We start from the raw sequence: 72,089 nt of genomic DNA, 5'->3' as shown, positions 1-72,089 counted from the left end.
ATTAACAGTGGGAATTGTGCCTGAAAGTTCAATATTGACCTTGAAAATAATAGTCATAATCTTCAAACAGACTATGGTCTGCTCTGGAAAAAGGGAATTTAAGTTGGACTTTTTTTAAGGACTTTAAAAAGCCAGGTCAGGTCAATAAAAGTCACCATATTCTATGTTTTGTACACTATACTCTTTAATTATACTATATAGTCTTCGGTCCCTCATCTCTTTTCATGCTCAAACACTTTAAAATGGGAACTTCCATTGCGCATAATTCAGAGAGACATTATCATTCATTTGAACAGCTGTGTTGATTTAGTGTCGGTGCTAGCACAGAGGGGAAAAGCAATGCCACTTCATCCAGCAAAATAAGTGCCAGCATTTCTGGTACTAATAGCTATTTACTACAACGTTTTGTACTTAACGGTTTGTGTCTGTCCTGAGACTGCAGATCGAAAGCAGCGAAATTTGGTAAAATGCATCGGCCTCCTTGCATGAGATTAATGTGTTTTGTACATGAATGATAATGGTTTGTTGCCGTGATAACTTCCTTCTCAAAATCCTTCCATAAAGTATTATTAGCCATTGTGAATGTTATGGCTTCTGATAAACCTTAATACTATTACTAAAACCCGCTTAAAGCTATTTCCAAGAGTCGAGACAAAACAATAAAAAGTGAGTCAGTCGGTTACTGTATAAATATGTATGGACTACAACATATTTTAAATAGGATTAGTCAAGCCTGCAATTTTCTTACCAGACCAGGAGTCTCTGGTCACAGTGAAAATCAGGGTGAAACATTTAAATGGGTCCAATGAGTGTAGTACACTCATTCATGTGTGCCTGAAAGGGGTAGAATGAAATTCACTACGGTCATGTTATTTTTTAGTTTATAAATAATGCTACATTTTTTAACAGATCTGGTATTTGTTATATTGAGCACAATCTTCAATCCTATCTTCAATGAATTAAGGGATATAGATATATATATATATATATATATATATATATATATATATATATATATACATATATATTCATACCACTTTTTTAAATATTTATTTTGCATTTTTGTTGAAAGTGAACTTTAGCGTGAACTACTTGGGCGCTCCTCACTCTTTTTAAATCGTATCTTCTTATTTTGCCTTTTCTTTCTTCTATACCTTGCATCAATGCCTTTTTGTGTCTAATGTAACTACTTTAAAAGGTGCTCTACCATCAAACTTGGCTTACCTTCAGAGAGAGGGGCAGTCTCAGTTACTGTGGACGACACTGATGGCACTGTTCCTGCTAAACACACAATTTCACAATACTTTATTTTCAAATTGAATTTAAAGAACATTTGGTGAACAGCGACAAGTATAAAGTGAGGGAACCTACCTGAATCTTCAAAGTCATGGACCTGCTCTGTGATTGTAGAGTCAGATGTAGCATCTACAGGCTCGCTAGTTCCAAACTCTGATGCTCTGCCTGCTGTGCCACAGTTATCGGATTCGCTCCCACTGTCCTCGTCTTCAGTGCCGCTGAATGCAATTTCATCTGGAAAATAGTATTAGTTGTTCTCGCATGAATAGCTGCACATAAAAACTAAAAACAAATCAAAGTTGGAAATATTTTTGCTTATTATATGGTAGCATATATAAAATTTAAAACAGTATCAGGTGTGTTATAAGTGTTAATTTCTTTACAAACCGTCCACTTCAAGCTCATCCAGTGATTTTCCCTGCATGCTGGAAAGATTCCCTTTCTCCATCGATAAAAGCAGTTTGGAAATCTTGGCCAGTTGTGTTGTGGGAACTGATAATCTGTAGAAATCCCGGTGAACACGGATGTCGTGACCCATGAAATCTGCAACCTGATCAAGTTCATTGTTTTTCAAATTAAGGACTTGTGAGAGTGTGGCGACATGTTTCCTGAGCTGTGTCGATCTGAGGTACTCGGGGTGCTTTGCTCCACACTCGCTTGCATAAACACGCAAACAGTCCTGTCCCCTGTAGTGGCTCATCGAGTTGGGTATTGCAAACAGGAAGACATTTGTGGCACAAACACCACAATCTGTTCTTTTACTGGTAAGGAGTGACAGAGCATCCATCATGCTTGGTGTGAGCAGAACTGCAACCTTTCTGCCCCTTTTTCCCATGATTTCGATTCGGCTGAAATAGTTGCACAGTCTCTGTTCAGTCTTCGACAACCCCATGGCAACATCTTCATGAAGCTTTGTATCGTCTCTTTCATGGAAACTTTTGAGGCGCATTTTTGAAACCTCCCCAGCACGTCTTCGATTGAACACAATGATTTGTGTAAGTGTACTCTTTGCAAGTTGAGCATAGTTCTGAGTACTGGCCTTCTCCAAGTTGCAAAAGGCAGTTTCTGCAGACTTCTCGAGGTGCCGATGAAGGCTCTGAACATCTTCAGTGAAGGGTAATGTTGATGGCTTGTTATATTTTGCATCACTCAGTGTGTTCAGGGCACTGTGAGACACCATCTCAGACCACTTGGTGGTGTACAGCTTCTTGAACATGTCAGTGGACTCGATCAGTTCTTCATCTTCTGCCATGAGGCCCCTACAATGAACAATGTCACAGATTTTCTGAAGTGCATGTCCCAATTTCAGCGCGAGGCTTGGTCTTGCGTATGAGTGTTTTTCTTCATCAAAACCTGAAACTTTCTTTACAGCTTGCACAACCCTCTGGAAGTTAGCAGGTTTAACAGCCTCCTCTAGGTTATGTACAGAGAAGTCTTCACGCAGACATAGCAACAAACGCCCCACTTCACGGAGCTTTTGTCGTATGTACTCATACTTGGTAGGATCTTGTCCATGTTTGTTATAGAGTGACTGAGCTAAATTAATAATGGTGAGGTCATTTCGCACAACTGAGGCAACCGCATCCTGTTTCATGACACTAAGGATCCTCCACACTCCACTTGAGATCTGCTGACAGAGTGCAGATTCTTGAGCTTCAGCCAAAGCCAGTACTTTGGTTCTCCCAGGTTCTTCATCTTTGTTTTCTGGCTTAAAGGGACATCTGCGGGCATGTCTCCAAAGTTCCTTACGAATGTACATGCCTTGACAGTACATACAGTGAATAAACTTTCCAGCCAGTGCTTTAGCCTTTGGTTTTCTTTTCACTTTCAGTGGTCCTGTTCCATCTTGTAAAACTTTGGTGTTGTGTCTAAAATTTCCCTTATTCCTCATCTTTTCTACTAATATCTTGCGATCTTTTGAGTGCTCAGGGAGGGAAAATGCTTTTACAATTTCAGCATGTGTCTTGTGTGTTTTCAAATGGCGGGAAATTTTGCTTTGTGGCTTACCACAAACATAACAGTAATTCTTTTTGGTCATAGTCAGATGTGGTACTTGTTGTTCGTGAAGCGCAACTTCACACTTTTCCTTTGTTGAGTCTTTGGTAGGATTCAATGAATCAGATGTTTCAGCAGCATTGGCAACCATGTGATCTTCAAGAGGTGGGAAACCTTTTACTGAAGTGGACACAACTGGGACGCTCGTGTCTGACCCATAAGATGTTCCAACATCAGGTAGTACTGGTTTTACTTGAATCTGTTCGGCTTTCAACTGACTAGGCATAATGGGGATGCTTGCATCTGAATCATCATCTTCTGTTTCTGAGTCTGGTATGTATTCCTCATCGGACATGCACTTATCATCATCTGATATTTGATCCAGAAACTGGTAAGAAAACAAAGGATTTCACGTGATGATGGACAGCTACAGACAGTTAAGAGTTCAACAAACCATATGTGCTCTGTTTTCTGTGTCCAACTCACCTGTGATGAGTATTGGAAGTTATCATTTGTAATTCTTCTGAGGCAGGATTTATGCCAGACTCCTGAACAACCTGTAAGACATTTTGAATATACAGTACAAAGTTTCAATACCACATGTTTATTCAAAAAGTCTCCCTTTTAAAGAGATAATTGATGCCCATGTTTGCACTTGTAAGTGTAATAACAGGTGCATTGGAGAAAAACCTCTAGCATTAAAACATAACAAATCTTGTCAGTGCCAATGAAGCAAAATAAAACACCTTTAAGTAATCTGAATGATATCCCACACTCTTAACTACTTCAACTTCATCATAACACATGTTTACACATCCTACAATTTTGAGAACTAGTTGATATATTAGCCTATGTTGTGAACCAAGGATTATTTGTCATCAGTGTTTCATTGTTGAATGGTTTGTACATTAGAACAGCAAATATACCGACCCAATACCCTAAGACAAACTCTGTACCAATTCAATAAATATCTCACCTCTGCATTCATAGCCAATCCACTTGTAGGAGGATACAGGTCCCACACAATGAACACACTTGTCCAAGGAGGATATTGTTGCGCACACCAGGCGATGATTTTGACACTGTTAAAATTAAGTATAATTTATTTCTGACAGTTTTACATTGACATCTACTAAGTTGACTACATTTTCCAATTGACCTTCTGAATCAGATTTTTCTTTTAGGAACTGTAATTGTTCCATATACACCATATGAGGCAACTGCACTTACACACACTAATGAAACATGATTTCATGTTTTTCATAAATAATGTAATTAAACTTAAGTTTACCTTTTCAACCCTGTGGAGGGGATCAAGTTGTGGACATGTTTGAGTCAGGCCATCCTCAGAGGTCTCAATCTTGTCAGTCGCTTCACTCTCAGCAGTCTCAATCAGCTCACTCTCAGTTATCATCTGTAGCAGGCAAAAAAGGAGGACAATGAACAGAGAGAAACTGTAATGTACCATTACAGACACTATTTGGAGTTTTAATGAGAGAAACAATCCTACTGTTGCTAAAACTATGTTTTGGACACCAAACATTTCCAGAGGCATTTCCTTATCAAGACCCTGAAAAAAAGGTCTTATCATATCTATATTTATTGAAGACTGGGTGCTTCTTGTGTAACATTATGTGGAAGTTATGACTGTTTTTGCCTTCATAGTTCTTATATTAGCTGTGATTGATTAGTTAAACAGATATACATATCACATGCAGGTTGTGCAAATATTCTTAAAAAACAAAGTGCTTGACACACACACAAACAATACTGACTTACACTTGGACAAGCATTTAATGAGATGGCTGTCCCAATAAAACATACGACAGTCAGGCAGCTGCACACACACACAACCATCATATTGGTATATTTAGACAATATCTCATGTCCTCATATACCACCCGTCTCTATAAACCATGAGAGGAGACTACACACACACACACACACACACCCACCCAACATATTGGTATATTTAGACAATATCTCATGTCCTCATATACCACCCGTCTCTATAAACCATAAGAGGAGACTACACACACACACACACACACACTAATGAAACATGATTTCATGTTTTTTCATAAATAATGTAATTAAACTTAAGTTTACCTTTTCAACCCTGTGGAGGGGATCAAGTTGTGGACATGTTTGAGTCAGGCCATCCTCAGAGGTCTCAATCTTGTCAGTCGCTTCACTCTCAGCAGTCTCAATCAGCTCACTCTCAGTTATCATCTGTAGCAGGCAAAAAAGGAGGACAATGAACAGAGAGAAACTGTAATGTACCATTACAGACACTATTTGGAGTTTTAATGAGAGAAACAATCCTACTGTTGCTAAAACTATGTTTTGGCCACCAAACATTTCCAGAGGCATTCCCTTATCAAGACCCTGAAAAAAAGGTCTTATCATATCTATAGTTATTGAAGACTGGGTGCTTCTTGTGTAACATTATGTGAAAGTTATGACTGTTTTTGCCTTCATAGTTCTTATATGGGAAAAGTATAGATAAACTAAAGCAAGACAAGCTAACAAATGCTACAGAGAAGTGGATACAAACTGCAGGTTAGTGTTGTGGAAGATGTCGGTCTGAGGAATGTTCTCAAGGTGCGTTCGCGTCACGTTTGGTGTGAACGCAGCTTTAGGATCGCAACGAATGACGTCACGTATGAGCCTCAAGACGCACAGTCACAAGAAGAATGCACGAGTTGTGTTAAAGTCAAATTTGGACTACCTTGCATCTCCACGGCCAGTCTGAGTCACCATAATTATAGGTGATCTCCTCTCCTTGACTGATGTCTCGTGCTGCAAACAAACACAGATGGGGCTTCCCTTTGATGGTTACGTACTTCATCTTGCCATTAGGGTTTCGATTATCGTCGTTTACAAGCCTTCCAAGCGACCCATCCTCTTTTGCTGCATCAACACTACAAAAATACAAGTGAATATTAGTTTCACAACAGTAAATATATAAAATAAAGGCAATGTGTCATTTAATTTTGATTGGACTAAGCATTGACATAATACGCACCACCATAGTTTGCCATTAAAATGGAACTCAAACATGAAAACCTTAAGGCTGTTGTGGTAGATTCTCTGTCTCCGCTCACATTCTTGCTTGCTTATCAGTTCACCTCTATATTCTAAGAGAAATTCTCCCTTTTCAAATGGAGTACAGGTGAAGATGCCGCGACCTATTTCATACACAGAAAAATATCCGTCAAGTTTATTCATACTTAAATCATGATTACAAAATCAGAACATTCAACTTACCTTTGAAGGCATTGATGTATTTGACATCAAGTCCCACTTTGCCAGTGTCAGTGTCAGTGTAGAATTTTGCATCATCCTTTGGATTTATACGTCTTCGCCGTTGCATATTTTTTGCTGAAATTACCAAAGAAGATGGTTGTCAGGATTATCATCTTTATTTGTAGAACATGCATGTTCAGAAAACATTGTATAGCCATTTAAACCAGTAATATACTGGGATAAAGGTGAGGAAGGCCAGCAGCGTGCTGGGGTGTCCACTGGATACTGTGGAGGTGGTGGGAGACAGGAGGATGATGGCGAAGCTCTCATCCCTGATGAGCCACGCCTCCCACCCCATGCAGGACACTCTCGCAGCTCTGCACAGCTCCTTCAGTCTCCCCGCTGCTGTCAGGCTGCACAACAAACTGCTCTCGGTGGACCACTAACACACTGAACACGAACACTGAACACGAACACTTTAATTCATTCACCTGGTGCAATATCTTATCTAATCCGTGCAATATCCAATATGTTTAAGTATTTACCTGATCCGTCTGTATATTCTGTATATACTGGTATATTTAATACTCTTCTTTACTGTCTTATTTTATTACTGTTTTACTGTTTAGTTTATTATATTAATTGATTTGTATCTTTTATTTTATTTACTTGTGAGCAATGCTGCTGTAATCCTGTAATTTCCCCACTGAGGGACGAATAAAGGATTATTTTATCTTAAAAAATATGAAGAAAATGCATAACTGCTCCATTCATATTTGTAATTGACACTGCTTCACTTTTTAAGAATATCATTAGACCATCTAAGATTAACTGTCCTCTCTGCAGGCACAGAGTAAACGCACTATCGCACTATTATCCATAGTGGATAACCCGGACCACCCTCTCCATCAGCTCCTGCAGAGACAGCGGAGCACTTTCTCCAACAGACTGATCCAGCTCCGCTGTCACAAGGACAGATTCAGAAAAACATTCCTGCCCTCTGCCATTAGACTTTATAATAAAACACTCGCTCGCTAGCTCGCTAACACGCTAGTTTGCGCTCGTTCGCTAGCTCGTGCGTTGTCATTGTTAAGGCCAGTGTTGAGCCACATCGTGTGTCAGCTAATGTTAGCTTGTTCGCTACATCGTCTGTCAGCTAATGTTAGCTTGTTCGCTAATGCTAGCTAGCACACCACATGACTCAACTGCCCTTAAAAATCACAAAGCATGCCATCATATCTCACCTCACACTGTCTCATCTCCTCCAGTCTTAACCGAATCACCTGTTGCGAGCTCCGTTTTATACATACAAATAAAAATGCTTACCTGGTGGTGGTGTCTAATCCTCCATGAGTCCATGCGTCTCTTCCATGCCTGTCTGTGATTAAAGGGCTCCTTGGACTTGATGTCCGTAACGTTACATCGCTCCGACGTCCCTCCCTCGCGGGAAAACCAGGACGTGACGTCCCTACGTCACTCCGACGTACCTCGACGTAAAACCAGCCCGCGAAATTTAACTTGTGTATCAAAATGTGTATGAAACTGCACCAGCATGGTCAAGCCGATAGCAGGCGCTGTTCTATACACAGGGATACACAGAAATCAGGTCAACTGGTAAAGGTGGACTTAAGAGAATGTATGTTATTTAGACACTTATAAGGCGTTTACACTCTTTGTTTTATGAGGATCAGAAATCAGGGCTGCTGGTAAAAAAGGACTTTCCACGAAAAAGAGATTGTATGTTATTTAGACACTTATAACGGAGTTTACACTCTTTGTTTTATGAGGACCTCAGCATGGTCCGCATATACCAACTAAGTTCTCATAATGCTGGTGTGTAATCAGGTGAACAGTCCAGCCATAACATATCCACAGACACACACACACACACACACACACACACACACACACACACACACCACACATGGCACCTGACTGGAAAACGACTACACGCAGTCTGCAGAGTATCTCGACATCTGTGTTAAGAAGCACTCATTATTACAGAGAACTAAATAGTGTTAACCCTGCCTGTGACAAAAGTCCACACACAGCCTTATCTGAACAGGTTTTCTAAAGGGCTGTGTTCGTGAAGTCATATTTCATGTCCAAATGAGTGGCTGTCATTTTCCAAACAATTCCTCTCGAGGCACGTGTGACAGTGTTGCAACAGGGCCACAGCCATAGTGTAAATAGAAACGTACAGACTGTGGTTAATCATTGTACATCATCTAAAATCAGCTCATTTCTTTGACAAATAAATACATAAACACCAAAAAAAACAAAAACAAAAACGTCATGTTGATAAAAAAGGCTTTTATGTCATTTCACTCTTCCCAAAAACAGAGGATTGTGAACAATGACGCATCTTCCCGCAGATGATGACACGGCATTGACCTCCTGAGGCAAGATATCAAAAGAAAACCATAAATATAATCATTATCCCTGTGTCACTAAGACCACTGATTACAACATAATGATAGCCGTAGAAGTGTGTATGTGTGTGTGTGTGTATGTGTGCGCGTGTGTGTGTGTGCAGGGTTAAGAGCTTGATTGAAAGTGTGTGGGCTGCGTATGTCCTAACCTTGCACACATAGGATGGGTGGAGACTCCAGACATTGTGGAGACAGAGGTTATAAACTTGGGAAAGACATTTCTCACAAAACACCATTGTTCGTCTGCTTTTACAATGTATTTCAGGTGACTTTTACAATTCTCTGAAGAACGTCTCAGTGTTGTTTGCATGGAGGTGGTTTGTTTATGGGTGATGATGAACTGATATAGCAGTGACTGTAAAATACATATTATATTGCACTCCTTGATTACAGTCTCCTGTCTTCATGTCGGGATGATAGATGAGCTTCATCAAGGCTACAAGCTGATTCGTGTTGGTCTCACAAAACAGTACAGCTGTACTTTACACTGCAGTCTGAGTTTTGACCCTTTACAGTGAGTATTTCCCAGTATATTCTTCTGAACAAAATACTTTTCTTCACTTGTATTCAGAGCAGTTTCTTTAGTTTCAGGATTTATTTGAGAAAAGAGTGTCGGGACATTGAAACAAGAGAATATAAAGACATATCTGATGTCTGTTTATTCAAGCACTGACTGTACAAGGTTGAGGTTCTTGTACGTCAACCGATTAATTTATACATTCTGGAGGCAAATACTGTACATTTTACTCCACTGCATTTATCTGTTACTTCGCAGATTTTGATTTTTAATCCAAAACACAATAAACTAATAAACGATAAGGTGATAACATTCTTTACAATTAGCTTCACCTCTCGCTGCAACATTAAAGAAAATACTTACACATGAATGCTTCATGCTGAATGCTACTTTTACTTTTGGTACTTGAGAATTTTGAATGGAGGACTTTTACTTGTAACAAGAGTATTTCCACACAGTGATATTGCTGCTTTTACTTCAGTGTAAGATCTGAGTTCTTCTCCTGCCGCTGTTTATTTGTCTTGTACAGGAGACAGAACCTCACCCTACTGGCTACAGCATGACATCCTGATCGTGCATTTCATTTGCAGTTTATCTTTCTGTCTGCTTCTTTCTTTCTTTGTCCGTCTCCGTTTAGTTCAGCAGCTGCTTTATCGGCAGGACGCAGTGCATCCATATCGTGCGAGAGGTGTCAAAATCAATTCAACTCACTCCAGACTGTAACAATTAAATGAGATTTAATTAACTATTTACAGTGTCAGCCGGTGTTGCTGCCCATTTTCCCCTCACGCATGACACTCAATCTGTCTGTCTCACCACCGATCAGGCCCCTCCTGTGTCTATCCGCCCCTGGGAGCTGTGTGCTGGTTGTGTGAGCATTGAAGACGAGCTGCAGCTCAGCGGCTCTGCTGATGTTTTCTATTGTGCAACTTCTCCACAGCTTCTAGTTCTGTAGAAATCATAATAACTTTTACCTTCAGGCCTGCTTCATTCTTCATCACTTACTTATTTTCTCTCCCACACAAACACACACACACACACACACACACACACACACACACACACACACACACACACACACACACACACACACTCCCTGGAACACATCTCAAGACATCCATCCAACAGTTGTTTGTTATTTCAGTCTGAATTAAACTGCCATCCCTCGAGCCATACTGCTGGCTAATAAAACCCAGTGCCCACATCTACAGAACAGAAGTCTCAGTGACATGGACTGAACCTGCAGGCCTCTGGATGAGAGGCCAGAGACTGATCAGGTTGTACTTTACAGTCTTCCTTACAAAGTCCACTATATCAGTGTTGTTGTTAAATGCTCTTTGAACTGAAATAACCTGGAGTCCTCCTCTTCCTTCCTGTCACTTCCCCTACATTCCCTGTGCTAAGAATAAGCTCTATCAAGTTCATGTGTGACTTGGCTTAACATAATTATACCATGACACCGCTACCTCTCTCTCTCTCTCCCTCCCTCTCTGTCTTGCTCCCCGGTGTCTCTTGTGGTCCTATAACCGGTAGACAATTAGCAGGGAAGGGTGGTTTTATGAATTAGCCGGTAACAAGGGATGAGCAAAAGAGGGATTGATTGATGGATGGAGGTGTTGAGCTTACAGAAAGTCAGATTTTCCGTGTTCAATGCTGTTAAGGGCTAGTATTGTATTACAGAGCACATCAGAATGGACATGAGTGCAACAGACAATAGTCAGATAGAGAAAAACATCCTACTTCACATCAAATCTTCTCCTGGAGACTCCTAGAGAATGTATTTCCTCAATAGTAACAGGTGAGACCATCCTTTCATACATTTACACCAAAGATATCACTCAGGCGTTTCAATGAGAATGTATTGACGCAGTAGCTCTTCTGAGATCAAAGGTCCCCAACAAGGAAGTTAAGGCCATTTTTCACCAGTGCAATCCCAAAATGCAGTGCGGGAATTTAGTCAAATCTGCACAGTTCACGCATGACAACTATGCGCATCGGCTCCAGTGCGAATAATCTGCATTGCTTTATTCCATTTACTGGTAGAAAGTAGAACGGTTAATCACCTTCATACAGAGCCAGGCTGGCTGTTTCTTTGGGCTAAGCTAACTAACTGTTAGCTGTAAACCTTTGCAGGTTTCATGACTACATCCTATGAGTTTCCTCCTTCATAGTCCCTGTGTCCACAAACAATTAAACACACCTATCCAGACAGCATGTCTAAGGGGCTAACATTAACCACACAAAACATCAAATAATCGCACCCCAAATTTGATGCTAATGCTAGCTGTTGTGGCTAGCCCTGTTCTGCGACCGACATATAACGTATGGTCTCTCTCAAGCCATATATTTTCCTTTATTTGGTTGTCGAGGCAGTCGTTACAGTATTTGTTGTTTAATATTTGCTTTTGAGAAATCAAATTGATCAAATATTCCCCCATTTTGTCAGCAGGCTAACTGCGACCCAAGATACTGAACCGTCTGGTCAATCCACCGATATCAAAGTCTGTTCAAATATACTCCCCCCCCCCCCCCCCCCCCCCGCACAAATGCTCTGCAGGGGCATTCAAGCATTCACAAGAGTCCACAAAATCAGGTTTTATACATTTTGAATGAAAATCCTTGAAAGGAATTTTGATCTGTTTTTACTGTGAATGGTCTACATGGCTTTGATGGAGGATTAAATCCTTTCTCTGTGTATTACAAACTGCTGTGCAGTGTTTATGATCCGACAAGCCTTTAAACTTGTGGATCTGTTACTCAAACCTAACTGAATGGTATTTCATCTTCTGACAGGTACTTTACCTGACACGCAATAAAATAATATAAGTTAAATGCTGAGCAGCAAATCATTTCAACGCAGGTGTGACATATGATCCATTAATGTGGGTGTGACTGGGTATCTGACAGTACTTTGTTTCAAGCAGCAGTGTGTAGCAGGTTTAAATTGCATTTCGATCGGTTATGGAAACTGGGCTTGTATATGGTTGTGTGTGTGTGTGTGTGTGTGTGTGTGTGTGTGAGAAAGATTCCAGTGATCTTTTTCCGTCTTTCTGTCTGTCTCTGTTCATTCATTATTAATCCCTCAACAGTGTCCCGCCCTACTCCCTGCTCATTTATTATGGCTGCGCAGTAGAAACGCACTGGTAGGGGCATCCTGTGCTAGGTGCACGTCTCAGGTGATGTAACATGCACTCTGGCGGCCATCTTGTAGATCCACAGCTCTCGACGACATCGGCTGTGAACAACTTAACAGTCTCAGCATGAAATCCACAAGAAAGGAATGGAAAAGATAAGAAATAACTGATATTGTGTAGCTTTAATTGACAATGTTATCGCAATACCTGACAGCGAACACAAGAGGGAGCTCCTCTGCACCGCACACATATGAGCTGGACACAGCAGCATATTACTGCCACCAATATCAAGTTATTTTCATAATAACAAGAACATTTTCTTGTATTAACGTACGCCTTTTCTCATTATGATAAATACGTTAACACTGTGAAACACCATACAGGAATTCACTGACATTAACTTATATCAGACCAAACGCCACAAAACTGCCCCAGGAGGAGAGCCGAGATGGAAGCTAAGCTAACCCAGCTAGGACCAGAGGCCGTTCCACTACCCAGCCTACTGCTGGCTGTCTGATGTTCGGTCGCAGAACAATAAGATGGATGAAAGCAGCGGGAGATCAGTGACTGTTGAGCCCACATCTTCACAGGGACCTGGATCCATCGTCCATCCCGGATCAAGCTGCACTCAGGTGGACATCAGGACAGAGCTCAGGACTCCGGTGGGACGAGAGGAGGTGGGCTCTGTGTTTACACCATCATGCTTGGTGCTCACACAGTCAAAGTTGAGGGACAATGTTTTCCTCAGGTTGGATTTTTAATGTTAAGATGTCGGTCATATTAGACTTGTTTTTGTTGCTGCTGTTCACAGGAATGTACAGCTACGTCCGTTTTGTTTGTCATGTGTTTGTCACATGGCATCAGTCGATTTGAGAACTTAGGAGTTCTTCTGATGTGAATCTTTTGCCTTCGAATGACACGCTGTGTTTTCACTTTACTCATGAAATGATGTTCCAAGAGAAACATCAGCATGTCAGCATATCTCCCCGCAGGGTTCACACACCAAATCCAACGCGGTCGAACCCTGAATGAATGCTCACCAGTGGCCGCCCTCCATCTGCCGGTTACTGTGATAACTTTCTGTAATTTCATCACTGAAAAGAATCATTACTGCAAGGTCACTGGAGCAGCCTCGTGCTGTCTTTCTACCAGCTTTGGTGCATAGGGGCCTCCAGCTGCAGGTCCAGGTTCACCTCATTTACTTTACATTTTCAAGGCAGAAGGGGAATTTAACAATTTTATGTTTTACCTTCTTAAAATGTTTTATAGTGTGATAACATACTCATTTCTTTTTTTTTAAATATATTTCTCATTATTTCAACACATCACTTAATACAAGCACTACTTATTAATACAATTAAAAGAAGTTCCAGTCAATGCTTTAACATGTAGCCTGCCATGGCCTGATAGATGGACAATGACCTGGATGTGTTGGTTCAACACCTGGATGTGTTGGTTCAACAGCTGGATGTGTTGGTTCCTGTTCCTATATGGAGCCTGTTAGAGCGGCAGTTTATAAAAAATAACTTTTTGTCATCATTGCTCAAACTGTCACTCTATCCTGGCAGTATAGACAGATAACCTGTGGAACAATCTGCTTCCTCTGCCTCTTTTCAGTGCCACTAATGACATAACAAGATCCCGGCGTTGGTTGGTTAGTTTTGGCTCCACTGTTTCCAGCAGGGCGGCCGGGTCACAGACGTTCTCACTGCCTGAAGTTTAAATATAATCCAGTATCTCCTCAATCCCTGTTTGACTCTGCAGCATGTGTGAGACTGATGGAGAGCCGAGGATATGCTGCTGGGTTATTTTATGTACTGCCAAAATAAACAAATAAATAAAAGAAGGAAGAAATGTCATTATGCAAATAAGTTGTGTTCTGGGTTGGTGGGCTTGGGTTTGAGTTTGTGGTGAGCAGGCTGACACAAGGGGAAGTGGGCCTGACGCCATTCAGACACACAGCATTGAATTATGGATGATTCTGTCGAAGAGAAATGCGTGTTTACTCTGTTAGTATTATAATTATGTATTGTGCTTACATGTAGCTTAGCAAAGGGCCCCCCTTGGTTACTGTTGCTATGCCTATCAAACGTTAGGTTTGGACAGTTGGCTCGCTCCGCGCATATCGCTCAGAGGTTCACTTTCTATGTGTGTTTGTTGTAATTAGAAACGCATCATATGAGTCGTGTTTAATCAGTTTTAATACAGTTTTTAAAGGAGCCTTTATCCGACAGTGAAGGAAAGGAGGCGGAGTTTCTGAGGGACGAAGAATTCACTTCAGTTAACTTTAGAAGTGTTTCTAGTTGGTTGCCATGGCGTGTGAAGGTAGCGGCATGTCAGGTAAGCTCAACGCACACTTAAAGACGTCCATTCGAGTTAAAGTGCATATTCCTATTTATCATGGCTGTATTTGTGTACATCGCCTGGCTGTATCCCGCACAGTGACACCATTGTGAACATGTAGGTGGAGGCAGGGCCGGACTGGCGGAAAAAAGTGGCCCGGGAGTTACTGTCAGACCGGCCCACTCAATACACCCACTCAATGCATCGCACGTATCGACCAGTCAGTGGCCTACTTGGAAAAATAACATACACTTAACATTATTTTGGATGATTACAAAGAAATTACATCATACATGTTTTTTTTTTATAACATTTGGATCCACCAATTTGCCCGGATGGACACATTGAATAAAATGACACTGGCTATTGTAACACTCCAAGGTAGGTATCGTTTGCTAGCTGAATATGGTTATACGCAGTGGCAGCTGGTGCACATGTTCTAGGTAGGGCTGTTTTCTATTTCCCTTTAATAACTTGAGGGTTACCGTAATAATTCCCTTTAACAGGAAACCAGTGGCGGCTGGTCAATACAGGGGCATGGCCCCACCATGAGCCACGCAAAAAAAAAAAAAAAAAATTATAATAATCATAAATTATATAAATTGTCAATATTTGTGTTTTTGAACTATGGAATGTACCCAGTAATGTGTGTAAAGTATGATATCTGCGCAAAATATATGCCTTTCCTGCTCGTGCTCTCTGCCTGTGTGCTCTCTGCTCGTGCTCTCTGTCTGTGTGCACGACACTCTGAGAACGCGCAGCTTGAGGGGCCTAATCGTTTTGGCCCAAAAGAGACGGGGCTATGAAGCAGTTTAGCCAATTGCTGATTCAAGATATAAATGAGTGACATACAATTTAGCCAATCAGCGCCCTCAAATAGATTCAGCTCTCCTCATTGCGCGTTCTCGTCAGGAGAAGTCTCTACAGATGCCAGCGCCAGCGCGAGCACTACTCCTCCAAGACCCGTTTGAGAGGAGAACTTTGGCGGAGATTCTGCAGCCAAAAGAGCTGATATCAGATCAGCCTGACCTCACAATCAGACAGCAGACTCGCGGGAAAGGGAAGCAGTACATGCGGAGCTTCTGTACTAGCTGTACACCAGACACGTTTGGCTAGCTGGATGACGTCATGTTAATAACGTATTTAGCTTTTTAAAACAACGGGGACGGATCCAGCATGGACAGTTACGGGAGTGAGGGATGAGGAGGTAAGGAAACATGAGAACACCAGGGTAGGGAGTGAGGGATGAGGAGGTAAGGAAACATGAGAACACCAGGACACACATGGAGAACTCTGTCAAGCTACATGTTAGACAAAGTGAACATCTTTTATTCTACATAGTTGTCCTCAGTCTCATCTGCTTAACTTGGTCATGGAGGCATCAACATGTAATAGAGATGTTAAATTAACAGTGAAAACTCATCATAGCTTAATTTAACATCAGTATTCATAATTACACTTCATGTTTACTTCTCCTGATCTTTACCTCCTATAACAAGGTCCATAGGGGCATCTCAATAAATGAACATGTTATATTATATTATATAAGTGTTATTTACTGATTGTTTTCGTGTTGGAATACATGTTAAATATTTAACTGCCAAGTAATAATGCGTGTTTGATACTTACATTTTTTTTGCATTAAATCATACTGGGATGTTTGCTGAAATTGATAGGATGGCCCAACCTAGAACATTTTCCACCAGCCACCACTGCAGGAAACGATACAATCGAACTATATTCAGGTTACCTTTAATTAAGTTGGAAAAATGAAATGAAAGAAAACCCCTCGTTGCTGGCAGGATGTCGCCTGAAGCGTGGGAGTCCAAACTCTTATGCCGTGTTCACACCGATCGCGTTGATTTTTTGACGTGCGTCGAGATTACATACAAAGTCTATGCACAGACGCGATGAGACTGGCGCGCCGCGATTTTGCGATGGCGCGGCGCGTTGGACGCGTTATTGCAGTGCGGTGGACGCGTTGGACGCCGCAAAATCGCCAACGCGCGAGTTGAAATTTTTCAACTTCAGCGACATAATCGCGTGACGCTGTGGCGCGATAGCCTATCAGCGTTGAGTTGCTCCCCCTGTCATCACTGGCTTCCTGCCGTTGTTGAATCAGGAAATAAATCCTGTAGCCGTATGTGTTCACCCAGAGCTCTACGATACCTCATATCAACAGAGACCGGACCAAACTATGTGTATACATGTGTTTGTGTAAACCATACGATACAAACAATGAATAGACGCTGCCGTATTTACGTCTACGTGACGTTATTGAGTGCTGGTGGAGCTGCTACGATGTTAGCATAGCCTAGCACCGATCCATCAGAGCTCCATTGAGAAGACCAGTAACCTACAAATCGGCGGCATCATTACGTAGTTATTTCGGAGTCCCTTTTTGTCGGAGAAGACAAGTACAAATCGGCATCATTACGTAGTTATTTCGGAGTCCCTTTTTGTCGGTTTATTGCCGTTGAATCACAGCCAAATCAGTTTATTTTGTGTTCCTACAGCTGTAGTAAACAGCGACCGGTGGCTTGCTAGACACAGTGAATACAGCTCGATACAATCCACGGAGCTCCTCTGAACAATATTATGAACCAGACATGACGGCGTTTGGCATTCCGATGTTTGAGGGACTTCCACAACACGTACAAAGCAGCAATTGTCCTTATTCCTTTCACGGTTAACAGCGGAAATAAATGGCGGCCAGATGGAGGCTTCCAGGACGATAAACCACGCCCCCTCTCCGGAGCTACGAGATTTTGCGGCGTCTGGTGTGAACACGACCGGCGGCGCGTTGGACGCGATTGTGCAGTGCGTTGGACGCTTTTTTGCAGTGCATCAAAAAATCAACGCGACCGGTGTGAACGCAGCATAAGTCCGCTTCACTCAAGAGAGCAATAAGATAAAAGTGTGGTACCTTAGTTAATGCTGCTGAATCGGTATTACATTACGAATCCCCTCCCCCCAAAATAAAATAGTAATATGATAAATACAAAAAAATCTACATAAAAGGCTGTAGTGATCTAGAATTAATTGTGGAAGGATAACATATAGCAGATATGTCACTATCTATATGTGGCATTCTAAACGTGAAGAGGCGGGGCTTAGGCAGCTCCGTGAACTACTATCGACCAGAATGCCGGCTCCGGCGCTGAATCTATTTGAGGATGCTGATTGGCTAAATTGTATTTCACTCATTTATATCTTTAATCAGCATTAAAGCATCATTGGCTAAACTGCTTCATAGACCCGCCTCTTTGGGGCAGATTGCATGCTGGGTGTGTGTAGGGGTGCTGCCGGCTCACAGATGGAAACCACGAGTGTGAATACAGATCGCGAGGAGTAGTATAAATATCAGTCAGCGATTATGATCTTTAAGTATTAGAGTAAATTTAACGTGTTCTGTGAAGCATAGAATACAGTCGGGGTCGGCGATCTCAGAGCGAGGGCCGGTTGATGATGGAGGTGGTCCGGTATTGGACCGGCCCAAACCCCGTCGGCCTACCGGGGATACCGGGGGATCCCTGATGGCCAGTCCGCCCCTGGATGGAGGTTGTAACGCTGCCTTGTGTCATTTAACGCGAGTAACCCACTCATGCTGTTCTGTTCCTCCACAGACGCGAGGATCGGAGAGGCCCTGATCAAAGAGTGAGTCTCCTTTCTGTCAGTTGGCTGAAGTACGTTCTTCAGCTGCTTTACCTCACGTCAGTCCTTTGTGGAACTAAAGTCGTTATATCGCTCTCTTTAAAGCCACAACAATAGTATTGTTGTCATAGTGGAGCTCTACGCTGCTGTAAAAATCGCATTAAGTCAAATAAAAGGAGGCATCACTTTGTCTGGAGCTTAATTGGAGATAAACCTTAGCTGAATTTCAGGAGCAAGGCCACACCTCCACGGGGCCACTTCCGGCCACACCCTACAAATACCCACGGCCACCATAGCTCAGCCTGCTACGCCTTTCGCACCAAACCGTAAGGCTGCTACACCTTCAGAAAAGAGTCAGGCTGCTACGTCGTTCGCACCAAAACGCAAGAATGCCCGCAGCACCGCAAAAACAACGAACAGGGAAGGAAAATAAACCCCTTACCTCGCCAGCATGGACCTGCTACTAACCGGGCCTCCCGATGACGACGAACCGTTTGCCTCCCCAGCCGCCACCCGCACAGCCCGGGGCCGCACTCCACCGAGGCAGGGCTTCCAGACGCCACCGATCGCCTCAGGGAGCGGCCCGGCGGCCCAAACGCAGCCGAACCCGCCGACCGGCCACATCCATCGACCGGAATCCCTCCCTCCGGGCAATCCGCCAGTACGGGGACCCAGACCGACCGTCATCGTCCAGCGAACCAAGTCCCACACCGGCACGCCTCCGTGGCAGACGGCGATCCGCTGCCCCCGAACGCGGGCAACGGACGCGGAAGTCCCCCCCTTCCTCCTCCGCTCGCTCCGGACGCAGAGCTCGGGGACAAACCTCCGACAGCCCGGCTTCCGGCGACTCCAGCATCCCAGCACGCCGCGCTCGAAGCCACCGGCACGGCGCTCGCGCCCCGACCGCATCTCCCAGCGGGACCGGCCCGCCCAGGATCGCGGCCTGGACCGTAGCGCGCCTGTTAACGGAGCGCAGGAGAGGGGGATCCCCCACAAGCGCCGCGACAAAAAAGCGACACTGCTCCAACTCCTCGCAGCCGCCATGACACCTCGCCACGCAGCGACGGACTTTCCATCAACACACGGGCGCGCCGTAAGTGACGCAATCACGCACCACCAAGCCCCGCCCCGCCAGCCTCGACGTTCCAGGTTGCCAGGTTCACAGTGTCCCCCTCCACCACCACAAGGAAAGAGAGAAGAAAGGGAAAAGAGAGTCTACGCAACAAAGCACACCGTGCCAACTCCTCCAAACCTTCCCAAAGTCACGTCAGGCACCAGACGTGACTATCTATATATCTATATATGAATATATATATGAATATATATATGAACATATATATCTCATATCAGACAACAGTCTGATGTTCACTGATCCAGCCATGTTATTGAATTTGGCAGCATCGTCTCTTTGTGTATGGACCTCTGTGTTTCTGCTGTCCATCAGATGGTGGAGGCTCACCTCCCTCAGTCAGTGAGGGACATCCTGAAGTGGACCGTGGAGTTTTTCAGGAACAATCTGCTGGGCTGGATTGTGGATCATGGAGGATGGGTATGTTGGGCCTTCATTTCTTCCATGTGCTTACTCTCAGAGCACTTTCCTCTCTACCATGTTGGTTCTGTGGTTCTGCGGAACGCAGCGACACTGCAACCTTTGTTCAGTTAGCCTCTCTGTATGAGATGGTACAGCTATATAGATGAAGCTCTCTGCGTTTCCTTCTTGGTGGGACTGCAACAAGGCGGGGCCAGCCCTATAAATGCCAACGTCTGGCCCTGATGTACGGAGTATAGTTTTGGAGTTTCCCCGTTGGCCGTTGCTCTTTTAAAATAAATAGGGGGGGGACCCTCCTCCATAGAGTGCCGCAGGGATGACGTCATTTTGTAGAGCAATCCCACAAGTTAGCTTAGCAGTGGTTCTCTTGACCAAAGACAGCCTACATGATTTTCCCATCCACGTTTAGTCTAATTTACCCACATGTTAGCAACCGGCTTAAGACACCTAAAAGCCTCAAAATTCACGAGAAGGGTATCTGCTGATGTATTTTATATTGTAGAACAAAGCGTAAACTATCATAAGCTTGTGTTAACCACAGACCTTATTTCAGGCATCCTACCAAAAACACATCAAAACAACCATTGACTTTGAGACGACTGAACAGGAAGTGCAAAAATGCTGAATCATTTCTGTGTTTTAGTCCCGCCCGTTTGCTCAGTGCTCCAATCAATTTCCCCATTTCCTGTTGTACTTCGATATGCTACGTCTGCTCAAAGGTAGCATTACTATGGAACTGAAGTTTTATTATACGCGCTCACTGTGTATGTAGACACATCTTAAGTTGGCTAATGTTAGCGAAATGCTAGCTAACTAGCTAATGTAGGGCTAAAGCTAAGTTGATCTGTTAATGTGAGATTCAGACATGTTAGCTTCCTCTGATCTCTGTGGTAACGTGAGAGAGATTATTAAGATGAATTATCGTTAGCCAGAAAAGATCACGCTAACGTTCCTTTGCTAATATTATCTCTACCTGCCGTGCCAACGTAACTTTAGTATTTGTCATTTACTTGGATATACACAAAGTCTGACACCCCAGCAGAAGTTACCTGTGTGTGTGTGTGTGTGTGTGTGTGTCCCTCCATCACATACTGTAGTCCTAACTGTTGTCTTATTGATGCTACATTCTGATACACAGAAATTGAATGCACCCGACTAAACGACATTGACTAGCATCACCAGGCACAATTGAAAATGTAAATTAGTTCCACGTGTAGCTAGTACGTTGTACTGGAAGGTGGATTTACAACACTGCAGACCAGCCAATGAGAGAGAACCTTCACCACCTCGACACGGCACTTCCTGCACAAACCTGCTGTTTTTAAATTGCCAAGCATCAACAGCGACCGCAATATGTTTTGTATTCACTGGACCCAGATCTTGGGGGTGGGTGCGCAGTGGAAAACGAATAGAGAAGAGCTGAGAACAGAGCTGTACCGTGGAGACGCGGCATTAGTCTGATACGGGATTGACAAACGATGGTAGTGTTCACACATGAGACAACACAGTGGCTGCGCAGTACGTTAGGGGTTAAGTTCCGGTGGTGGAAAAGTTTTCAAAGGAGTTTGAGGGGCTGAACATCGCTGACCCAGCTGCTGCTTCAGCTTGTGAAGCTTTATTCACAGTTCTGCTCAGTTACTGTACATTACCAGGATCCTCTATTTCTGAAGTCAGTGAATTGAGTCTGACTTGCTGCCAGTCAGACATGTCCTTCACACCAGTCCTGGGCTTGTACCATGTGGAAACATGTGGAATCCTCTGGAATCCTCCCCCTTTACAAACTCAGATTGTGTGGGACACAGAGAAACAGACAGCAGCAGTACTTTTTTGTCCAACAAACTCTTATTATACCATTATATCATTTCCACTTCTCTAAATCATACTTCCTCTAACCTTGCATCTCGTTCACGTAACCCATGTGCTGTGCAGTGAAGTGAATCAGCCTGCATGTGACAGTCTAAACTTTTTTTTTTTTTTTTTTTCTTAACAGTTAACGTGACTTGCTGTATCTTTCTAAATTCTTCAATCTCATTCGAATACATATGTGGGTGTGAGTGGTGTTTGTCTAGTTTCTAATGTGTGTATTAAATGTACACGTTTGTCATCTAAAGAATCTAAAGTTAACTCACCCTCTGTGTTGTATTTGTGTGCGGGTCGTTGGTCCAGCTCTGGTCTCACTCCGGTCCCTGCTGCACCCCCCCTGATGGCTGATTGTCGAGCCCTCCCACCACTCCTTGTTCATGGAGCGTGAGCATCTGTTCCTCAATGTTCAAGCTGCCACATGTATGGCACACAAAGTCTTCAGTTGGTGTGTGTCAAAGTGTCTTTCAGCTTCCTCTCATGCCCTGATACATTATCAGTTGGGCATGCTTGCATCTGTGCTGACGAAACTTCTCTGTTGTCCGTTGTAGAACTGATCCTCATGTTCAGCATGCTGCATGTCACACAACTCTCTTGTGTGATGTTCTCCAGGCTTATGGATGGCGGAAAGCCTTCTTACAAAGTTCAGTCAGGGCTGTCACCGCATGTTTATACGCTACGGCCAGTTTTCACCATTGTCGTATGCACTCACTGCAGGTTTGAATGCCGCAGATATTTTCTGTAGTTGTGAGCATTGACATGGTACCTGTAGATTTTGACGAGTCTCGTTCGTCTTCTTCATCCTCGACGTGTTGAGTGGTGGGTGTCGTTCAAGTTGTTTGTGGCTGGGGAGCATACAGCAGGAAGCGGAATCCCCAGATCAAGACCAAGGACTAAAAATGAACAAAACAAACAAAACAAAACAGCTGCCGAAAGTTCAGCAGCAAATGTTAGACAACGTTGTCTCATGTAGAGATACAATTCTTAGATCTCTGTGTTTCTGTGTGTGCGTGCCTCTGTGGGTGTGTGTGTGTGTGTGTGTGTGTGTGTGTGTGTGACCCCTCTTTCAGCTGCTGCGAGCGAGTATGGTGTCTGTGTGTGTGTGTGTGTGTGTGTGTGGGTGTGTCTCACCCCTGCATTCCTCTTGGACATCAACTTATTTGTATCTGCTTCACCTTTTTCTCTGCTCCAAGCACGTTTTGAGTTAATCAAATTTTAATCGTAGGCTAAAACTGCCTCTTTCAGGGAATCCCAATTTTGTTCATTCTTCTAATTATTTGGCAGTCTGATTGTCCTTGTCCCACATTCATTTATTATCGGAGGTAAGACCTTGGCATCGGGCTGCTCAGACTCATTCTATGACTTTTATCATTCCCAAATGTTTCACTTTTATTTCTAAGTCTTTGACTCGGTCTTTCTTCGTACATTTAATCTGTTTCAATTTACCTTCTAAATCCCCTCTTAACATTTTGAGCTTAGCGGCGCTCAATGAGCCGTTTTCAGGAAAACCAAACTCCTTTGACCAGTACGTGAGGTATTCTAAACACCCGTTTCCATATTTCTGTTGCATCATATCAATTATTGGGCCCGAGGGCTCTGCGCTTTTACTACTTTTTCCACCCATCTTTCAGGCGTGGATACGTTAACGTTACCTTTACAATACAGTCGTCACCATACAGCGTATGTTTATTCTATCGAAGGAAAACTTTTTGCAAAAAACCTCGTTTGAAACTCACGCTATGTTGAAAAATCACGAATACCTTATTTCAAACTTGTTTGAAACTCACGCTTTGTTGGAAAATCACGAATACCTTATTTCAAACTTATTTGAAACTCACGCTTTGTTGTAAAATCACGAATACCTTATTTCAAATTTATTTGAAACTCACGCTATGTTGGAAAATCACGAATACCTTATTTCAAATGTTATTTGAAGTTCACGTTAGTTATTTATCACGATTTTTATTCTATCAGTTAGGGCTGGGCGATATGGCCTAAAAAAAAAATCTCTGATTTTTTTACAAAAAATCCGATTCACGATTTAAATCGATTTTTTTCCCCCAAAAAAATTTGCAGATGACAGAAGCTGTTGAAAACAATTTTTTTATTTTATTTTGTGATGATTTTCCCTCGTAGGTTGATAAAAATAAAGTGCAAACAAAACCTGAACATTGTAGAAAGGTGCCTGTAGTATACAAAAAGTATTTGGTCACTCTTTTGTTTCCCTGAATCATTTAAATATACAATTTAATTAAACATAACATTAAATGGCATTAAATAGTAGCCTTCTATTGTAAACAACTGTGCAAATGTAACTTTTTACAGTAAGCTTTTCTAACTGAATACACTGATACAAACACAGCATGAAATAAAATGTATGTGACCCTTTAACATTCACATTTTCAAAAGTGCAACATCTGTTCTAACATAACATATTTTGCACAGTAAATAAGTGCATGTAAACAAAATCAAGTACATTCACAACATAACCAACAGTATTAAACAGTAGTGCATGTTTTTTCTAAATATTTTTTGCCAGGAAGACAAGCCTGTCTACTACCTCTGGCTTCAGGCATGCACGGTGGCATGTAACAATGCCCCCCCACACACTGAAAAGACTCTCAGAGGGGGCACTTGTAGCTGGCACAGAGAGGTATTTCTTTGCTAAAGTACTTAGCCTTGGAAAGTTACGTTGGTGACGCTTCCACCAGTCAAGTGGATCGGTGTCTGGGTCAACCTGCTGGACCACAGGTCAGTTGTTGCGGAGTAGAATGACATCCCCTCCAGCTCCGCAGAGATCCTTTGGCGTGTACAGCCGAGGCAAGGCAACGTCAGAAAAATGTTTACGGCTTGGTAGCACGTACCTGGGGTCCAAAGCTTTGAGAAGGTGAATAAACCCCGGCTTTTCCACGGTGTATATGGGCACCATATCTTTTGCGATATACATCGTGACTGCATCCGTGATGGCTTTCCACCGGGCACTGTTCTTCTCATGCGGAGTACAGTTGGTGAATGTCTCCAAAATGCTGGGTTGTTGTTGTGAGGTGGCGGCGGCGGCGGCGGCGGCGCTTGTGCTCCCGCGGTCCTGCTCCCTCCTCAGGGCAACAACACTTCTCCCTGCATTAAACTTCTCCGTGCTGCATTAAATTTGTTGTGCTGCTTGATTTTGTAGCAATAGCTTTTAGACAGACCTTACATCGTGGTGCTGTTTGTTCTGTGTCAGATGACACGAACCCGAACCATTTCCAGACCACCGAAGACACATTCTTGCCTCTCTTAAGAACGAGAGCTTCACTGCTAGCTGTGAAGCACTCTACTACGGGAACCCAACGGGGGGAGGGGTGGGGGCGATTTTCTCGATTTTCAATAAAACACATCGCCTTAAAGCACACATTCGAATTAATCGATTAAATCGATTTATCGCCCAGCCCTAATATATACATATATATATATATATATACATACATACATACATACATACATACATACATACATACATACATACACATATATATATATATATACGTATGTATATATATATACAATGAAATAAAAGATTGTGTTTTTTATTGATTAAAACAAACCTTGTCATTAGTAGTTTGAATGATGTATTATAAGCTGTTCAGAGGTTTTGTAAACAGGTCATGATTCCCCTTTTAATATCTATTTAATATTAATGTAAAAAATCTCCTTCAAACAACTGGATTGTCAATGGAAACTACATTTTACGAGATCACACGTGAACACATCATGGTAACGTTATAATTCACTTTGGCCTCAAGGTCGAACCAGTTCTCCCCACTGGTTCTACCAACTCTCCCCTCTGGTAGGCTTCTCTTGAAGTTCTGAGTCGGAATAAGCAAATACTAGCGATTGATGGGCATTTTTTTTTTTTTAATGGCATGAATTGAATATTTTAGGAACTATTTACTTCGCTTCACTCTTAAAACACCAGAACAAAGTCTGAGGACATGGCAACACATCGCCTGTCGAATGTAAGCGTGTGAGTGTGGAGGCAATGTCAGACTGAGAATGGAAAGAGCAAGAGTGTGACAAAATGACAATTCTGTCTGATATCAGGCAATCGTTTTGTTTATTATGTTAAACATTCTGCAAAGGCTTTCACTTGGTCTTGTGGAGTGAACTCTTGAGGCAATCCAACCTTCCATGACATCATGAAGATGGCTCTGCTACATAATCAACTGATAGAGAATGGACATCAATTGTTGTGTGCGTCACATTTTGTTTTTAAAGTGAAGATTCTAGAGGGGTGTGTTATTTTAAATGGCTGGTCTGATGTTTTACCTCTTTGGTCGGCTGGTTATTTGCTTTCCGCATACCCGGCTTCTGGCGCCTGAAGTCTTTAGCACATTCTTCTTGTGAACCAAAAGCATTATAGGGAGGAGCCTCCTGTAGATGGATTCATAATAGAAATACAAATTGTAGCATATCAAATATTTTCAACACCCGTTCAAGAATACTACACTCGAAGGCCAATTCTTATGGGAGCCAGCCTACTGTTCAACACAGCGCTGGGCTGTAGACAGTGTGAGATATAGAGGTGGACAGAATAGATAATAAAACGTCACAGCAGCTACAGACACATCAGTACACAACAGTAAAACACACACATATTCAAAAATAAGTTCAATATTTAGCTGGTCAATATGTACAATAAATGTACAATGAATAAACATGTAAACATGGACAGATGAGGGTAATGAAGGACAAAACATCATCATCTATCGCGACAAAAAGTCACCTATCCTCAGGCAATAGAGATGATAGAGTTTCAGATGAAAAATACATTTCCGGTTCTTACCGTCTTCTTCTCCTGAAGCAGGTCAGTTTTTTTTGGTACCTCTAAGGCAGGCATGTCAAACATACGGCCCGCGGGCCGGACCCGGCCCGTTGGATGATTTAATCCGGCCCGGCATAAATTTCTGAGAATGTCAAAAAAAAAGCGAGTCTCTAGCTCATTTCTATCAAAAGTTGTGATTTTTTAAAATAATAAATACAAATCAAATGCTCCCCCCGGCCACTAGAGGGCAGCAAATGTAAAGGAGCTCACGTCCAGCATGCGGCACCGCCCCCTGATGTGTCCAGGTAAAAACTAACCGGCAATCTTGCTTCACCATTCACCACTAACACACTTGTCAACACACCCTTCCCAAAATGGCACTGTCAAAAAAAAGAAAAGTGGACACGGAGTGCAGAGTTTTCCAGGAAAAATGGACTGAGAATTACTTATTCACAGAAGTGAATGCAACACCGGTGTGCCTGGTATGTAATCAGCCTATTGCAGTGTTCAAAGAGTTTAATATTAAGCGCCACTATGAGACTCTTCATAAAGAAAAGTATGACCACTTGAAAGGACAAATAAGGAAAGACGAGATAAACAAATTGGTCGCTGGTCTGAAGAAACAGCAGTCTACTTTTACGCGCAGCCGCGATATCTCTGATGGGGCTGTAAGAGCCAGCTACATTATTGCCAACGAGCTGGTGCAGGCATCCAAGCCGTTTTCTGATGGGGAGTTTGTAAAAACATGCATGCTGAAGGCTGCAGAAGTCGTGTGCCCTGAAAAGCGACCTGCCTTTGCCAATATCAGTCTAACGAGGAACACTGTCGCAGATCGGGTGACAGCTCTCTCAAGTGACTTGAGCAGCCAACTGAAAGAGAAAATCAAGTCATTTATCGCATTTTCAATTGCAATAGATGAGAGCACCGATGTCACAGATATTGCTCAACTGGCCATATTCATTAGAGGTGTTGATGAAACTTTGACCATCACCGAGGAGCTGCTTGAATTGGTGCCCATGAATGACACCACAACAGCAGATGACATTTTCAGCGCTCTCGTTGGAGCGCTGGACAAGGTGGGAGCGGACTGGTCCCGTGCCGTGAGCCTGGCTACCGACGGTGCGCCATCAATGGTCGGGAGAAAGGCAGGTGTTGCCACAAAATTCCGTGACAAAGTACAGTCAAATGGAGGACAAGAGTTTTGGGCATTTCACTGCATTTTGCATCAGGAGGCGTTATGTTGCAAAACACTGAAAATGGACCATGTTATGAGTGTGGTTGTGAAAACTGTCAATTTCATCAGAGCGCGTGGTCTAAATCACCATCAGTTTGACACATTTCTCAGTGATAATGACATTCATGCTGGCCTCCCATACCACACTGAGGTGCGGTGGTTAAGCAGAGGTGCAGTACTCAAGCGCTTCTTTGAGCTGCGAGGGGAAATAGGACAATTTATGGAGAAGAAGGGACGCCCAGTAAAGGAACTTAAATGCAAGGAATGGGTGCAGGATCTTGCGTTTATGGTTGATATTACACAACACACTTAACACTACATTGCAGGGCCGTAACAGGGTTGTCACTCAATATTACGACAGCATAAGTGCGTTCAAGATGAAACTGTCACTGTGGGAGACGCAGCTATCCAACGGCGACACCGCGCATTTCTCTTGTCTCACAGCTGTGCGTCCGAAGGCACCGGACCGTCACGATAATGATTTGGATAAATATAAAGACAACATAACAGATTTGCTGCGAGAGTTTGAGCAGAGGTTTCAGGCATTCAGTGAACTTGAGAACAAACTTGGCTTTTTTCGCTCGCCATTTACAGTGAAGCCTTCTGATATGCCAGCTGACATTCAACTCGAGCTTATTGACTTGCAGTGCGATTCTGCTATGAAGGATAAATTTGGGTCTGTGGGATTGGATACGTTTTATCAATATCTTGTGCCACTTAAAAGTCTGCTTTGAAGTGTCATGATAAACAGCTCTCAGGTGGCTGGTGCAGACTCCAAGGTCCTGAACTAACTCTCTGCTGCTGCTGCTGCTGTTGTTGTTGGGAAGTGCAGGCAGCAGAGCAAAAAGCTCTCAAAAGACTTGTTTCTGTGTTTTCCCTACCATTACACTGGATGTAATTATATCCCTGTTGCATAATCTAATGTGCAGTATATTCTCATCTTCAGAGCCTACTAGTTTGATCTGATGTAATCTTATTGCCCATGCACTGCTATAACTTTTATTTTGTATTTTATTTATTTCAAAGCAGTATGACATAAGGCAAAAATATTTTTTTCATAGCTCCCACTTGAGTTTGTTTAGTGTGGTGAGTTGGTTCAGGTGTAAAACTGCATTCACTCAACTGTCAAATAAACCAGTTGTTAACACATTCACAGCCAAACATGAAAATCATTTTTTTCTCCATTGTTTGTGAATAAATGTGTTGTGCTTAGAAAAGATCCCTTGTCATCCGTGATTATAATATGTAGGGTGGGCTACAAATGTAGGCTGAATGATAAAGCATAGTACTGAAAAACAAAGCTAAATATTTGGAGTTGACATTCTTTTACTGATCCGGCCCACCTGAGAACAGAAAGTCTGGATCCGGCCCCCGAGCCAAACTGAGTTTGACATGCCTGCTCTAAGGGTTTCATCTCCAGGTCAGGGTGATTCTTTTGGTAATACTCTTTAGTGAAGCCGTCGCAGTCATACAGCAGGAAGCGACGGCTCAGCAGCTCTATCCTTTCTCCCACCTGGAAGTCTTTGGGGGAGTAGTACTCGTCTACCTCCGCTGCTGAAACCTCCAGCACACAGCTGGGAAAGAGCTCTGGATGGAAATACGAGTATCGTCATTGCTGTTAATTCGCTTAGAAATCTTTTTACGTTGTCTCTTTTAAAAAAAATACAATTGTGGTTTTTTTTTCTGCACTGCAAACAATATTTGACAACAATATATATAACCAAAAGTCAATTAAGAGCAGTTTGATGTAAATTGTGTTCATGTGATGCTGGTTTTAAGATGAGAGACACTTTCTAGGGTCATTCGCTCTGATGACGTGACTGGATACAAAGAGGCTCCTGAACCAAAGCACCGCGTCAGATCCAATTATATACAAAGCTGAACGTGACAGAATCACAACGTTGCATTTTACCAGGCGGTTTCCTTGTCTTGGGCAACTTCAGTCTGCGCATCAGGACAGGGAAGGGTAATCGTCCACAGTTGCGTACGTAGACCTCATTGATCTCCACCGTGTCATCCACAAGGTAATACTGGATGGTAACAGGCCTGGTCTCCCCGAACAGATTATCCGTATCCTCCCACAGAGCAAAGAAACGCAGCACCTGACCAAGAAGAGGTTAAAAGCCTGGATTAGAATTAGAAAGTCAAATGCAAAATGTCACGGTACAAACACCCGGTTAACGATGCAAGATCACTTCAAAACATCACTTATATTTGAAAAATGTCAGTGGTTTAGTACAAAACTTATCCTGAGTTTTACTTTGCTTTTGTAGATGATTTATACTGTAAGGTTAAATTAACTTAAAATTGGCTTCACTATTACTGTATATATTGGCCCGATCCTAACTAGAAGAAACGCAAACTTCACAAATTTCCTTTACCATACAATCCATGGTCAGAAACTTGTGCAAGTTGTCAAATCCAGAGGCTTTTGTGAAGGCAGGCTGAGGGTTTTTGCCACGTTTGCTGTAGGGATCCACAGGGATTGGCTCAGGCTCGTTTAAAACAATGCCCTCACTTTCCATGAAGTCCTACATGTGATGAATGAGACACAGCATATATATACATACATGAACATATTGTTTTGTAAGACATGCATAGAAGATAACGAATATGCATGACACACTTCAAGAGCTTTCCTATAAGTGAATGTTGTACCTTTGTAAAAGTGTCACACTGTGTGATGTGGTACTTGACCCCGTACACCTCCAAGTCCATGCCAATATTGAGGTCTTTCCATTGGTAATGCTCTCCACGTTCATTCTTGGGCAGCCGCTGGCGTTTGAGCCGTTTTCCCTGAGATAATCCAGAATTCTCCACTATGGGCTCAAAGATGGACATGCAGTCATCCTCGAGGTAGTAGTTAATGACCACGGGACGCACCCAGCACTCCTCTTCAGGGGAATAATGGATATTTTCCTGAAAGTATGCATTGTAGCGCAGCACCTACAAGACAAGAGGGTGGTACAAAACAAAAAAACAAGCAATTAATTGGATGGTTTATTGGACAGCAACAACAATCCAAATAAAATGAATGAATAGATAATATTATTGTACCTTTTTGTCAAGGGCCACGTGAGCTGGGATGAAGACTTTGACTGTGCTCTGGTCAGAGGAGCCATAAGTAATGTCTGGCGTCTCAATAGACAAATTACTGATCTCCTGCTGAAGCAACTGTTCAGATAAAAGAGGGTCCTGTCCAATACCCACAGTGGGGCGAGGGGCCAGAGCATAGCCTTTGTTGTACTTCAGTGTCTGGGGACGATGGAAGGTTGACTTCTGCACAGAAAGACATTAAAGGTCCCATGTTGTAAAAAGTGAGTTTTCTTTGTCTCTTTTTATTAAAAAGCAGGTGCTATGTAAATACTGTGAAAGGCCATGAATAAATACGTATACATATATATATACTAGGGCTGGGCGATATGGCCTAAAAAAAAAACTCAGATTCTTTTACAAAAAATCCGATTCACGATTTAAATCGATTTTTTTCCCAAAAAAATTTGCAGATGACAGAAGCTGTTGAAAACAATTTTTTATTTCATTTTGTGATGATTTTCCCTCGTAGGTTGATAAAAATAAAGTGCAAACAAAACCTGAACATTGTAGAAAGGTGCCTGTAGTATACAAAAAGTATTTGGTCACTCTTTTGTTTCCCTGAATCATTTAAATATACAATTTAATTAAACATAACATTAAATGGCATTAAATAGTAGCCTTCCATTGTAAACAACTGTGCAAATGTAACTTTTTACAGTAAGCTTTTCTAACTGAATACACTGATACAAACACAGCATGAAATAAAATGTATGTGACCCTTTAACATTCACATTTTCAAAAGTGCAACATCTGTTCTAACATCAACATAACATATTTTGCACAGTAAATAAGTGCATGTAAACAAAATCAAGTGCATTCACAACATAACCAACAGTATTAAACAGTAGTGCATGTTTTTTCTAAATATTTTTTGCCAGGAAGACAAGCCTGTCTACTACCTCTGGCTTCAGGCATGCACGGTGGCATGTAACAATGCCCCCCCACACACTGAAAAGACTCTCAGAGGGGGCACTTGTAGCTGGCACAGAGAGGTATTTCTTTGCTAAAGTACTTAGCCTTGGAAAGTTACGTTGGTGACGCTTCCACCAGTCAAGTGGATCGGTGTCTGCGTCAACCTGCTGGACCACAGGTCAGTTGTTGCGGAGTAGAATGACATCCCCTCCAGCTCCGCAGAGATCCTTTGGCGTGTACAGCCGAGGCAAGGCAACGTCAGAAAAATGTTTACGGCTTGGTAGCACGTACCTGGGGTCCAAAGCTTTGAGAAGGTGAATAAACCCCGGCTTTTCCACGGTGTATATGGGCACCATATCTTTTGCGATATACATCGCGACTGCATCCGTGATGGCTTTCCACCGGGCACTCTTCTTCTCATGCGGAGTACAGTTGGTGAATGTCTCCAAAATGCTGGGTTGTTGTTGTGAGGTGGCGGCGGCGGCGGCGGCGGCGGCGCTTGTGCTCCCGCGGTCCTGCTCCCTCCTCAGGGCAACAACACTTCTCCCTGCATTAAACTTCTCCGTGCTGCATTAAATTTGTTGTGCTGCTTGATTTTGTAGCAATAGCTTTTAGACAGACCTTACATCGTGGTGCTGTTTGTTCTGTGTCAGATGACACGAACCCGAACCATTTCCAGACCACCGAAGACACATTCTTGCCTCTCTTAAGAACGAGAGCTTCACTGCTAGCCGCCATTGTTTTCGTTTGTAAACAATGCGCGCACACTCTACTACGGGAACCCAACGGGGGGAGGGGTGGGGGCGATTTTCTCGATTTTCAATAAAACACATCGCCTTAAAGCACACATTCGAATTAATCGATTAAATCGATTTATCGCCCAGCCCTACTATCAGTATAGAATTCACGTATTTGATCATTTTAACCACGGTCTTACAACAAACCAATTGTAGTCAAGCGATCTGTGTCTACGATCACCGTATAACACAATCCTGTCTTCTACTGAAAAGCGTGCAAATAGTGATATGCCAGAAAATGAAAAAGGGAGTTTACATGAACCACATTCGTAAAACGAAACCACGAACGTCAAAAACAATTGTTACCCAAATAATAAAAACAATGTATAAAATGACTACTTGACCATTCATCTGTGTCTATTAAATCATATGACCTTAGTATAATTTTACCATTACTTTTACAATTGGAATTTTAACTTTCTTACCCGTTTGTAGAAATTAATTCTTTTTCGTTGGATTCGCGTGCCGTCAATCAGAAACTCCCTCGGGTCTGCCGGTTCTTTCTCTCTCTTGTCTAATGAGGTATAAGACAGGAAACTTCAGTTCTGGATTCCTGGGAGAGGCCTTCTCCTCCGGTCAGTCCCTCTGGAGCTCTGATAGACAGTCAGCGAATCCTGCCGACAACGCCAAATTGTTGTGGAATATTTCTATGAATAGTCGGGAGAAGAGTGTCAAAGTGTTATCAAATCAATGTCAAATGAAACAGAGTCTGGAGGAACGATCAAAGTTGTAATAGTCAATTTATTTGCTTGCAAGCAAAGAGAACACAGTCTCACAGATACATCACCGTCATCTGCAAGAGGTGCTCTGACGACACATTCAAATGCATGGACATTTATACTCAGCTAGAATGCTGTTATCTTGGTTCGCAAACAAGAATAAACAGAATAAGGAAACCAGTCAAGGCAGATGTTTTTCTTTGAAGCATAGTGTCCTGTCTACGATACCCTGAAGGCACTTTATGGCCTGTTTACAAATCCCTGTGTTATCAGTTTGCCCCACAATAAACCATGGATACACCCAGTCAGATGCGTCCTTTGATGTCACTGTGACCTGGGCAAAGAGTTAAGTCACAGTATTGCAGAGACGGAATAAAGCTGTGAACCATCACACATCATATATGCCTGCAGAGGGTCATGCCCTTCAGCTGATGCCCATCAAGGGAAATACCGCAATCATGACCCCTGTGTGTGTCCCCGTCTTTAAAGACAGAAACAATGCACAGGAACAAACAGATAACAAGATAAACAAGGTTTAGTGCCTGAACTTCTAAAACTTACATTCTTTAACCCTAAAGCAGTAGACTGACATATTTTCCCATAACAGTTTCCTTCTTGGTGGGACTGCAACAAGGCGGGGCCAGCCCTATAAATGCCAAAGTCTGGCCCTGATGTACGGAGTATAGTTTTGGAGTTTCCCCGTTGGCCGTTGCTCTTTTAAAATAAATAGGGGGGGACCCTCCTCCATAGAGTGCCGCAGGGATGACGCCATTTTGTAGAGCAATCCCACAAGTTAGCTTAGCAGTGGTTCTCTTGACCAAAGACAGCCTACATGATTTTCCCATCCACGTTTAGTCTCATTTACCCACATGTTAGCAACCGGCTTAAGACACCTAAAAGCCTCAAAATTCACGAGAAGGGTATCTGCTGATGTATTTTATATTGTAGAACAAAGCGTAAACTATCATAAGCTTGTGTTAACCACAGACCTTATTTCAGGCATCCTACCAAAAACACATCAAAACAACCATTGACTTTGAGACGACTGAACAGGAAGTGCAAAAATGCTGAATCATTTCTGTGTTTTAGTCCCGCCCGTTTGCTCAGTGCTCCAATCAATTTCCCCATTTCCTGTTGTACTTCGATATGCTACGTCTGCTCAAAGGTAGCATTACTATGGAACTGAAGTTTTATTATACGCGCTCACTGTGTATGTAGACACATCTTAAGTTGGCTAATGTTAGCGAAATGCTAGCTAACTAGCTAATGTAGGGCTAAAGCTAAGTTGATCTGTTAATGTGAGATTCAGACATGTTAGCTTCCTCTGATCTCTGTGGTAACGTGAGAGAGATTATTAAGATGAATTATCGTTAGCCAGAAAAGATCACGCTAACGTTCCTTTGCTAATATTATCTCTACCTGCCGTGCCAACGTAACTTTAGTATTTGTCATTTACTTGGATATACACAAAGTCTGACACCCCAGCAGAAGTTACCTGTGTGTGTGTGTGTGTGTGTCCCTCCATAACATACTGTAGTCCTAACTGTTGTCTTATTGATGCTACATTCTGATACACAGAAATTGAATGCACCCGGCTAAACGACATTGACTAGCATCACCAGGCACAATTGAAAATGTAAATTAGTTCCACGTGTAGCTAGTACGTAGGGCTGTGCAATAAATCGATTTAATCGATTAATTCGAATGTGTGCTTTAAGGCGATGTGTTTTATTGAAAATCGAGAAAATCGCCCCCACCCCTCCCCCCCGTTGGGTTCCCGTAGTAGAGTGCGCGCGCATTGTTTACAAACGAAAACAATGGCGGCTAGCAGTGAAGCTCTCGTTCTTAAGAGAGGCAAGAATGTGTCTTCGGTGGTCTGGAAATGGTTCGGGTTCGTGTCATCTGACACAGAACAAACAGCACCACGATGTAAGGTCTGTCTAAAAGCTATTGCTACAAAATCAAGCAGCACAACAAATTTAATGCAGCACGGAGAAGTTTAATGCAGGGAGAAGTGTTGTTGCCCTGAGGAGGGAGCAGGACCGCGGGAGCACAAGCGACGCCGCCGCCGCCGCCACCTCACAACAACAACCCAGCATTTTGGAGATATTCACCAACTGTACTCCGCATGAGAAGAAGAGTGCCCGGTGGAAAGCCATCACGGATGCAGTCGCGATGTATATCGCAAAAGATATGGTGCCCATATACACCGTGGAAAAGCCGGGGTTTATTCACCTTCTCAAAGCTTTGGACCCCAGGTACGTGCTACCAAGCCGTAAACATTTTTCTGACGTTGCCTTGCCTCGGCTGTACAATAGTACACGCCAAAGGATCTCTGCGGAGCTGGAGGGGATGTCATTCTACTCCGCAACAACTGACCTGTGGTCCAGCAGGTTGACCCAGACACCGATCCACTTGACTGGTGGAAGCGTCACCAACGTAACTTTCCAAGGCTAAGTACTTTAGCAAAGAAATACCTCTCTGTGCCAGCTACAAGTGCCCCCTCTGAGAGGCTTTTTAGTGTGTGGGGGGGCATTGTTACATGCCACCGTGCATGCCTGAAGCCAGAGGTAGTAGACAGGCTTGTCTTCCTGGCAAAAAATATTTAGAAAAAACATGCACTACTGTTTAATACTGTTGGTTATGTTGTGAATGCACTTGATTTTGTTTACATGCACTTATTTACTGTGCAAAATATGTTATGTTGATGTTAGAACAGATGTTGCACTTTTGAAAATGTGAATGTTAAAGGGTCACATACATTTTATTTCATGCTGTGTTTGTATCAGTGTATTCAGTTAGAATAGCTTACTGTAAAGTTACATTTGCACAGTTGTTTACAATGGAAGGCTACTATTTAATGCCATTTAATGTTATGTTTAATTAAATTGTATATTTAAATGATTCAGGGAAACAAAAGAGTGACCAAATACTTTTTGTATACTACAGGCACCTTTCTACAATGTTCAGGTTTTGTTTGCACTTTATTTTTATCAACCTACGAGGGAAAATCATCACAAAATAAAATAAAAAATTGTTTTCAACAGCTTCTGTCATCTGCAAATTTTTTTTGGGGAAAAAAATCGATTTAAATCGTGAATCGGATTTTTTGTAAAAAAATCGGAGATTTTTTTTTTAGGCCATATCGCCCAGCCCTAGTATATATATATGTATACGTATTTATTCATGGCCTTTCACAGTATTTACATAGCACCTGCTTTTTAATAAAAAGAGACAAAGAAAACTCACTTTTTACAACATGGGACCTTTAATGTCTTTCTGTGCAGAAGTCAACCTTCCATCGTCCCCAGACACTGAAGTACAACAAAGGCTATGCTCTGGCCCCTCGCCCCACTGTGGGTATTGGACAGGACCCTCTTTTATCTGAACAGTTGCTTCAGCAGGAGATCAGTCATTTGTCTATTGAGACGCCAGACATTACTTATGGCTCCTCTGACCAGAGCACAGTCAAAGTCTTCATCCCAGCTCACGTGGCCCTTGACAAAAAGGTACAATAATATTATCTATTCATTCATTTTATTTGGATTGTTGTTGCTGTCCAATACACCATCCAATTAATTGCTTGTTTGTTTGTTTTGTACCACCCTCTTGTCTTGTAGGTGCTGCGCTACAATGCATACTTTTAGGAAAATATCCATTATTCCCCTGAAGAGGAGTGCTGGGTGCGTCCCGTGGTCATTAACTACTACCTCGAGGATGACTGCATGTCCATCTTTGAGCCCATAGTGGAGAATTCTGGATTATCTCAGGGAAAACGGCTCAAACGCCAGCGGCTGCCCAAGAATGAACGTGGAGAGCATTACCAATGGAAAGACCTCAATATTGGCATGGACTTGGAGGTGTACGGGGTCAAGTACCACATCACACAGTGTGACACTTTTACAAAGGTACAACATTCACTTATAGGAAAGCTCTTGAAGTGTGTCATGCATATTCGTTATCTTCTATGCATGTCTTACAAAACAATATGTTCATGTATGTATATATATGCTGTGTCTCATTCATCACATGTAGGACTTCATGGAAAGTGAGGGCATTGTTTTAAACGAGCCTGAGCCAATCCCTGTGGATCCCTACAGCAAACGTGGCAAAAACCCTCAGCCTGCCTTCACAAAAGCCTCTGGATTTGACAACTTGCACAAGTTTCTGACCATGGATTGTATGGTAAAGGAAATTTGTGAAGTTTGCGTTTCTTCTAGTTAGGATCGGGCCAATATATACAGTAATAGTGAAGCCAATTTTAAGTTAATTTAACCTTACAGTATAAATCATCTACAAAAGCAAAGTAAAACTCAGGATAAGTTTTGTACTAAACCACTGACATTTTTCAAATATAAGTGATCTTTTGAAGTGATCTTGCATCGTTAACCGGGTGTTTGTACCGTGACATTTTGCATTTGACTTTCTAATTCTAATCCAGGCTTTTAACCTCTTCTTGGTCAGGTGCTGCGTTTCTTTGCTCTGTGGGAGGATACGGATAATCTGTTCGGGGAGACCAGGCCTGTTACCATCCAGTATTACCTTGTGGATGACACGGTGGAGATCAATGAGGTCTACGTACGCAACTGTGGACGATTACACTTCCCTGTCCTGATGCGCAGACTGAAGTTGCCCAAGACAAGGAAACCGCCTGGTAAAATGCAACGTTGTGATTCTGTCACGTTCAGCTTTGTATATAACTGGATCTGACGCGGTGCTTTGGTTCAGGAGCCTCTTTGTATCCAGTCACGTCATCAGAGCGAATGACCCTAGAAAGTGTCTCTCATCTTAAAACCAGCATCACATGAACACAATTTACATCAAACTGTGTGCTGGAGGTTTCAGCAGCGGAGGTAGACGAGTACTACTCCCCCAAAGACTTCCAGGTGGGAGAAAGGATAGAGCTGCTGAGCCGTCGCTTCCTGCTGTATGACTGCGACGGCTTCACTAAAGAGTATTACCAAAAGAATCACCCTGACCTGGAGATGAAACCCTAGAGGTACCAAAAAAAACTGACCTGCTTCAGGAGAAGAAGACGGTAAGAACCGGAAATGTATTTTTCATCTGAAACTCTATCATCTCTATTGCCTGAGGATAGGTGACTTTTTGTCGCGATAGATGATGATGTTTTGTCCTTCATTACCCTCATCTGTCCATGTTTACATGTTTATTCATTGTACATTTATTGTACATATTGACCAGCTAAATATTGAACTTATTTTTGAATATGTGTGTGTTTTACTGTTGTGTACTGATGTGTCTGTAGCTGCTGTGACGTTTTATTATCTATTCTGTCCACCTCTATATCTCACACTGTCTACAGCCCAGCGCTGTGTTGAATAGTAGGCTGGCTCCCATAAGAATTGGCCTTCGAGTGTAGTATTCTTGAACGGGTGTTGAAAATATTTGATATGCTACAATTTGTATTTCTATTATGAATCCATCTACAGGAGGCTCCTCCCTATAATGCTTTTGGTTCACAAGAAGAATGTGCTAAAGACTTCAGGCGCCAGAAGCCGGGTATGCGGAAAGCAAATAACCAGCCGACCAAAGAGGTAAAACATCAGACCAGCCATTTAAAATAACACACCCCTCTAGAATCTTCACTTTAAAAACAAAATGTGACGCACACAACAATTGATGTCCATTCTCTATCAGTTGATTATGTAGCAGAGCCATCTTCATGATGTCATGGAAGGTTGGATTGCCTCAAGAGTTCACTCCACAAGACCAAGTGAAAGCCTTTGCAGAATGTTTAACATAATAAACAAAACGATTGCCTGATATCAGACAGAATTGTCATTTTGTCACACTCTTGCTCTTTCCATTCTCAGTCTGACATTGCCTCCACACTCACACCCTTACATTCGACAGGCGATGTGTTGCCATGTCCTCAGACTTTGTTCTGGTGTTTTAAGAGTGAAGCGAAGTAAATAGTTCCTAAAATATTCAATTCATGCCATTAAAAAAAAAAAAATGCCCATCAATCGCTAGTATTTGCTTATTCCGACTCAGAACTTCAAGAGAAGCCTACCAGAGGGGAGAGTTGGTAGAACCAGTGGGGAGAACTGGTTCGACCTTGAGGCCAAAGTGAATTATAACGTTACCATGATGTGTTCACGTGTGATCTCGTAAAACGAAAGTTACGGACGTAACTACGGTTCTATGAATCCTGGATGACCGCCAGAGGCAGTGCTTAACACTGAATGTATTCCGTCGCGCGCACGCGCAGGTCGAATATTTATATCAACAAAGTCACGTGTGACCTCGGATGACCACCGTCATCTATAAGTTCCGGTGTCATCCTGAGCTCAGTCCTATGGAATCTTCTCGCGAGTTCACGGGATTCCGAGTGACCAAGAACTCTGGCGGTCATCCAGGATTCATAGAACCGTAGTTACGTCCGTAACTTTCGTTCTATTTCATCCTTACTGACCGCCAGAGGCAGTGCTTAACACTGGATGACTTATACCAAAAGAGTCACGAGGAAGCACAGTAACTACCCCTTATAGCTCCGGCAGAGAAAATTGGCCAAGAACCCTCCCCAGTGGGTGAGGGCCGGCAACGTTAACTCTGTAGTGTTTGGTGAATGTGCTCGGCGATGCCCATGAGGCCGCCGCACATGTATCCCCCACAGGCACACCACTCAGGCTTGCCCTCGGTGTGGAGACACTCTTGGTAGTGACCCTTCACCCCGGATGGCCGAGCGCAGCCGCTCGCCTTGTATGTATCGGCAATGGCCTCCACTATCCAGTGGGACAGGTGCCGTTTTTCCTTTTTTACCTTAAAAAGGAGCACAGCCCTTCTTAGGCTCACCATAACTGACTATGCAGGCGGTGGCTGCCATATAAGCTCTGAGGGCCCACACTGGGCACAGCAGCCTTGACCTCTCCTCTCCCGATGGGGGAGGGGGGGGGGTCAACTTTGCCAGCTGAATAGGCCGGTTTATATGTGAACGTATCCACCCCCTTGGGAGAAACACTGCCTTAGGCCAGAAAGTGACACCCAAGCCATCTGAGTTCCACCTCAGACATGATTCTTCCACTGATAGGGCATGCAGCTCGCCCCCACATTGAGCTGAATTGACAGCAAGGAGAAAACCGTCTTGCTGATAGCCATCTAGGCTCCGCCTGTGCCAGGGGTTCAAAAGGACAAGCATAAGCTGTCCAGTACCAAGGGTAGGTCCCATGCAGGGGAGACCGGCCCTTATCCAGGAGAGACTGTAGAAACTCAGTACAGCAGGCACGGGGCGCTGTACTGGGACCTTGTTCCGAGCCGCACACTAGTCGGAGAACAGCTTCCACCTGTCTCTTGTACTGCAGGCAGGTAGACCGCGCACTGGCATTCAGAATAGTCCGTCAGACTGGTTCTATGCAGCCACTCAGCATCCGGTCGGGCCCCCCCGTGACCCCTAATTGAAGGCGGCAGGGATTGGAATGCCAAATCCGACCCTCTAGTTGCGACAGGAGATCCCTCCTGTCGGGGAAGAACTCTGACAAGCTTATAGCAAAAGCAGAGGGACTGGTGGAAAGGCATAAAGAAGATCCTCTGGCCACGTGTGAGCCAGGGCATCTTGACCCAGAGGGCTGGTCCTCTCCGTCAGGGAGACCCAGTGGGGGCAGTGGGTCGACACGTCTGGATGCAGCCGCCACTCTCCTGGTGGAGGCTTGTAACAGAACAGGAAAACCACAACCTTGTTCCATTCCCCTGGTGGGTACATTGCCCACAGGCTGGTCAGGCGAGGGGCCTCCCAAGTCAGAAGGCCACGGTGATCCCCGTAGCAACTTCTGCAGATCTGGTGCCCCATCGATAGTTCATGGGAAATCACAGCAGAGGTGCTGTCCACCGGACAAGCACATGCTTTCCCTTCAACATGGAAGGAAGTGCTCGAGCGCTAGCTCTAGAACCTGGACCTGCGGTCTTTCAGCAGACAACTGCCCCCAGGCTGTCCCGTTCTGTCACCCTGCACCCGCCTTGAGAGGCAGGTACCTGTTGTGACAATCTCCTGGTGGAATGGAACCGAGCCCCTGGGGCTCGGTTCCTGGGACACTGTTCGCCAGATATGCACTCCCTCCATGGGGATAGTGAATAGATGAATAGACACTGTTTCGATAATATTATTGCCCTGTATCTGTGCCACTTGGCATCCAAGTGAAGGCTGTTCAGCCATCCGCACTGGGGCGACAGACAGGCCCTCATAATGAAGGTTATGCTCTGAGAAGGGCTCAGGTAGCTCCTCTCCATGTTCACCTTGAGGCCTACCGGGCCACGTGAGAGAAGGCGAGCAGTGTCCTGTGGCGCCTGAAGCCGGGACGGCACCTAGGTCAGCCAGTCGTCTAAGTACGGCAGTATGTTCACGCCCTGCGATTGCAGGGGGAAAGGACAGCAGTAACACACTGTGGACACCCATGGGGAGATGGGAGAGTCCGAATGGAAGCACCCAGGACTGAAAGTTGTGGTGACGCACCATGGGAACAGGCGTCGATAGACGTGAAGCACTCTCCCTTGGAAATCCGCTGATGGGAGAAAGAACCCTGACAGCCGGCCTGGAGACATCTCCTGGCACCCCTGCCGGGGGGGACGGGGACGTAAGTAGGGTTGTATAGGTAGCGGTCCGGCCTCTCAGCAGGACGCCGAGGCCTGTTGCGCTACTAGGGTAAGCTGGAGGCTGAGAAACGGCCTTGTGGGCCAAAAATGGGACCCCTAGGTCTGGGGGTGCAGGCATGTCCCTGCAAAGACCAGAGAACTGCTGCCAGGTCTGGCTAGCTCTAACAGTCCGCTGAAGCGCCTGTACAGCAGCTGACTCGAACAGCTCACCAGGCTCCACTGGGACAGTATGGAGGGTCCTCCTACATGTCTCAGATAGGGGTGACTGCGCCAGCCAAACCTGGCGGCGAGTCTGAACCAGGGTGGACATCATACATCCACGTTCCCTCGATATGAACGCAAACGCCTGCAATGAAGCATCACTGAGCAGAAGCGTCGAAGTAGCCCGCTGCAGAGAATCTGCGAGGGAAAGCATGAGGTGGGAGAGGGAGTTGTCGATACGGTGCACAGCGCTGCTGTGTCCTAAGCCCTGGATAGCAGGTCATCTTTGACCCGACATTGGGTCGAGGGCACCTGGCATCGGGCCTCAGAGTCTCCTCAGGGGAAACTGATGGACGCCATAGTCGTCTAACTGGCTGGCATACGTGCAAGGCCAGATTTGCCACCTCCTGCATGGTCTGATGTAAGGCGGGAGAGAGCCCTGGTGTCTCCACCATGCACGCAACTCCCTCAGATATTCCTCGGAGGGAGGAAGAAAAGGTGGTGAGGGCGGGAAGGTGCCTGAAGAAGGCACTCACAGGTGGATGTTCCAGCTGCTGTGTATGCCCGGCGTGCAAGCGCCATACAAATGACCAGGGTAGGTTGGTCTGGATTCAGCTGCCCTGACAGGGGGAGGTAGCCCTCCCGCATCAGGTGTTCCACTTCGGCCAGCCTAGCAGACCTTACTGCTCAAGGCGTGATGCCGCAGGTCCTGCCTGGGTTCTCCCTGCCAGGGCAAGAGGTCAGGGCCGTCCTCCGGCTGAAGAGGAGCTATACAGGTCCTACAGCCGGGAGAGTTTAACATGGCCGCGATTCTGGTGGAACCCTTGTCCCACTAGTTTATGCGGAATTCCAAATCAGTCCGAGCGGGAGCGCTCTGCTGAATGTTAAGAGAACAGGCAGGGGGCAGTCAGTGGCGAGTGATCCTTCGGACACTCTTCCCTTAGCCAGCCGCTGCGGATATTGGTGACCCACCAGTTAGCCTGAGCGAGAGCACTCTGCAACTGTGGAAACAGGTCAGGCAAAGTCCTTATAGTGAGAGGGGCGAGGGCACTCTCTAAGCCCACTCTCTTCACTAAGATAGTTGCTGCGGATATTAGTGTCCCCCCAGTTAGCTTGAGCGAGAGCACTCTGTTACCGTAAAAAACGGACAAAACAGAACACAGTCCGTACAGTGAGAGGGGAGCGAGGCCACTCTTCACTAAGATAGTTGCTGCCGATATTGGTGTCCCACCAGTTAGCTTGAGTGAGAGCACTCTGCCACTGTGGAAACAGGTCAGGCAAAGTCCTTATAGTGAGAGGGGCGAGGACACTCTTCACTAAACTAATTGCTGCAGATATTGGTGTCCCACCAGTTAGCTTGAGCGAGAGCACTCTGCCACTGTGGAAACAGGCCAGGCAAGTCCTTATAGTGAGAGGGGAGCGAGGACACTCTTCACTAAGCTAGTTGCTGCAGATATTGGTGTCCCACCAGTTAGCTTGAGCGAGAGCACTCTGCTACTGTGAAAAACTGACAAAAAGAACACAGTCCTTACAGTGAGAGGGGAGCGAGGACACTCTTCACTAAGACAGCTGCTGCAGATATTGGTGTCCCACCAGTTAGCTTGAGCGAGAGCACTCTGCCACTGTGGAACAGGTCAGGAAAACAGTCCTCATAGTGAGAGGGGAGCGAGGACACTCTTCACTCGGATAGTTGCTGCAGATATTGGTGCCCCACCAGTTAGCTTGAGCGAGAGCACTCTGCTACTGTGAAAACGGACAAAAAAAACCACAGTCCTTACAGTGCAAGGACACTCTCCACTTGGACAGGTGCTGTAACTCTTGGTGTGCTACCAGTTAGCCTGAGCGAGGGCACTCTGCTAACTGATATCCGCTACCGATATGTCCATAATGTTTACAACAATCAATGGACCCACCGAGTATTAGCTTAGTCTAGTTAGCCGGAGCGAACTCGACAGCCGTAATGCGTAAAAACCATCAATGGGCACAACCTCGATGTTGATTTAGTCTAACTAGCATTCACCGAGTTAGCCTGAGCGAGCACATTCCGCTAACTGTGATCGTTGTAATGCTACAAAGTTGATGGCCAATACAAAGTTGATGGCCGCAGTCCCAGCATCAGCTTTTGTTTAGCTAGTTTCCCACTGAGTTAACCTGAGCGAGGACGCTCTGTTAACTGTGACAGCTGTAAGGATACAAAGTTGATGGCTACAGCCCCAGTATCAGCTTTGTTTAGCTAGTTTTCCACTGAGGTAACCTGAGCGGGGACGCTCTGTTAACTGTGACAGCTGTAAGGATACAAAGTTGATGGCTACAGCCCCAGTATCAGCTCTGTTTAGCTAGTTTCCCACTGAGTTAACCTGAGCGAGGACGCTCTGTTAACTGTGACAGCTCTGTTAACTGTGACAGCCGTAAGGATACAAAGTTGATGGACGCAGTCCCAGTATCAGCTTTTGTTTAGCTAGTTTCCCACTGAGTTAACCTGAGCGAGGACGCTCTGTTAACTGTGACAGCTGTAAGGATACAAAGTTGATGGCTACAGCCCCAGTATCAGCTTTGTTTAGCTAGTTTTCCACTGAGTTAACCTGAGCGAGGACGCTCTGTTAACTGTGACAGCCGTAAGGTTTACAAAGTTGATGGACGCAGTCCCAGCTAGCATCCAAGTTAGCCTGAGTGAAGACACTGCTAACTGCGAATTACGTCAGATGTAAAGATTAAATCTCCATGTACACAACGCCAATGCGGACTAGTGTCTCCCAAAGTTTGCCTGAGCAGGAACACTCTGCTAACTGTGATAGCCGTAACACTGTGAAGGGCGGGCCGACAGCGTAATTCTACGCTCTCGTTAGCGCGCCACTCGATTACTAGAGCGGAAGCGCTCTGCCAACCGTGGAACAAACAACTGTTATAGAAAACAATGTTAATCGATCTTACCGATTGCTGTCATCACGACTTAGCTGCCCTTATCAGACTGGTGACGACCGATGATAGGGGCGTCCACCAGTCCGGGGCTTGATGTCCGCACGGCGAACACACCGTTCCCTCCGAAGAGGGACAGCTCGTCGCAGCCTTTGGAGGGCGAGAGAACCGCAACTCCGACCGGTAGTCACAAGGCTACAGCGACGAGCTCTAATATGTCTTGATCGTAGACACATCCTTGTTTAAGCTACCATGGTAGCTAACCTGCGACGCGAGAAGAAAAAAAGGACTGAGCTCAGGATGACACCGGAACTTATAGATGACGGTGGTCATCCGAGGTCACACGTGACTTTGTTGATATAAATATTCGACCTGCGCGTGCGCGCGACGGAATACATTCAGTGTTAAGCACTGCCTCTGGCGGTCAGTAAGGATGAAATAGAATGTAGTTTCCATTGACAATCCAGTTGTTTGAAGGAGATTTTTTACATTAATATTAAATAGATATTAAAAGGGGAATCATGACCTGTTTACAAAACCTCTGAACAGCTTATAATACATCATTCAAACTACTAATGACAAGGTTTGTTTTAATCAATAAAAAACACAATCTTTTATTTCATTGTATATATATATATATACATACGTATATATATATATACGTATATATATATATACGTATATATATATATATACGTATATATATATATATATATATATATACGTATATATATATATACATGTATATATATATATATATATATATATATATATATATGTATATATATATATATATGTATATATATATATATATATATATATATATATATATATATATATATGTATATGTATATATGTATATATTAGGGCTGGGCGATAAATCGATTTAATCGATTAATTCGAATGTGTGCTTTAAGGCGATGTGTTTTATTGAAAATCGAGAAAATCGCCCCCACCCCTCCCCCCCGTTGGGTTCCCGTAGTAGAGTGTGCGCGCATTGTTTACAAACGAAAACAATGGCGGCTAGCAGTGAAGCTCTCGTTCTTAAGAGAGGCAAGAATGTGTCTTCGGTGGTCTGGAAATGGTTCGGGTTCGTGTCATCTGACACAGAACAAACAGCACCACGATGTAAGGTCTGTCTAAAAGCTATTGCTACAAAATCAAGCAGCACAACAAATTTAATGCAGCACGGAGAAGTTTAATGCAGGGAGAAGTGTTGTTGCCCTGAGGAGGGAGCAGGACCGCGGGAGCACAAGCGACACCGCCGCCGCCGCCGCCACCTCACAACAACAACCCAGCATTTTGGAGACATTCACCAACTGTACTCCGCATGAGAAGAAGAGTGCCCGGTGGAAAGCCATCACGGATGCAGTCGCGATGTATATCGCAAAAGATATGGTGCCCATATACACCGTGGAAAAGCCGGGGTTTATTCACCTTCTCAAAGCTTTGGACCCCAGGTACGTGCTACCAAGCCGTAAACATTTTTCTGACGTTGCCTTGCCTCGGCTGTACAATAGTACACGCCAAAGGATCTCTGCGGAGCTGGAGGGGATGTCATTCTACTCCGCAACAACTGACCTGTGGTCCAGCAGGTTGACCCAGACACCGATCCACTTGACTGGTGGAAGCGTCACCAACGTAACTTTCCAAGGCTAAGTACTTTAGCAAAGAAATACCTCTCTGTGCCAGCTACAAGTGCCCCCTCTGAGAGGCTTTTCAGTGTGTGGGGGGGCATTGTTACATGCCACCGTGCATGCCTGAAGCCAGAGGTAGTAGACAGGCTTGTCTTCCTGGCAAAAAATATTTAGAAAAAACATGCACTACTGTTTAATACTGTTGGTTATGTTGTGAATGCACTTGATTTTGTTTACATGCACTTATTTACTGTGCAAAATATGTTATGTTGATGTTAGAACAGATGTTGCACTTTTGAAAATGTGAATGTTAAAGGGTCACATACATTTTATTTCATGCTGTGTTTGTATCAGTGTATTCAGTTAGAAAAGCTTACTGTAAAAAGTTACATTTGCACAGTTGTTTACAATGGAAGGCTACTATTTAATGCCATTTAATGTTATGTTTAATTAAATTGTATATTTAAATGATTCAGGGAAACAAAAGAGTGACCAAATACTTTTTGTATACTACAGGCACCTTTCTACAATGTTCAGGTTTTGTTTGCACTTTATTTTTATCAACCTACGAGGGAAAATCATCACAAAATAAAATAAAAAATTGTTTTCAACAGCTTCTGTCATCTGCAAATTTTTTTGGGGGAAAAAAATCGATTTAAATCGTGAATCGGATTTTTTGTAAAAAAATCGGAGATTTTGTTTTTAGGCCACATCGCCCAGCCCTACTAGTACGTTGTACTGGAAGGTGGATTTACAACACTGCAGACCAGCCAATGAGAGAGAACCTTCACCACCTCGACACGGCACTTCCTGCACAAACCTGCTGTTTTTAAATTGCCAAGCATCAACAGCGACCGCAATATGTTTTGTATTCACTGGACCCAGATCTTGGGGGTGGGTGCACAGTGGAAAACGAATAGAGAAGAGCTGAGAACAGAGCTGTACCGTGGAGACGCGGCATTAGTCTGATACGGGATTGACAAACGATGGTAGTGTTCACACATGAGACAACACACTGGCTGCGCAGTACGTTAGGGGTTAAGTTCCGGTGGTGGAAAAGTTTTCAAAGGAGTTTGAGGGGCTGAACATCGCTGACCCAGCTGCTGCTTCAGCTTGTGAAGCTTTATTCACAGTTCTGCTCACCGTGAAGTGCACAGCAGCATAGCAAGGCGGATGGATATTTCTCATGTTTGTTGTCACTTCCTGCACCGACAATAAAACATTCCGGAGCCACATGGACGACAGATAGTCAATCACATTTGTAAAAAAGTAATCGGCATTTAGTGGCATGAATGTTTTCCAGATGCATGTTTTCCACACCAGGTGATCGGAGCTGTCTCTCCACAGATCAACAGTTTTTCGGAGCTGGAGGTGGCGTCCGTGCAGAGTGTGTCGTCGCTGAGCTCCCACAGCTACGGCCTCATCGTCATCTTTATCACCGGCCTGGCTCTAGGGAGCTTAATCACCTGGAGACTGACCAGATGGCACTGAGGCTCGCATTCTCTCACACACACACACACTCACACTCACACTCCTCTTTTGATCTTTCATATAAAGGCCGACAAGAATGCAAATGGTATTTCATCTTCTGACAGGTACTTTACCTGACACGCAATAAAATAATATAAGTTAAATGCTGAGCAGCAAATCATTTCAACGCAGGTGTGACATATGATCCATTAATGTGGGTGTGACTGGGTATCTGACAGTACTTTGTTTCAAGCAGCAGTGTGTAGCAGGTTTAAATTGCATTTCGATCGGTTATGGAAACTGGGCTTGTATATGGTTGTGTGTGTGTGTATGTGTGTGTGTGTGTCTGTGTGTGAGAAAGATGCCAGTGATCTTTTTCCGTCTTTCTGTCTGTCTCTGTTCATTCATTATTAATCCCTCAACAGTGTCCCGCCCTACTCCCTGCTCATTTATTATGGCTGCGCAGTAGAAACGCACTGGTAGGGGCATCCTGTGCTAGGTGCACGTCTCAGGTGATGTAACATGCACTCTGGCGGCCATCTTGTAGATCCACAGCTCTCGACGACATCGGCTGTGAACAACTTAACAGTCTCAGCATGAAATCCACAAGAAAGGAATGGAAAAGATAAGAAATAACTGATATTGTGTAGCTTTAATTGACAATGTTATCGCAATACCTGACAGCGAACACAAGAGGGAGCTCCTCTGCACCGCACACATATGAGCTGGACACAGCAGCATATTACTGCCACCAATATCAAGTTATTTTCATAATAACAAGAACATTTTCTTGTATTAACGTACGCCTTTTCTCATTATGATAAATACGTTAACACTGTGAAACACCATACAGGAATTCACTGACATTAACTTATATCAGACCAAACGCCACAAAACTGCCCCAGGAGGAGAGCCGAGATGGAAGCTAAGCTAACCCAGCTAGGACCAGAGGCCGTTCCACTACCCAGCCTACTGCTGGCTGTCTGATGTTCGGTCGCAGAACAATAAGATGGATCAAAGCAGCGGGAGATCAGTGACTGTTGAGCCCACATCTTCACAGGGACCTGGATCCATCGTCCATCCCGGATCAAGCTGCACTCAGGTGGACATCAGGACAGAGCTCAGGACTCCGGTGGGACGAGAGGAGGTGGGCTCTGTGTTTACACCATCATGCTTGGTGCTCACACAGTCAAAGTTGAGGGACAATGTTTTCCTCAGGTTGGATTTTTAATGTTAAGATGTCGGTCATATTAGACTTGTTTTTGTTGCTGCTGTTCACAGGAATGTACAGCTACGTCCGTTTTGTTTGTCATGTGTTTGTCACATGGCATCAGTCGATTTGAGAACTTAGGAGTTCTTCTGATGTGAATCTTTTGCCTTCGAATGACATGCTGAGTTTTCACTTTACTCATGAAATGATGTTCCAAGAGAAACATCAGCATGTCAGCATATCTCCCCGCAGGGTTCACACACCAAATCCAACGCGGTCGAACCCTGAATGAATGCTCCCCAGTGGCCGCCCTCCATCTGCCGGTTACTGTGATAACTTACTGTAATTTCATCACTGAAAAGAATCATTACTGCAAGGTCACTGGAGCAGCCTCGTGCTGTCTTTCTACCAGCTTTGGTGCATAGGGGCCTCCAGCTGCAGGTCCAGGTTCACCTCATTTACTTTACATTTTCAAGGCAGAAGGGGAATTTAACAATTTTATGTTTTACCTTCTTAAAATGTTTTATAGTGTGATAACATACTCATTTCTTTTTTTTTAAATATATTTCTCATTATTTCAACACATCACTTAATACAAGCACTACTTATTAATACAATTAAAAGAAGTTCCAGTCAATGCTTTAACATGTAGCCTGCCATGGCCTGATAGATGGACAATGACCTGGATGTGTTGGTTCAACAGCTGGATGTGTTGGTTCCTGTTCCTATATGGAGCCTGTTAGAGCGGCAGTTTATAAAAAATAACTTTTTGTCATCATTGCTCAAACTGTCACTCTATCCTGGCAGTAGAGACAGATAACCTGTGGAACAATCTGCTTCCTCTGCCTCTTTTCAGTGCCACTAATGACATAACAAGATCCCGACGTTGGTTGGTTAGTTTTGGCTCCACTGTTTCCAGCAGGGCGGCCGGGTCACAGACGTTCTCACTGCCTGAAGTTTAAATATAATCCAGTATCTCCTCAATCCCTGTTTGACTCTGCAGCATGTGTGAGACTGATGGAGAGCCGAGGATATGCTGCTGGGTTATTTTATGTACTGCCAAAATAAACAAATAAATAAAAGAAGGAAGAAATGTCGTCATTATGCAAATAAGTTGTGTTCTGGGTTGGTGGGCTTGGGTTTGAGTTTGTGGTGAGCAGGCTGACACAAGGGGAAGTGGGCCTGACGCCATTCAGACACACAGCATTGAATTATGGATGATTCTGTCGAAGAGAAATGCGTGTTTACTCTGTTAGTATTATAATTATGTATTGTGCTTACATGTAGCTTAGCAAAGGGCCCCCCTTGGTTACTGTTGCTATGCCTATCAAACGTTAGGTTTGGACAGTTGGCTCGCTCCGCGCATAGCGCTCAGAGGTTTACTTCGACAGAACATCACTTTCTATTGGAGATAAACCTTAGCTGAATTTCAGGAGCAGGGCCACACCTGCACGGGGCCACTCCCGGCCACACCCTACAAATACCCACGGCCACCATAGCTCAGCCTGCTACGCCTTTCGCACCAAACCGTAAGGCTGCTACACCTTCAGAAAAGAAGAAGGCTGCTAGGTCGTTCGCACCAAACCGCAAGAATGTCCGCCGCACCGCAAAAACAACGAACAGGAAAGGAAAATAAACCCCTTACCTCGCCAGCATGGACCTACTACTAACCGGGGCCCAACGCAGCCGAACCCGCCGACCGGCCACATCCATCGACCGGAATCCCTCCCTCCGGGCAATCCGCCAGTACGGGGACCCAGACCGACCGTCATCTTCCAGCGAACCAAGTCCCACACCGGCACGCCTCCGCGGCAGACGGCGATCCGCTGCCCCCGAACGCGGGCAACGGACGCGGAAGTCTCCCCCTTCCTCCTCCGCTCGCTCCGGACGCAGCGCTCGGGGACAAACTTCCGACAGCCGGCTTCCGGCGACTCCAGCATCCCAGCACGCCGCGCTCGAAGCCACCGGCACGGCGCTCGCGCCCTGACCGCATCTCCCAGCGGGACCGACCCGCCCAGGATCGCCGCCCGGACCGTAGCGCGCATGTTAACGGAGCTGCAGGAGAGGGGGATCCCCCACAAGCGCCGCGACAAAAAAAAAAAAAGCGACACTGCTCCAACTCCTGGCAGCCGCCATGACACCTCGCCACGCAGCGACAGACTTTCCAGCAACACACGGGCGCGCTGCCAGCGACGCAATCACGCACCACCAAGCCCCGCCCCGCCGGCCTCGACGTTCCAGGTTGCCAGGTTCACAGCGTCCCCCTCCACCATCCCATGCAAACCCCCCGATTCATGGCCGCTCCGGAATGCCAACTCTCCCTCCCTCACTACTTCCGCAGGATCCTACTTCAGAAGTCTCCTCTGTCCCCCTCCCCCATTCTGCTTCTCCACCATGCAGATACCAAGCAACAACGAAACGTAGCAACGCAGCCACGGAGTGCAATGACGCAGCCACTCAACGACTCAGCCATGCTACGCAACGCTAGAACGCAGCAGCCACGCATCGCAGCCACTGACCGCAGCCACGCAACAATGCAGCAACCGAACGCAGCAGGCAACGGGACGCAGCAACAGGAACAGAACGCAGCAACGAATCGCAGCAACGCAACAACGCAGCAACGGACCGCAGCAACGCAGCCACGGAGTGCAATGACGCAGCCACGGAACGACTCAGCCATGCCACGTAACGCAGCAACGCCGGAACGGAATACAGCAACGGCAGAACGCAGCAGCCATGCATTGCAACGACGGAACACAGCAACGTACCCCAGCAACGTAACGCAGCAACGTAACGCAGCAACGCCGGAATGGAACGGAACGCAGCAACGCCGCAATGGAATACAGCAACGGCAGAACACAGCAGCCACGCATTGCAACGACGGAACACAGCAACGTACCTCAGCAACGTAACGCAGCAACGCCGGAATGGAACGGAACGCAGCAACACCGGAACGGAATACAGCAACGGCAGAATGCAGCAGCCATGCATTGCAACGACGGAACACAGCAACGTACCCCAACAGAACATCACTTTCTATGTGTGTTTGTTGTAATTACACACGCATCATATGAGTCGTGTTTAATCACCGGATACAGTTTTTAAAGGAGCGTTTATCCGACAGTGAAGGAAAGGAGGCGGAGTTTCTGAGGGAAGAAGAGTTCACTTAACGTTAACTTTAGTATACTACTCTCGTTTGATCGGTGCCCAGCAAAGCAACCCTCGATCACTGTTCTCCACCATCAACCGCCTACTCCGCCCCATTGACACCCCCATCCCTCTGGTGCTCCCGATCTCTGCTCCAAATTCCTCGACTTCTTCCAGGCGAAAGTCGACTCCATCCACCAGCAGCTCCTGACACCAGCCCCTCCCCCTCCACCCGCACTTCAGCCACCTGGCAACGCCCCCTCAGCGCCGCACCTCTCCCTTTGTGACCTCTCCTCCTTCTCCCCTGTGGATGCTCCCCAAGTGGCCAAGTTGGTCAGCCAAGATGTCCACCTGCTCCCTGGACCCCATGCCTACAGCCCTGGTCAAGGACTGCCTACCCACCCTCTGCCCCTACATGGTGGACATCATCAATGCTTCTTTGGCATCTGGTATTGTCCCTACCAGCTTCAAAACTGCCTCACTCACCCCCATCCTCAAAAAGCCTGGCCTGGACATTGATGACCTCCACAACCACCGGCCGATCTCCAACCTTCCCTTCCTCAGTAAGACTCTGGAAAGAGTAGTCGCCGGCCAACTCCATCTCCACATGTCCAAACATGAGCTCTATGAGCCCCTCCAATCCGGCTTCAGACTCCAACACAGCACGGAGACCGCCCTCATTAAGATCATCAACGATCTCCTCATTGCTGCTGACTCTGGCCGCCTCAGCATCCTCATCCTCCTGGACCTCTCTGCAGCATTTGACACTGTCTCCCATACCATCCTCCTCAACCGCCTATCTGACCTTCTAGGGGTCACTGGCACCGCCCTCTCCTGGTTTACATCCTACCTCCATAACAGGGAACAGTTTGTTTCCATCAACGGCTCTATTTCCCCCCTAGCCCCAGTCAATCATGGCGTGCCCCAAGGCTCTGTGCTTGGCCCCCTCCTCTTCACCATCTACATGCTCCCCCTCGGCAAGATCATCCGCCATCACGGACTGAACTTCCACTGCTATGCTGATGATACTCAAATCTATCTCAGTACTACTCCATCCTCACAGCTCCCCCCTCAGTCCCTTGTCAACTGCCTGTATGAAATAAAAACCTGGATGTCATCAAATCTCCTCAAACTCAACACCAAGAAGACAGAGCTCATGGTTGTGGCACCCAAGGCGCTGCTCCGGAAGGTTGGTGACTTCATCCTCGAGGTTGACGGCTGCTCCATCTCCCCATCTCCTGAAGTCCGCAACCTGGGTGTCATCCTGGACTCCACCCTTTCCTTCAAGTCCCACATCAAGTCCGTAACCAAAACTGCCTTTTTCCATCTCAGGAACATTGCCAGACTCCGACCGTCACTCTCGGAGTCTGTTGCTGAAACCCTGGTCCATGCGTTTGTCACCTCCCGCTTGGACTACTGCAATGGTGTCCTGTTCGGGGTACCCAACAAAACCCTGGACAGGCTCCAGTATGTACAAAACTCTGTTGCCAGGGTTCTCACGCACACAAAGCCCTGGGAGCACATCACCCCAACCCTCATCAACCTCCACTGGCTCCCGGTCAAGTCCCGCATCTCATACAAGATCCTCCTCCTCACCTACAAGTCCCTCCATGCCCATGCCCCCCAGTACCTATCGGACCTCCTCCGCCCACATGCCCCTCCCCGGAACCTGCGGTCTTCAGACTCTGGCCTGCTTACCACCGCCCGCACCAAACTGCGAACCTTCGGGGACAGAGCTTTCAGTGTGGCAGCCCCCACCCTCTGGAACTCTCTCCCTGCGGTGATTCGCAACATCTCCACTCTGGACGCCTTCAAAAGGGCCCTCAAGTCCCATCTGTTCGCCAAGGCTTTCGGCCCCTAGTTTACTTGTTTTGTTTTTCTGACTGTTTGTCTAAACTGTTTTGTTACTCTTGTAAAGCGGCCTTGGGTCCCCTGAAAGGCGCTATATAAATTAAAGTTATTATTATTATTATTATTTAGAAGTGTTTCTAGTTGGTTGCCATGGCGTGTGAAGGTAGCGGCATGTCAGGTAAGCTCAACGCACACTTAAAGACTTCCATTCGAGTTAAAGTGCATATTCCTATTTATCATGGCTGTATTTGTGTACATCGCCTGGCTGTATCCCGCACAGTGACACTATTGTGAACATGTAGGTGAAGGCAGGGCCGGACTGGCGGAAAAAAGTGGCCCGGGAGTTACTGTCAGACCGGCCTGGTTCCTCTGGCACTTCAGGGGAATCCTAACCATCTCCGGGATCAATCCCGGCTCCTTCCCCCGGCCACTCCACCACAGCGCGCAGAGGAGTCCCAGACCACCATCAAAGCCTGGGCCGCTGGCCCTCCCCCGCCTACCAACTCTACACTCGCCACAGTGCCACCGACATGCGCAACGGGCAGGCGGCACTGCTCCCGTAGGCAGGCTTTTGGGGGTGTGCAAGGCCCGGGAGCCGCAGTGGACCCTCAAACTAGCCTTTCCCCAAACCGCTTCGCTCAGGCTACCCTCCACCAACCATCCCTAACACTCTCCAGCCGGCCAAATCGCCGAGGTGGGGCCCTAAGCTAGTGAATTGGAGATAAACCTTAGCTGAATTTCAGGAGCAGGGCCACACCTCCACGGGGCCACTCCCGGCCACACCCTACAAATACCCACGGCCACCATAGCTCAGCCTGCTACGCCTTTCGCACCCCACCCTCCCGCCCCTCTTTAAAACTACTCGCGGAAGGCCACCTGCCTCCACAGCCACTACTGTCCCACATGGACTGGGGGGGTGTGCAAGGCCCGGGAGCCGCAGTGGACCCTCAAACTAGCCTTTCCCCAAACCGCTTCGCTCAGGCTACCCTCCACCAACCATCCCTAAAACTCTCCAGCCGGCCAAATCGCCGAGGTGGGGCCCTAAGCTAGTGAATGTGTGTTTGTTGTAATTACACACGCATCATATGAGTCGTGTTTAATCACCGGATACAGTTTTTAAAGGAGCGTTTATCCGACAGTGAAGGAAAGGAGGCGGAGTTTCTGAGGGAAGAAGAGTTCACTTAACGTTAACTTTAGAAGTGTTTCTAGTTGGTTGCCATGGCGTGTGAAGGTAGCGGCATGTCAGGTAAGCTCAACGCACACTTAAAGACGTCCATTCGAGTTAAACTGCATATTCCTATTTATCATGGCTGTATTTGTGTACATCGCCTGGCTGTATCCCGCACAGTGACACCATTGTGAACATGTAGATGGGGGCAGGGCCGGACTGGCGGAAAAAAGTGGCCCGGGAGTTACTGTCAGACCGGCCCACTCAATACACGGCGCGTTGCCCACTCAATGCATCGCACGTATCGACCAGTCAGTGGCCTACTTGGAAAAATAACATACACTTAACATTATTTTGGATGATTACAAAGAAATTACATCATACATGTTTTTTTTTATAACATTTGGATCCACCAATTTGCCCAGATGGACACATTGAATAAAATGACACTGGCTATTGTAACAATCCAAGGTAGGTATCGTTTGCTAGATGAATATGGTTATACGCAGTGGCAGCTGGTGCACATGTTCTAGGTAGGGCTGTTTTCTATTTCCCTTTAATAACTTGAGGGTTACCGTAATAATTCCCTTTAACAGGAAACCAGTGGCGGCTGGTCAATACAGGGGCATGGCCCCACCATGAGCCACGCAAAAAAAAAAAAAAAATTATAATAATCATAAATTATATAAATTGTCAATATTTGTGTTTTTGAACTATGGAATGTACCCAGTAATGTGTGTAAAGTATGATATCTGCGCAAAATATATGCCTTTCCTGCTCGTGCTCTCTGCCTGTGTGCTCTCTGCTCGTGCTCTCTGTCTGTGTGCACGACACTCTGAGAACGCGCAGCTTGGGGGGCCTAATCGTTTTGGCCCAAAAGAGACGGGGCTATGAAGCAGTTTAGCGAATTGCTGATTCAAGATATAAATGAGTGACATACAATTTAGCCAATCAGCGCCCTCAAATAGATTCAGCTCTCGTCATTGCGCGTTCTCGTCAGGAGAAGTCTCTACAGGTGCCCGCGCCAGCGCTACTCCTCCAAGACCCGTTTGAGAGGAGAACTTTGGCGGAGATTCTGCAGCCAAAGAGCTGATATCAGATCAGCCTGACCTCACAATCAGACAGCAGACTCGCGGGAAAGGGAAGCAGTACATGCGGAGCTTCTGTACTAGCTGTACACCAGACAGGTTTGGCTAGCTGGATGACGTCATGTTAATAACGTATTTAGCTTTTTAAAACAACGGGGACGGATCCAGCACGGACAGTTACGGGAGTGAGGGATGAGGAGGTAAGGAAACATGAGAACACCAGGACACACATGGAGAACTCTGTCAAGCTACATGTTAGACAAAGTGAACATCTTTTATTCTACATAGTTGTCCTCAGTCTCATCTGCTTAACTTGGTCATGGAGGCATCAACATGTAATAGAGATGTTAAATTAACAGTGAAAACTCATCCTAGCTTAATTTAACATCAGTATTCATAATTACACTTCATGTTTACTTCTCCTGATCTTTACCTCCTATAACAAGGTCCATAGGGGCATCTCAATAAATGAACATGTTATATTATATTATATAAGTGTTATTTACTGATTGTTTTCGTGTTGGAATACATGTTAAATATTTAACTGCCAAGTAATAATACGTGTTTGATACTTACATTTTTTTTTGCATTAAATCATACTGGGATGTTTGCTGAAATTGATAGGGTGGCCCAACCTAGAACATTTTCCACCAGCCGCCACTGCAGGAAACGATACAATCGAACTATATTCAGGTTACCTTTAATTACACAAGTTGGAAAAATGAAATGAAAGAAAACCCCTCGTTGCTGGCAGGATGTCGCCTGAAGCGTGGAAGTCCAAACTCTTAGTCCGCTTCACTCAAGAGAGCAATAAGATAAAAGTGTGGTACCTTAGTTAATGCTGCTGAATCGGTATTACATTACTAATCCCCTCCCCCCAAAATAAAATAGTAATATGATAAATACAAAAGAAATCTACATAAAAGGCTGTAGTGATCTAGAATTAATTGTGGAAGGATAACATATAGCAGATATGTCACCATCTATATGTGGCATTCTAAACGTGAAGAGGCGGGGCTTAGGCGGCTCCGTGAACTACTATCGACCAGAATGCCGGCTCCGGCGCTGAATCTATTTGAGGATGCTGATTGGCTAAATTGCATTTCACTCATTTATATCTTTAATCAGCATTAAAGCATCATTGGCTAAACTGCTTCATAGACCCGCCTCTTTGGGGCAGATTGCATGCTGGGTGTGTGTAGGGGTGCTGCCGGCTCACAGATGGAAACCACGAGTGTGAATACAGATCGCGAGGAGTAGTATAAATATCAGTCAGCGATTATGATCTTTAAGTATTAGAGTAAATTTAACGTGTTCTGTGAAGCATAGAATACAGTCGGGGTCGGCGATCTCAGAGCGAGGGCCGGTTGATGATGGAGGTGGTCCGGTATTGGACCGGCCCAAACCCCGTCGGCCTACCGGGGATACCGGGGGATCCCTGATGGCCAGTCCGCCCCTGGATGGAGGTTGTAACGCTGCCTTGTGTCATTTAACGCGAGTAACCCACTGATGCTGTTCTGGTCCTCCACAGACGCGAGGATCGGAGAGGCCCTGATCAAAGAGTGAGTCTCCTTTCTGTCAGTTGGCTGAAGTACGTTCTTCAGCTGCTTTACCTCACGTCAGTCCTTTGTGGAACTAAAGTCGTTATATCGCTCTCTTTAAAGCCACAACAATAGTATTGTTGTCATAGTGGAGCTCTACGCTGCTGTAAAAATCACATAAAGTCAAATAAAAGGAGGCATCACTTTGTCTGGAGCTTAATTGGAGATAAACCTTAGCTGAATTTCAGGAGCAGGGCCACACCTCCACGGGGCCACTTCCGGCCACACCCTACAAATACCCACGGCCACCATAGCTCAGCCTGCTACGCCTTTCGCACCAAACCGTAAGGCTGCTACACCTTCAGAAAAGAGTCAGGCTGCTAACGTAACGATGGCCTGCCTCGGTCGGCGCTAGCTGCTATTGGCCTGTCTCGAACGATTCCATCGTGACGCCCTTTCCGGTCATTACGCTGTCATTTTCTTCGGCGATCGCCAACCAAACGTAAATAATATTAATTCATACATATCAAATAATCTACGTGTCAAATTTCATGAATATATATGGACGTTTATATGTCTAAATACTATAGGAAAGTGACTTTGATGAGAAAAAGCAGAAAGAACGCTCGGGCGATGCTTAAACAGCTCGAACGGAAATTAAGGAGCTTTTGTTGCATCATTTGGAGTTGTTGAAGCGTGATATCTTATTGTGAAGGGCAGAACTACGGTCCCGGATGTGTTGACAGCATTGATGATCATTTTTGCGACCCTGGAACAATCGAATATCCCCGAAAAACCAGCAGCAGCCAGTGTTTACAACGAGGATAGAAGTCCGTACGGATTAGGCCAAGAGCAGTGCACGGCTAATTCACCCGTGTTAGCATCGTTTTAACGACTCTGGTGAAGGCAAAGCTAACTGTAATAATTACAACAACATTTAGTTTGAAAGGTACGAAGTTTAACTTCAGTTTAACACCATTAAATCAACTGAAAACATTACACGATCATTTTTATCAACATTGTAAGTGAATTGTATTGAAACATTAGCTAAAAACTGTCCGGTTTGGGGTACAACTCCTTTACGTCGTTCGCACCAAAACGCAAGAATGCCCGCAGCACCGCAAAAACAACGAACAGGGAAGGAAAATAAACCCCTTACCTCGCCAGCATGGACCTGCTACTAACCGGGCCTCCCGATGACGAAGAACCGTTTGCCTCCCCAGCCGTCACCCGCACAGCCCGGGGCCGCACTCCACCGAGGCAGGGCTTCCAGATGCCACCGATCGCCTCCGGGAGCGCCCCGGCGGCCCAACGCAGCTGAACCCGCCGACCGGCCACATCCATCGACCGGAATCCCTCCCTCCGGGCAATCCGCCAGTACGGAGACCCAGACCGACCGTCATCGTCCAGCGAACCAAGTCCCACACCGGCACGCCTCCGTGGCAGACGGCGATCCGCTGCCCCCGAACGCGGGCAACGGACGCGGAAGTCCCCCCCTTCCTCATCCGCTCGCTCCGGACGCAGCGCTCGGGGACAAACCTCCGACAGCCCGGCTTCCGGCGACTCCAGCATCCCAGCACGCCGCGCTCGAAGCCACCGGCACGGCGTTCGCGCCCCGACCGCATCTCCCAGCGGGACCGACCCGCCCAGGATCGCGGCCTGGACCGTAGCGCGCCTGTTAACGTAGCGCAGGAGAGGGGGATCCCCCACAAGCGCCGCGACAAAAAAGCGACACTGCTCCAACTCCTCGCAGCCGCCATGACACCTCGCCACGCAGCGACGGACTTTCCATCAACACACGGGCGCGCCGTAAGTGACGCAATCACGCACCACCAAGCCCCGCCCCGCCGGCCTCGACGTTCCAGGTTGCCAGGTTCACAGCGTCCCCCTCCACCACCACAAGGAAAGAGAGAAGAAAGGGAAAAGAGAGTCTACGCAACAAAGCACACCGTGCCAACTCCTCCAAACCTTCCCAAAGTCATGTCAGGCACCAGACGTGACTATCTATATATCTATATATGAATATATATATGAATATATATATGAACATATATATCTCATATCAGACAACAGTCTGATGTTCACTGATCCAGCCATGTTATTGAATTTGGCAGCATCGTCTCTTTGTGTATGGACCTCTTTGTGTTTCTGCTGTCCATCAGATGGTGGAGGCTCACCTCCCTCAGTCAGTGAGGGACATCCTGAAGTGGACCGTGGAGTTTTTCAGGAACACTCTGCTGGGCTGGATTGTGGATCATGGAGGATGGGTATGTTGGGCCTTCATTTCTTCCATGTGCTTACTCTCAGAGCACTTTCCTCTCTACCATGTTGGTTCTGTGGTTCTGCGGAACGCAGCGACACTGCGACCTTTGTTCAGTTAGCCTCTCTGTATGAGATGATACAGCTGTATAGATGAAGCTCTCTGCGTTTCCTTCTTGGTGGGACTGCAACAAGGCGGGGCCAGCCCTATAAATGCCAACGTCTGGCCCTGATGTACGGAGTATAGTTTTTGGAGTTTCCCCGTTGGCCGTTGCTCTTTTAAAATAAATAGGGGGGGACCCTCCTCCATAGAGTGCCGCAGGGATGACGTCATTTTGTAGAGCAATCCCACAAGTTAGCTTAGCAGTGGTTCTCTTGACCAAAGACAGCGTACATGATTTTCCCATCCACGTTTAGTCTCATTTACCCACATGTTAGCAACCGGCTTAAGACACCTAAAAGCCTCAAAATTCACGAGAAGGGTATCTGCTGATGTATTTTATATTGTAGAACGCGTAAACTATCATAAGCTTGTGTTAACCACAGACCTTATTTCAGGCATCCTACCAAAAACACATCAAAACAACCATTGACTTTGAGACGACTGAACAGGAAGTGCAAAAATGCTGAATCATTTCTGTGTTTTAGTCCCGCCCGTTTGCTCAGTGCTCCAATTAATTTCCCCATTTCCTGTTGTACTTCGATATGCTACGTCTGCTCAAAGGTAGCATTACTATGGAACTGAAGTTTTATTATACGCGCTCACTGTGTATGTAGACACATCTTAAGTTGGCTAATGTTAGCGAAATGCTAGCTAACTAGCTAATGTAGGGCTAAAGCTAAGTTGATCTGTTAATGTGAGATTCAGACATGTTAGCTTCCTCTGATCTCTGTGGTAACGTGAGAGAGATTATTAAGATGAATTATCGTTAGCCAGAAAAGATCACGCTAACGTTCCTTTGCTAATATTATCTCTACCTGCCGTGCCAACATAACTTTAGTATTTGTCATTTACTTGGATATACACAAAGTCTGACACCCCAGCAGAAGTTACCTGTGTGTGTGTGTGTGTGTGTGTGTGTGTGTGTGTGTGTGTGTGTGTGTCCCATCACATACTGTAGTCCTAACTGTTGTCTTATTGATGCTACATTCTGATACACAGAAATTGAATGCACCCGACTAAACGACATTGACTAGCATCACCAGGCACAATTGAAAATGTAAATTAGTTCCACGTGTAGCTAGTACGTTGTACTGGAAGGTGGATTTACAACACTGCAGACCAGCCAATGAGAGAGAACCTTCACCACCTCGACACAGCACTTCCTGCACAAACCTGCTGTTTTTAAATTGCCAAGCATCAACAGCGACCGCAATATGTTTTGTATTCACTGGACCCAGATCTTGGGGGTGGGTGCGCAGTGGAAAACGAATAGAGAAGAGCTGAGAACAGAGCTGTACCGTGGAGACGCGGCATTAGTCTGATACGGGATTGACAAACGATGGTAGTGTTCACACATGAGACAACACAGTGGCTGCGCAGTACGTTAGGGGTTAAGTTCCGGTGGTTGAAAAGTTTTCAAAGGAGTTTGAGGGGCTGAACATCGCTGACGCAGCTGCTGCTTCAGCTTGTGAAGCTTTATTCACAGTTCTGCTCACCGTCAAGTGCACAGCAGCATAGCAAGGCGGATGGATATTTCTCATGTTTGTTGTCACTTCCTGCACCGACAATAAAACATTCCGGAGCCACATGGACGACAGATAGTCAATCACATTTGTAAAAAAGTAATCGGCATTTAGTGGCATGAATGTTTTCCAGATGCATGTTTTCCACACCAGGTGATCGGAGCTGTCTCTCCACAGATCAACAGTTTTTCGGAGCTGGAGGTGGCGTCCGTGCAGAGTGTGTCGTCGCTGAGCTCCCACAGCTACGGCCTCATCGTCATCTTTATCACCGGCCTGGCTCTAGGGAGCTTCATCACCTGGAGACTGACCAGATGGCACTGAGGCTCGCATTCTCTCACTCACACACACACACACACACACACATACACACACACACACACTACTCTTTTGATCTTTCATATAAAGGCCGACAAGAATGCAAATGGTATTTCATCTTCTGACAGGTACTTTACCTGACACGCAATAAAATAATATAAGTTAAATGCTGAGCAGCAAATCATTTCAACGCAGGTGTGACATATGATCCATTAATGTGGGTGTGACTGGGTATCTGACAGTACTTTGTTTCAAGCAGCAGTGTGTAGCAGGTTTAAATTGCATTTCGATCGGTTATGGAAACTGGGCTTGTATATGGTTGTGTGTGTGTGTATGTGTGTGTGTGTGTCTGTGTGTGAGAAAGATGCCAGTGATCTTTTTCCGTCTTTCTGTCTGTCTCTGTTCATTCATTATTAATCCCTCAACAGTGTCCCGCCCTACTCCCTGCTCATTTATTATGGCTGCGCAGTAGAAACGCACTGGTAGGGGCATCCTGTGCTAGGTGCACGTCTCAGGTGATGTAACATGCACTCTGGCGGCCATCTTGTAGATCCACAGCTCTCGACGACATCGGCTGTGAACAACTTAACAGTCTCAGCATGAAATCCACAAGAAAGGAATGGAAAAGATAAGAAATAACTGATATTGTGTAGCTTTAATTGACAATGTTATCGCAATACCTGACAGCGAACACAAGAGGGAGCTCCTCTGCACCGCACACATATGAGCTGGACACAGCAGCATATTACTGCCACCAATATCAAGTTATTTTCATAATAACAAGAACATTTTCTTGTATTAACGTACGCCTTTTCTCATTATGATAAATACGTTAACACTGTGAAACACCATACAGGAATTCACTGACATTAACTTATATCAGACCAAACGCCACAAAACTGCCCCAGGAGGAGAGCCGAGATGGAAGCTAAGCTAACCCAGCTAGGACCAGAGGCCGTTCCACTACCCAGCCTACTGCTGGCTGTCTGATGTTCGGTCGCAGAACAATAAGATGGATGAAAGCAGCGGGAGATCAGTGACTGTTGAGCCCACATCTTCACAGGGACCTGGATCCATCGTCCATCCCGGATCAAGCTGCACTCAGGTGGACATCAGGACAGAGCTCAGGACTCCGGTGGGACGAGAGGAGGTGGGCTCTGTGTTTACACCATCATGCTTGGTGCTCACACAGTCAAAGTTGAGGGACAATGTTTTCCTCAGGTTGGATTTTTAATGTTAAGATGTCGGTCATATTAGACTTGTTTTTGTTGCTGCTGTTCACAGGAATGTACAGCTACGTCCGTTTTGTTTGTCATGTGTTTGTCACATGGCATCAGTCGATTTGAGAACTTAGGAGTTCTTCTGATGTGAATCTTTTGCCTTCGAATGACATGCTGAGTTTTCACTTTACTCATGAAATGATGTTCCAAGAGAAACATCAGCATGTCAGCATATCTCCCCGCAGGGTTCACACACCAAATCCAACGCGGTCGAACCCTGAATGAATGCTCACCAGTGGCCGCCCTCCATCTGCCGGTTACTGTGATAACTTTCTGTAATTTCATCACTGAAAAGAATCATTACTGCAAGGTCACTGGAGCAGCCTCGTGCTGTCTTTCTACCAGCTTTGGTGCATATGGGCCTCCAGCTGCAGGTCCAGGTTCACCTCATTTACTTTACATTTTCAAGGCAGAAGGGGAATTTAACAATTTTATGTTTTACCTTCTTAAAATGTTTTATAGTGTGATAACATACTCATTTCTTTTTTTTAAAATATATTTCTCATTATTTCAACACATCACTTAATACAAGCACTACTTATTAATACAATTAAAAGAAGTTCCAGTCAATGCTTTAACATGTAGCCTGCCATGGCCTGATAGATGGACAATGACCTGGATGTGTTGGTTCAACACCTGGATGTGTTGGTTCAACAGCTGGATGTGTTGGTTCCTGTTCCTATATGGAGCCTGTTAGAGCGGCAGTTTATAAAAAATAACTTTTTGTCATCATTGCTCAAACTGTCACTCTATCCTGGCAGTAGAGACAGATAACCTGTGGAACAATCTGCTTCCTCTGCCTCTTTTCAGTGCCACTAATGACATAACAAGATCCCGACGTTGGTTGGTTAGTTTTGGCTGCCGGGTCACAGACGTTCTCACTGCCTGAAGTTTAAATATAATCCAGTATCTCCTCAATCCCTGTTTGACTCTGCAGCATGTGTGAGACTGATGGAGAGCCGAGGATATGCTGCTGGGTTATTTTATGTACTGCCAAAATAAACAAATAAATAAAAGAAGGAAGAAATGTCGTCATTATGCAAATAAGTTGTGTTCTGGGTTGGTGGGCTTGGGTTTGAGTTTGTGGTGAGCAGGCTGACACAAGGGGAAGTGGGCCTGAGGCCATTCAGACACACAGCATTGAATTATGGATGATTCTGTCGAAGAGAAATGCGTGTTTACTCTGTTAGTATTATAATTATGTATTGTGCTTACATGTAGCTTAGCAAAGGGGCCCCCTTGGTTACTGTTGCTATGCCTATCAAACGTTAGGTTTGGAAAGTTGGCTCGCTCTGCGCATAGCGCTCAGAGGTTTACTTCAACAGAACATCACTTTCTATTGGAGATAAACCTTAGCTGAATTTCAGGAGCAGGGCCACACCTGCACGGGGCCACTCCCGGCCACACCCTACAAATACCCACGGCCACCATAGCTCAGCCTGCTACGCCTTTCGCACCAAACCGTAAGGCTGCTACACCTTCAGAAAAGAAGAAGGCTGCTAGGTCGTTCGCACCAAACCGCAAGAACGCCCGCCGCACCGCAAAAACAACGAACAGGGAAGGAAAATAAACCCCTTACCTCGCCAGCATGGACCTGCTACTAACCGGGCCTCCCGATGACGAAGAACCGTTTGCCTCCCCAGCCGTCATCCGCACAGCCCGGGGCCGCACTCCACCGAGGCAGGGCTTCCAGACGCCACCGATCGCCTCCGGGAGCGCCCCGGCGGCCCAACGCAGCTGAACCCGCGGACCGGTCACATCCATCGACCGGAATCCCTCCCTCCGGGTAATCCGCCAGTACGGGGACCCAGACCGACCGTCATCGTCCAGCGAACCAAGTCCCACACCGGCACGCCTCCGTGGCAGACGGCGATCCGCTGCCCCCGAACGCGGGCAACGGACGCGGAAGTCCCCCCCTTCCTCCTCCGCTCGCTCCGGACGCAGCGCTCGGGGACAAACCTCCGACAGCCCGGCTTCCGGCGACTCCAGCATCCCAGCACGCCGCGCTCGAAGCCAACGGCACGGCGATCGCGCCCCGACCGCATCTCGATTTTCCCATCCACGTTTAGTCTCATTTACCCACATGTTAGCAACCGGCTTAAGACACCTAAAAGCCTCAAAATTCACGAGAAGGGTATCTGCTGATGTATTTTATATTGTAGAACAACGCGTAAACTATCATAAGCTTGTGTTAACCACAGACCTTATTTCAGGCACCCTACCAAAAACACATCAAAACAACCATTGACTTTGAGACGACTGAACAGGAAGTGCAAAAATGCTGAATCATTTCTGTGTTTTAGTCCCGCCCGTTTGCTCAGTGCTCCAATCAATTTCCCCATTTCCTGTTGTACTTCGATATGCTACGTCTGCTCAAAGGTAGCATTACTATGGAACTGAAGTTTTATTATACGCGCTCACTGTGTATGTAGACACATCTTAAGTTGGCTAATGTTAGCGAAATGCTAGCTAACTAGCTGATGTAGGGCTAAAGCTAAGTTGATCTGTTAATGTGAGATTCAGACATGTTAGCTTCCTCTGATCTCTGTGGTAACGTGAGAGAGATTATTAAGATGAATTATCGTTAGCCAGAAAAGATCACGCTAACGTTCCTTTGCTAATATTATCTCTACCTGCCGTGCCAACGTAACTTTAGTATTTGTCATTTACTTGGATATACACAAAGTCTGACACCCCAGCAGAAGTTACCTGTGTGTGTGTGTGTGTGTGTGTGTCCCTCCATCACATACTGTAGTCCTAACTGTTGTCTTATTGATGCTACATTCTGATACACAGAAATTGAATGCACCCGGCTAAACGACATTGACTAGCATCACCAGGCACAATTGAAAATGTAAATTAGTTCCACGTGTAGCTAGTACGTTGTACTGGAAGGTGGATTTACAACACTGCAGACCAGCTAATGAGAGAGAACCTTCACCACCTCGACACGGCACTTCCTGCACAAACCTGCTGTTTTTAAATTGCCAAGCATCAACAGCGACCGCAATATGTTTTGTATTCACTGGACCCAGATCTTGGGGGTGGGTGCGCAGTGGAAAACGAATAGAGAAGAGCTGAGAACAGAGCTGTACCGTGGAGACGCGGCATTAGTCTGATACGGGATTGACAAACGATGGTAGTGTTCACACATGAGACAACACAGTGGCTGCGCAGTACGTTAGGGGTTAAGTTCCGGTGGTTGAAAAGTTTTCAAAGGAGTTTGAGGGGCTGAACATCGCTGACGCAGCTGCTGCTTCAGCTTGTGAAGCTTTATTCACAGTTCTGCTCACCGTCAAGTGCACAGCAGCATAGCAAGGCGGATGGATATTTCTCATGTTTGTTGTCACTTCCTGCACCGACAATAAAACATTCCGGAGCCACATGGACGACAGATAGTCAATCACATTTGTAAAAAAGTAATCGGCATTTAGTGGCATGAATGTTTTCCAGATGCATGTTTTCCACACCAGGTGATCGGAGCTGTCTCTCCACAGATCAACAGTTTTTCGGAGCTGGAGGTGGCGTCCGTGCAGAGTGTGTCGTCGCTGAGCTCCCACAGCTACGGCCTCATCGTCATCTTTATCACCGGCCTGGCTCTAGGGAGCTTCATCACCTGGAGACTGACCAGATGGCACTGAGGCTCGCGTTCTCTCACACACACACACACACACACTCCTCTTTTGATCTTTCATATAAAGGCCGACAAGAATGCAAATGGTATTTCATCTTCTGACAGGTACTTTACCTGACACGCAATAAAATAATATAAGTTAAATGCTGAGCAGCAAATCATTTCAACGCAGGTGTGACATATGATCCATTAATGTGGGTGTGACTGGGTATCTGACAGTACTTTGTTTCAAGCAGCAGTGTGTAGCAGGTTTAAATTGCATTTCGATCGGTTATGGAAACTGGGCTTGTATATGGTTGTGTGTGTGTGTGTGTGTGTGTGTGTGTGAGAAAGATGCCAGTGATCTTTTTCCGTCTTTCTGTCTGTCTCTGTTCATTCATTATTAATCCCTCAACAGTGTCCCGCCCTACTCCCTGCTCATTTATTATGGCTGCGCAGTAGAAACGCACTGGTAGGGGCATCCTGTGCTAGGTGCACGTCTCAGGTGATGTAACATGCACTCTGGCGGCCATCTTGTAGATCCACAGCTCTCGACGACATCGGCTGTGAACAACTTAACAGTCTCAGCATGAAATCCACAAGAAAGGAATGGAAAAGATAAGAAATAACTGATATTGTGTAGCTTTAATTGACAATGTTATCGCAATACCTGACAGCGAACACAAGAGGGAGCTCCTCTGCACCGCACACATATGAGCTGGACACAGCAGCATATTACTGCCATTACTGCCACATAAAAACACAGTCTGGACAAAGTTAATTTTTATCTGCACATGACGAATGTTATTGTAACATTTTCTCTCCCTTTCTCACCTTCATTTTTACAACCCTGGAGCTCATGCACATAAGGGCTGCAATAGCATGTTAGCTTTGTATACAGTATGAACTTCATATTCATCTAATAAATCAATGTTTTGTTGTAGTTCCACAGTTTGCCAGTTATTCAGTAGTTTCAACAAGCATTACTTCACAAGATCCCATTGATGAATTTAGGATTGCATTACAGAGGAAGCCTTTTATTTATGTAGAAACTGCATGTTTTGCTCCATTAACATTCACATATTCTTTACCACACGGAAGCCAGAGGCAGTGAGAGGAGTTCAGGCCCACTACCACATAGGTGAAAGTCTAGAGAGGAGACTGGGCCTGCAGAGGCCGAGTCTCAGAGACCTGAGTGTCAGTGGCCTGGGGGGACTCAAACCCATCAATCAATGAGCAAACACACCTAAGACAAACATGCAGAGGCAGTAGATAACTGTGTCCTCCTGTCACTTGACAGAAGCTTCTTTATCATCATACGTAATGCATCCATGGCAAAACACTCATTCAGCAATACACATGCTCCTATTTCTACAGCATGACTGAAGGACGTAGTGTCACAAAAGCTTGATAATGATTTTTTTAAGGCGGCATAGTAATGCAAACCTACAAGCATTTGTAATTTTAAGCATTTCATGTGTTTGTAAATAAATTACAAGTACAGAACAGACCATGTAAAGTAAAATATTGTTCAAATAAACGTGACAGCCTGGCTTGATTTGTTTCTTATGTACACAGCGGTGACTCTGTGCTTTAGGGCTGATGAGTCTCCACAACATCACCTTTTGATGGACTTTATTTTACGGCAAGTATGGAATAAAAAGAGTGATAGGCTCGTGATATATACTGTATGCCCCTGGTGTGATTTGAAAAATAATTATTATGAAGTGTCACTCGGGCTGCTTGGGAGTGTCCAAAATGCATCAGAGAATATTAGTCTACTCAACGTACCAGAATGTTAGACTTGTAACCTCCCACCTTCAGGTAAGACCCTTGCTTGTAAGATTTAGAGGGAGATTTCAATGCATAAACCTCCAGACAATCAAGTTCTAACACGTGACTGTGAAAGGGGTTTTCCTTAAACCTTAGGAAAGTAGGCTACATAAATGCATAACAGTGCCAAATGTAACAAGCTAATTTTCATGAAACAAAATTTCCCTGTGAGACTACAGAGCCGACAGATATACAAAAGCACTACATTTGAATGAACCTTTAGTCATAGTAATGTTTGGAGTTAGGAGAGGAGAGAGTCTCAGGTTTTACACGAATGCACTCACGAGTGCACGTGAATGCATTTGCACACTGAATTGGGTATAATTGTATATACGTGCAACTGTTTTGAGTGTGCTGGTGCAGCAGGATTTCATGTAGAATTTCAGCATACATTTTGGGACCGACTTGCAGTTTGGTAGTGGGTTTTTATAGAGTACTGGGTATAATGTTACCCGAGTAGATGAATCAAAGTGTTCCAGTCAAATTTACTGCTGTCTTTCTGGCACACAGAGATTTAAATCAAACAAAGAGCACACTTGTAACAGGAAGTGAGTCATTTTCTACAGTCTTGGCACCAGGTAATATGTGATGCACGCCGAGAGAAACAGCTCAATAACAAAACTAGAAGGGCGGGGCAGAGAAAAGAATAGGACCTGAAAACTTCATCAGCAACACCTTCTTAAGTTCCTCAGTGCCAGATGCATCATCCCGCCTCTTCACTCTTTTCCTTCATTCTTTCGTTATTTTCGTCTTTTTTTCTTTCTCCAACCCACATGCATGAAAGGAAATCTCTTCAGTTTGGCATTAGGTCACGGGAACAGAGGGGCAGGATTGGGTTAGCGCTGGGAGGAAGTAAAAACATTTGTAGAAGATTTAAGATGAACCTCAGCGGAGCGAGCGCATGATTGACAGCCATGGAGTAATGCTAGGAGCAACACAGCTAACTCAAAGAATAAGATCAGGAGCTGAGGTTATTTGGAGTTAAGTGTTTTGGGGCGAGTTAGGGTTAGGGTTAGGTTAGAGAAGGGTGGAAAAGGTCGCAAAGGAAAATAAAAACATTGAGCAATATTTTTCTCTCCTTTTTATAATTCTTCAGTCGAATTTGCACCAATGCCAAAATCAGTAGTCCCCTGGCCAATGGTAACGAGGGAATTCCAGGCACAGTGTGCGTGAGTCAGTGCCAGCATTTGCCAAATTCACCCTGCCTGCCTCCCTTTAAATAGTCCAAGGAAATGTCCAAATGACCTTATTACGACTCAGGCTTTCCTAAGTAGCACGCATCAACGCGTGACAGTGTGTTCAAAAATATACATAGCGACAAAACAGCAGGACTTTGGTGGTAGGGAAGCGTGCTTTTCATCTGTTTGGTTTTATTAGCGTAATGGTAAGGGAGCTGGATTCTGTCTGTGTCTGTGTTCCTCTATGTTGTGTCTTGGTTCTCAAAGCTTTGCCTGGCCTGGGCAGACCTTCAAAGGTTCACTGGACCTAAACGATTTGCCAGAGACGTACATCTGACCAGATCACTTCATCACACTTTAATAATCTATGTCACAACACAATACAAATACAAACGGCAACTGCGGTTTCAGTAATACATTCTACATTACTAGAGTGCAGTCAAAGTACATACTGATGTTCCTACTCTGGGCAGTGATGGGCGCACACAAAAGCAGCCCTGCCCGAACAAACACCATGAAATAATAGTTTCTATTTTGAGGCACCGGATCTTTGGTCCACTTCAGTTCTGCCTAAATTTGTGCTTGAAACAATAACAATGAAGCGTGTTCAAACAAAAGCCTCATTCATACCAAGTGAAGCCCAGTTGAGCTGTCATTTAGTGAAATTTCAGCAGGATTCTAACTTTATCCTTTTACTGTGTATCTTCATTTTTGCACTGCGGGGGATACGAGGTGGTATGCATCTTGCTCAAAACCACTTTATGGTAATGATTTGTAAATAACCAAGACAATTAAATGAAGGGGAAAGTGATGGACTAGTTGGAGTGCCTCATAATCCTGCTCAGTGTTTAATTAAACAAAGTGTTTTATCAGTGGGCCACATTTGTGAGTGAGGCCCTTTTTTATGTGCAGCTCCAAAAATCTATAAATAGCGGGGGGGGGGGGGGGACCTTGGGCAGTTACTGAATCTGAAATCAGATATATCAGCAATTCACCTACATCAGTTCGGTCACCCGGGATATCCAAAAGTCCAAAAGAGGGAGGGAGGAGAGATATAAGGAAGTCAAGCAGAGAGGAGACAGATTCCAGCTCCTGGGGCTTTGAGTGCCGACTGCCAATCTACTTAAGATCAAGAATGCGTTAAAACAGCAGCTTTTCTGTGACAGACAGATGCAGTTCAACCTTCTGTACACCTGTAGATGTATCTTCCTTCTCTGATGTCACAATAATAACCACATTATCATTTTCATCATTCATTGCTTTGTAGTAGAGGATTTCATGGATTCATGTCAAATTCTGGCAGAGACCTCAGCAGCGCTCCTGAAAACATCTTTTCCCATCTGATTAGTGACAAGAGTAGCAGAAGCCCACTCCTTGCACTCCATCTCCTTTCTGCATTATTCCCATTATTTGTGTTCCCCCTCTTCCTGTCCCCTGTCATATCTTTTCCTCTCATCTCTAGCCTCTCTCTGCCTACTGGTCCCATGTGGGTGTGGCCTGT

The 72,089-nt window shown here is 45.1% G+C and overlaps 3 protein-coding genes and 1 pseudogene across 4 annotated transcripts; 2 read left to right on the top strand and 2 right to left on the bottom strand.

Moving 5' to 3' along the window:
• Window positions 1-2,526: 2,526 nt before the first annotated feature.
• LOC306787310 (uncharacterized protein) lies at window positions 2,527-6,587 on the bottom strand (the record flags this gene model as incomplete). The annotated part of the gene is made up of 9 exons (XM_079282428.1): window positions 6,562-6,587; window positions 6,320-6,482; window positions 6,023-6,215; window positions 5,401-5,523; window positions 4,583-4,705; window positions 4,268-4,373; window positions 3,778-3,848; window positions 3,571-3,679; window positions 2,527-2,555 (listed from the first exon to the last, which is right to left on the bottom strand). Exons 2-9 carry the CDS (start codon window positions 6,352-6,354, stop codon window positions 2,527-2,529), a joined length of 789 nt encoding a protein of 262 aa, XP_079138554.1. The 5' UTR covers window positions 6,355-6,482; window positions 6,562-6,587.
• Window positions 6,588-14,935: 8,348 nt separating this feature from the next.
• Window positions 14,936-62,690, top strand: LOC306787309 (uncharacterized protein; the record flags this gene model as incomplete). The annotated part of the gene is made up of 5 exons (XM_079282427.1): window positions 14,936-14,963; window positions 18,593-18,623; window positions 19,482-19,632; window positions 20,065-20,169; window positions 62,547-62,690. 5 exons carry the CDS (start codon window positions 14,936-14,938, stop codon window positions 62,688-62,690), a joined length of 459 nt encoding a protein of 152 aa, XP_079138553.1.
• On the bottom strand, window positions 28,188-32,625 carry LOC306787298 (EF-hand domain-containing protein 1-like; the record flags this gene model as incomplete). Its single annotated transcript, XM_079282413.1, has 7 exons — window positions 28,188-28,260; window positions 29,408-29,651; window positions 29,977-30,166; window positions 30,446-30,595; window positions 30,723-31,010; window positions 31,122-31,343; window positions 32,614-32,625. 7 exons carry the CDS (start codon window positions 32,623-32,625, stop codon window positions 28,188-28,190), a joined length of 1,179 nt encoding a protein of 392 aa, XP_079138539.1.
• Window positions 34,351-52,053, top strand: LOC306787297 (EF-hand domain-containing protein 1-like; annotated as a pseudogene). The gene is made up of 8 exons: window positions 34,351-34,380; window positions 36,876-37,097; window positions 37,209-37,496; window positions 37,624-37,773; window positions 38,053-38,242; window positions 38,401-38,626; window positions 51,409-51,663; window positions 52,030-52,053. The product of its transcript is annotated as an EF-hand domain-containing protein 1-like (transcript).
• Window positions 62,691-72,089: the final 9,399 nt, after the last annotated feature.

The sequence above is a fragment of the Melanostigma gelatinosum genome (genome assembly GCF_949748355.1).
Source record: "Melanostigma gelatinosum genome assembly, chromosome: 13".
Taxonomy (NCBI): Eukaryota; Metazoa; Chordata; class Actinopteri; order Perciformes; family Zoarcidae; genus Melanostigma; species Melanostigma gelatinosum.
Note: the sequence above shows the minus strand (reverse complement) of the source record. Positions and strands in the feature narration are given on the sequence as shown.